This window comes from Strongylocentrotus purpuratus, unplaced genomic scaffold, assembly GCF_000002235.5.
Source record: "Strongylocentrotus purpuratus isolate Spur 01 unplaced genomic scaffold, Spur_5.0 spur5_scaffold_4, whole genome shotgun sequence".
Classification (NCBI taxonomy): Eukaryota; Metazoa; Echinodermata; class Echinoidea; order Camarodonta; family Strongylocentrotidae; genus Strongylocentrotus; species Strongylocentrotus purpuratus.
In genome coordinates, this window is record NW_022145610.1 from 22,746,678 (window position 1) to 22,802,895 (window position 56,218).

The following is a 56,218-nucleotide window of genomic DNA, read 5'->3' on the forward strand; positions in this document are numbered from 1 at the left end:
ACCTTCCGCGCTTCGCGCGGAATGTAGGGGGAACTAAACGGTATAACGAATCGTCTCCTTTCTCTAATGATTTAATGAATCGTAAAAGCTTCGCTCAGGAGGGGAGGGGGGGGGAATTGAATTCAGACAAGGATTAAGAATCGAGAACGGTACAGCGAATCGTCTTCTTTCTCTCTTAATCTTGTGAAACGTCAAAGCTTCCGCGGTAATACGAATCTTAATACGAATCTTAGAACGGTATACGAATCTTTAATGATTTAATGAAACATAAAAGCTTCCGCGCTTCGCGCCGGTTGGAGGGGAAACTAAATTCCGTCGACGATTATTTTCGAGAACGGTACAACCAATCTTCTTCTTTCTCTAATGATTTAATGAAAATTTAAAACTCCCGCGCTTCGCGCGGCAGGTGGGAAACAGCCGAGGATTAAGAGTTGAGAACTGTACAGCCAATCGTCTTCTTTCTCTCATAATCTTATGAAACTTAAAAGCTTCCGCGCTTCGCGCGGGAAGGGGGGGGGGGGGACCTGAATTCGGACGAGGATTAAGAGTCGAGAGCTCTCCAAAGAATCATAATAATTTTATAAATCTTAAAATTATCTTGTGAAACGTCAAAGCTTCCGCGCGAAGCGCGGGAGGGGGGCGGGGGGTAACCTGAATTCAGACGAGGATTCAGAGGCAAGAACGGTAATACGAATCTTTAATGATTTAATGTTACCTTCCGCGCTTCGCGCGGGATGTAGGGGGAACTAAACGGTATAACGAATCGTCTTCTTTCTCTAATGATTTAATGAATCGTAAAAGCTTCCAAGCTTCGCGCGGAAGGGGGAAAACTGATTTCAGACGAGGATTAGTGTCGAAAACGGTACAACGAATCGTCTTCTTTCTCTAATGATTAAAGGAAACTTAAAAAGCTTTCGCGCGAAGCGCGGGAGGGGGGGAACCTGAATTCAGACGAGGATTAAGAGTCGAGAACTCTCTAAAGAATCGTAATAATTGAATAAATCGTAAAATTTTCCGCGCTTCGCGCGGGAGGGGAAAAACTAAATTCAGACGAGAATTATTTTTGAGAACGGTACAACGAATCGTCTTTTTTCTCTAATAATTTAATGAAACATCAAAACTTCCGCGTTCGCGGAGGAGGGAGGGGGAAACTCGCCCATCCCTGCACCGACCCCCCACCCCCCGCATTACGTCACTGTTGGTCACCATTACGTACCAATATTTGGCTCGCATAATTTCAAATTTGGCCCCCCCCCCCCTAAGAAATCCTGGATCCGCGCCTGGGGTAGGGGAGATTTTTTAGAAATATTCCGTAACTTGTTTTCATTTCGATGATTTCAAGACCTCGTAACTATACAAAATTATAACTGTTTTTGTTATATATCAAGCTATTCTCAACAAATTCAACAATAATTCTCTCAAAGATCAAAGACGAGCCTCGGTTAAAACAAAGGGTAAGCGGCCTACTTGAAATACTGCGAAATACATTTAAAAGTTGCTTTGCTAACAATCATATGAAATCGACCGATGGTCGGAAAAGGACATATGTACTTTCGCTTTTGAAAAGTCCATCCACCTTTATTAATACGACTTTGATATCATTGATAAAGTCTACTGTTCGAGCATCTTATATAACGCCGCTTTTACTTTCATTTCTTTGCCGAATCATTTTACCCAAATTTGATCCTATAAAAGTATATACGATGAATGAAAGGGTTGATAAATTGTTTTCATAATGAATGCCTATCTTGAAAAGTTCTCATGCCGGGTGTAAAAATGAGACATAGTGATAATAACTCAAAACGTTACATAATATCGTATTTATCTGGGGAAAATACTTTACAGCGGCCCAGGCGCGGATCCAGGATTTCTTAGGGGGGGGGGGGGCCCAAATTTGAAATTATGCGAGCCAAATATTGGTACGTAACGATGACCAACAGTGACGTAATGCGGAGGGGGGGGGTCGGTGCAGAGAGGGGCGAGTTTTCCCCCACCCTCCGCCACGAAACGCGGAAGCTTTGACGTTTCATTAAATTATTAGAGAAAGAAGACGATTCGTTGTAGAGTTCTCGACTCTTAATCCTTGTCGTAATTCAGCCCCCCCCCCCCCCCGTCCTGCGCGAAGCGCGGAAGCTTTGACGCTTCATTAAACTATTAAAGAAAGAAGACGATTCGTTGTACCGTTCTCGACTCTTAATCCGCGTCTGAATTTAGTTTTTCCCCATCCCGCACAAAGCGCGGAAAATTTTACGTTTTATTAAATTATTAGAGAAAGAAGACGATTCGTTGTAGAGTTCTCGACTCCTAATCCTCGTCTGAATTCAGGTTCCCCCCTCACGAGCGAAGCGCGGAAGCTTTTACGTTTCATTAAATCATTAGAGAAAGAAGACGACTCGTTGTACCGTTCTCGACTCTTAATCCTCGTCTAAATTCAGCCCCCCTCCCCCTCCTGCGCGAAGCGCGGAAGCTTTGAAGTTTCATTAAAACTATTAAAGAAATAATACGATTCGTTGTAGAGTTCTCGACTCTTAATCCTCATCTGAATTCAGGTCCCCCCCCCCCAGCTTTTAAGTTTTATAAGATTATGAGAGAAAGAAGACGATTCGTTGTAGAGTTCTCGACTCTTAATCCCCGTCTGAATTCAAGTTCCCCCCTCACGAGCGAAGCGCGGAAGCTTTTACGTTTCATTAAATCATTAGAGAAAGAAGACGACTCGTTGTACCGTTCTCGACTCTTTATCCACGTCTAAATTCAGTCCCCCCCCCCCTCTCCTCCTGCGCGAAGCGCGGAAGCCTTGAAGTTTCATTAAAACTATTAAAGAAATAATACGATTCGTTGTACCGTTCTCGACTCTTAATCCTCGTCTGAGTTCAGGTCCCCCCCCCCCCTCCCGCGCGAAGCGGGGAAGCTTTTACGTTTCATAAGATTATGAGAGAAAGAAGACGATTGGCTGTACAGTTCTCGAATCTTAATCCTCGTCTGAATTCAGGTTCCCCCCGCGCGGAAGCTTTTAATTTTCATTAAATCAATAGAGAAAAAAGAAGATTCGTTGTACTGTTCTCGAAAATAATCCTCGTCGGAATTTAGTTCCCCCTCCAACCTCGCGCAAAACGCGGAAGCTTTTACGTTTCATTAAAGATTATTATTACCGTTCTCGCCTCTGAATCCTCGTCTGAATTCAGGTTCCCCCCTCCCGCGCAAAAGCTTTGACGTTTCATAAGATTACGAGAGAAAGAAGACGATTCACTGTACCGTTCTCGATTCTTAATCCTTGTCTGAATTCAGTCCCCCCCCCCCCTCCCCTCCTGCGCGAAGCTTTGACGTTTCATTAAATTATTAGAGAAAGAAGACGATACGTTGTACCGTTCTCTATACTCTTTATCCTTGTCTGAATTTCAAAGATTTTCTTTGTCTGCTCCTTTTACTTTCTACGTCCTCTTCCGATTTGGGGGGACCGCCCCCCCCCCCCCCCCCCCTGGCTGGCTACGCGCCTGCGGTCAGATAAACACATTTTGATAACTTGTCCGGCTCCGGAAGCTCAGGGGTTTTAGGCGTTTAATTAAGGTCAGATGATCATTTTTTTTTAATACCTATTATTTTGTGACACTGGCAGGTCACTATTTGGCGTGGGGTCCAGGGGGCGGATCCCCCCAAAAGCGGGGTTTTAGGCATTAAATTACCGTCAGATGAGCATCTAAGGGCCCGCCGTAGCGCCCTAGGTGGAATCCAGGGGGCAGAGCCCCGGAAGCTTAAGGGTTTTAGGCATTTAATCACGGTCAGATGAGCATATTTTGATGACTCATTTTTTAACACTGGCAGTTAACTATTCGTTCTTTCTTGCGCTCATTCTATTTTTTTTCTCTTTAATATACTTTTTCAAATAAAGTGGGGGGGGGGGGGGGAGCTCGAGGCTCCCGATCCCTGCCGTACCTCGGGCCCTGACATGTAGGAATCCGCAAGAATCATATTTCGTGCCTGGCTGTAAATTTAGGAATTTGTCATTTTCCAACAAACACATATACAAACGTATAATTTACTAAAAAGTGAGGACAAAATCTCGGAAATTATGTCATTTCAGCATTATTTGTAATCCACCGTTGTGGAATTATGAATAAACCACGTTTGAATTTGATTTCCCCAAAGCCCCCCCCCCCCATTAGTACGACAGTATCTCCTCTTTTCCTTTTTTCTTTCCCTTTCCTTCCTTCTCTCTTATTTTTTTTATTGGAGGGGGGGGGGGGGGTCAACAGCCTGGGAGGAAAGGCCCTTTCGGTCCCCCCGATCTCCTTCTTCCCCCTTTTCTTTTATTCTTCTTCTTCTTCTTCTTTCTTTCTTTCCCTTTCTCTCCTCTTTCCCTTTCCCTTCTTTTCCTTTCTTCTCTCTCTTTTTTTTTTTTTTTTTTTTTTGCGGGGGGGGGGGGGGGGGGCCAAGGCCCGCTCGGCCCCCCCCCCCTGGATCCGCGCCTGCAGCGGCCTACATTATTCGTTATCAGCTTATTGACATCACAATATAATATTCACTGTCATAATGCTGCAAATTTGCAATTGGAGTATCATTTTCCGACAATTTAAAGTCCAGGAAATTTGGATTTATCAGAAATAAATGTAGAATAGATGTTATGAAACTATAGCTGAGAATATCACACACAGTCAATCAGTAACCAAAATCAGTCGAACCTCGGTCAAACGATAATTTTTTTAAAATCTAAAGTAAACACAAAGTCAGTATATATAGCTAAAGTTCAGAGTCAGCTTAGGTAACATCTACTATACTACTATAGTTGAAGTCCTTTAGTGTTCTGGTTTATTTTTCTGTGCTACATGCTAATTGCATGCATACACAAAAAATAGAACATTAAATATTTTAATCGATCGAATAATATAATATGGACAATTCCAAAATACAATAGCATGCTGAGAGCCGTGCCTGAGAGATAGAGATCCGACAATGGAAGTAATTGAGAAGTGAGTATAATAAAGGAAATAATTAAATCCCTGGCAGATGAGTGTGTAACTGCAAGCAGGAATATATATCCTGAATAACGTACAAGGAGGGCTTGAGGTAATCAGGGTCAAGAACGTGGTGCCGCTGCCACCCTGCCATCCCAGAACTTTTTTAAGGTCTATATTTGCAGACTAATGGAACTTTATACTACAATCAGAGTCACAGATTATCATTCTTTTCAAACAAACGATGTGTTCGGTGTTTGCGGCGTTTCACAGATCAGAGTGCGACGACTGTGCAAATCAGCTGGGCAAATCTCTCTGGCCAGGGAAGTCTTGTTATATATTTCACGATCATCGTTGACTTGATATTAGCTCGAATGTGTTAGTGATATAGTTCAGGGATACGCGGTCGATCGAGCAAGCACACCGTCTGGTCTTGACACAGCCGAAACATTTCTCTACTTCAAATAGTTTCAGGTAGGTCATAAGACATTACGCTAGACAGAAATGACTTCATTGGTATGGGGAATTCTTTGATAAATCTGGCATTTTTCAACCCATGGACCTACTGGTCAACCAGGGAGGTGGGAGGACACAGTGGAGCCAGACCGTCACAGACGTAGTCGAGCCTCGGCGGAACGACCGTCGATATATACTTTTGGTCTAGGTCATGACGTCCCCTCTCTCTCTCTCTCTCTCTCTCTCTCTCTCATCATTCCTCCGCTCAGGTCGGAGATCGCTTTGTACAGTACGTGTGTATGTGGAAGATTGACAAATGTCAGTTTTACATTTATCAAAGAATTCCTCATACTAGACGGTAATTATTTATGTTTAATTGCAGATGAATGCTGCCTCTTTTATAAGATACAGAAATTGATATCATATATGTTATTGTGAATGTATGCAATTGGAGGTACCTTATAATATTATGTACTCTTCTTTTCATTGATATTTTATGTTTTTACAGTTTAAAGAGATGTGATTCATGTGAAATAAACTGAGTTGAGAAAAAGTGAACTGATTCTGAATAGACAAAGAACAAAGATCATGTGAGTTTGAAACCAGAGTATAATAAACAAGACACAGTGCAGATACTGTATATATATATATATAGTACCCAGGCGCGTACGCAGGAGTTTTTCAAGGGGGGGGGGGGGGGTTTAACATTTATAAATCGGGCCGAAAATTTCGCAACGACTCAGCCAGCCGCTGAATAAGGGTAAGAGGTCACTTTTTTCTTTTTTTTTGGGTCCCAAAAAAAAATCGCAACGACTCAGCCAACCGCTGAATAAGGGGGGGGGGGGGGGGGGTAAGAGGACACATTTTTTTTGGGGGGGGGGTCTCGACATTTGAAAATTTGACATTTTGCTCCGTTGGGGGGGGGGTAAGGTCAGCTTTTTTAGGTCAACCATGGGAATATTTTAGAGAAATTTAGGGGGGTTTACACACACAAAATTACCAAAGGGGGGGGGGGTTTAACCCCCCAAACCCCCCCCCCCTGTGTACGCGTCTGATAGTACCAGTATATTATATATATATATAACAAATATAATGTCTCTTTCTCTATCTTTCCCTCTCTTTCTCTCTCTCTCTCTCTCTGTCTCAATATTATATATATGTTAGAATATTTTTGTAATCTCTTTTCTTGAAATGATTGTGATATTATGACAGATAAAGTTAATATTCTCAAAACTTAAGTGATCCAATCTAAAGACTTGAGAGTCACAGAGATTGACCAAAGTTCTGAGAAGGGTTTTTAACTTTATATAACAAGAATAATGCATATAATGAAAAGAGGCAAGAAACATAATTCCAACTTTACAAACTGTATATATAGCTTCCAATGATTTCGCTTATAGGTCTAACGCTTTAGCATGTATAATAATTTTGTTTGCCTATTCCTACACCAACATTTATATATTATATACCTACATATATTTTTTTCTTTTCTTTTGTCAAAATCAGATCTGGGAACAATGCTCAACTCTACTTGGTTTGAGGTCCTCACAGTTCCTTGGGAAATAGAGACGCTCTTTGACCCATTACCATGGCAACAATGGATGCGGCGGGAAGGGATGATTTTATGGATTGCCTGCACCGCCATCTACCTCACCTTTATCTTTCAAGGTGCCAAATTTATGGAGACGCGACCAAAATTTGAGTTGCGCTTGCTCTTGGTCATTTGGAACTCAGTGCTGACAGTTTTCAGCATGCTTTCAGCGTGGCGACTCACGATTGCTGCATATGAGCTTGTGTCCAAAGCGGAGATGTGGAATTCACTGGTCTGTGGTCCCAACTACTATGCACCCGGAGGCGTCTCCGCGTTCTGGCTACTCCTCTTCGCTTTTAGCAAAGTGGCAGAGTACGGTGACACCGTCTTCATAGTCCTCCGGAAATCCAAGCTTATACTTCTCCACTGGTTCCATCACATCTTGACATTTCTGGTGGGATTTCACACCTTCGCCTACAGCAATCCCACCCTCTTCATCTCAGCTCTGATGAATGTCTACATTCACTCGCTCATGTACTTCTACTACGTTGTTCGTATTCTTGGGGTTCGGGTGCCAAAGCGTCTCTCGATGATCTTGACAACCATTCAAATCATCCAGCTCATCATTGGAACCTATGTCCAGTTCTACGCCGCGTGGATTTATTTCTTCGGAGGACACCCTTGTGAGCTGGACCTCTTTGGTGTTGTGGTGGGGTCATTTGGGTATGGCAGTGTTTGCCTTCTTTTCATTGACTTCTTTGTGAAGTCCTATATTATGAAAGGTAATCGACAAGAGCGATCTTCACTAAAAGTCGAAACTCATAAAGATCGGTAGTCCTACGACTAAATGTTTAGAGGACAAGAGATGTGCAAGAACCTGGCATATCGTTGGCCTTATGCCAAAAGGGCCTTAACTGCTTTTGGCCATTCCGAGATAATCGTATTCGTAAAGGGCCGTAATCTACTCAGCATTATGCCAAAAGGGGCGTAACCTACGCGGCGTTATGCCAAGAGGGCCTTAACCTGCCGTTATTGTACGCGTGCATAGTTAGCGCCCTTCTGGCATTATTATGTGGCATAAAGAAATTTTCTTGCTTCGCGACACCTTTGGTTTGTCAGAAAGCCCCTCCTACGGCTACTGGATCACGAAAACTGATAAAACTGATTAATTAAAATGTTAGAAAAAGTATTTTTGATATCTGAATATTTTTATTAATATAATGCAGCTTTCGGTAAAGTTAATTTTTAGAGATCGTACATTAAGGACACCTTTTTTGTTGATTATTTTCATCACAGTCCCATACGTTGACATCTGCGTATTTCAACGAGTCGGTCGCATTTCATGCATTCACACCTAATTTAAATCTCTCTCAGATTTCATGATCTAAATTCATGACATATACTTTCAGTGATTATTTTAATACATTGTGTCTATTGTGGACTAATCATTATTTTAATGGTGTTTCTACTGATATTTATCAAATTAAATGGAAATTACGAAATAATCTGTCATTGATAAAAGATTTGCCGTGTAGGTTAAGGCCCTTTTGGCGTAAGGAAAAAGATGAGATACGCTTTAAGGCCCTTTTGAAATTCATAATTATCTTCTTAAATAAATTGAATTTCAACAAGTGAAGCACATCATTTTAAAGAGAATGTTGAAATCTACAAGGTGATGTTAATAACTCAATAACCCCCAAAATCGGGTGAAGGCCCTTTTGGCATAAGGCCGACGATATCACACCTAGATCCGTCCAAAAAGTGTAAGAAGCAGTAAAGCTATGGTCACAAATCAGAACAGCGACCGACCGATCAGTAGCCTGCTCGGTCGCTGCTGGGATTAGGCATCACCCAGCGATTAGGTCGGTGCCCGGGCGGCGACCGCCCAGGCACCGAGCATATTTTGGGCGGCGAGTGAAAAGTGAGCAGGCGCCACCAAAATTTTAACTCCGCGCTAAAACTTCAGCGGCGACCGAGCGATGCCCTAAAAACGAGCGGTGCCTGGGCGGCCGCCGCTCGGTGCCCGGGCAGCCGCCTGGCAGAATTGGTTAAAAACTCGCCGCTCGGCCGCCGAGCAGTCTACTTTTGGTTAATGTGACCATAGCATAACAGTCATAATTCATCATCAAATGTTTTTTCTGAAGGAAATAAATTCCTCTTGAAATTAAATCGTTCTGTGTTTAGAATGTAGTTTTTATTTGAGTCAACATTGATTGATTCAGTCTCTACAGGACAGATTATAAAATGTCCCCTTCTGCATGATTTAAAATTTGTAATGTTGTATTCCATAAATAATAAAAAACAAGAGGATACATGCAAACGCAAAATGCATTAACAATTTCATGTTGAAAGACACCAGTTTTTATGCCACTCACACCAAAAAACAAATATGCCTTGCTGTATTCTCTACAAAATTTAGTTTTCCTTACTGGTTGTCATGGAATCTAGCCTACTAAAGTGAAGAGCATTGGAGAATCATTCCCTGTGGAGATATCCTATGAGAAAATACACTGTAGTTGCAAGTGCATTTCACAGATTTGTAGGCCTACTTACTAGAGTCAAGCCAAGGGTAGTGACTTCCAAGTTACACACATACCTATTTCTGGGGTAAATCGAGGGCTCACATGTATACATCAGTATTTAACAAGAAATTTTTCCATTCTGGACTATTTCTTCGTTTATGGACTGTAAAAAATACAGAAAATGCTATATAATCCTTTTTTTTATTAAACCCTTTTATTGTTATTGCATGCTCAAGGACACACGTTTGTAGGAATAAAACATCTCAAAGACGATATGGACATTTACTGCATTTACTGTTTAATTAATAAACAATTTAACTATAATATTATTATGTTATCATGGTAATTTAAGGACATTTACTGCATAACCGAGGACCTACTCTTTCTGTGCAAATAGAGAACCTAAATATACGTACCCCTCTACGAAAGGGCGTCAAATTTAACAATGTACAGGATTCTCGAACCGAGGATGTCCTTGTTTTGCAGTTGGTTGTCAAAGTGAAGGTACAGTTCTTATGAGCTAGTGTTCTCGGTACCTGCAGACCCCCCCCCCCCCCCCCCCACACACACGCACATGCACACACACTACTTTTCAAAAGCGATATTGAAGAGGAATAAAGTTGATTTGGCAAACAAATATTCAAACAAAAGGCAGTCTACTATTATTATGATCAGTTGTATTAGTTGATATTTAATAAACAAGATATTGCCAGACATCACAGAACTATTTTCAAGAATATGGCTTTTGAATCGATTGTGAACAATAATACTTTCATTACAAATCCACAAGTAATGAAACAAGTTTGATTTAAAATGAAAATGCAGTGTTTTTCAAAATTATGAATTTTGTATATAAACAAATATATGAATAAAAATAATATTCTTGGATGAAAGCCCAACTACAGGACCAACACCAATTTCATGGAGTACACTGTAGGTGACTGAGAATAAACACACAACCTTTCATCACTTGATGCAATATAATAATAATAATAATAATAAAAATATCAATATAGAGAATTTCTATAATGCCCTTTCATAATATAGACACAATAAAACATACTCATTATAAAATTCAGAAAACTTGGTTCTACCAACATACACATGTTTAGGTCACTATTTGCTTTAGCTTACTAAAAACATAAACACCTATATTTTCTCAATTTGACTTTTTCTGATACGGTATTCTTTTTACCATTTTAGGCACAATTTGCCAGACAATATCCTTTCCCAAAATCGTTCACAGTACGAGTGACCCTTTGATATGATAATTTGCAATATTTTCACCACGGTTAGGTAATTTAAAAAAAAGTCATTGCATATACGATTACATGTAAGTGTAAAAATGGCAAAAAATCATGGCATATACCGGTATAGCAATAACTGAACAAAGAAAATCATGACATATACATAAATACCTGAATATCATGATTTAAAAGGAATTAATTAATTTCATGCATGCAAGTACTATTGTAGAAGGCAAATGATTGCAAGATCTACTTTAATTAATTGAGTAAACGTAAGTAAATGTAGTTTTCCTTCCCTGTTTACTATTTAAGCTCAAGACTGGGAAATGATAAAGAATGCCATGAAAATATCACACTGTACACAAATGATTGCATTTTTATTTTTGACACAGACATGAAAAATAGGCAAGTTAATTTTCTTATCTGCATAAAATGTAAGAAAAACATCCAACTCTTAGAATTGTATACAACATCCATATTCATTTTCAATGAAATTACATTTGAATGATAAAAATTACTACTCATACTGTATTGAAATTGATCAGCACATTATAGATAAATATACAATAACTTGAGGTCTATACCTCAAAGGAGATCAGTACCATTGTCAGTCATCATCCCTATAGGATGGTTTTCTTGAAAAGCGGACTAACTTTAGTCCATGGTTTAATCCACCGACTAAGTTTGGAATGCAAAGTGTCCATATGAATATATTTTTGAATAAATTGATATGTCCCTAAATTACCATGATAACATAATTATATTTAGAAATATATTCATATGGACACTTGGCATTGCACACTTAGTCTGTGGATTAAACCATGGACTAAAGTTAATCCGCTTTTGAGAATACCACCCATAACCGGTATCTCTTTACATCTTTATGGAATTATTTAACATCATGTACTGTTTAAGCCAATGTATTTTGTGTAGAGATATTTTCCCAGATGTTAGGGACACCATATTTTTGCAACCTCTTGATTTCAGAATAATTAACACAGGCTACTTACTATACATGTTTGCACATGCATTGCTAGTCCAGAATCTGGCCATTTTAATTTTGATCTCCATCATACCACGATGCATTGCCAGCTAACTTTATAGTGTTGTTAAATTTGTGACACTTCAACATTTTGCAAAATGAAATCCTCATGAATAAGGGCTTCTACAGTATTTTAAACATTAATTAGAGCATTGACAGCAAATGGAGATCATTTGAGATGGTAGATGAAAATAAAACAATATTTCGTATTACCACTTCCAAAATGAACAAAACTCACCATGAAATAGAAAAATATATACTTGTACATTCTTTTTGTTACATTTGTACACAGATTTAAGCACAAAGTGAAACAATTACCAGTAGTGTTTTCTGGTTTCATCTCGAATCCCCTTCAAAATCTACTCTTGAAGGGGAACCTTTACTTGATAAAAACGAACAGCATTTTCCCCAAAGATAGCTCCCCTCTCCTCATCAGTGGTACAGTCCAGCAAGCATTCCATCAATGCATTGTAAACCTGCTTGTATGTGGCACCTACCACTTTGAAGACGGGGTAGTCACTTCCAAAGATACAGCGGTGAGCACCAAAGGACTTCACACAGTGCTGAAATACAAGAGGCAAAATGTACACAATACAAACTGAGGTATTTCGTTGTACCAGGCCCCTCTTTCATAAAACTTGTGAACAAAAACAAGTTACAATAACTGTTATAAGCTACTGAAATCGTGGCATTTGATTGGTTGAGAGCAAGTTTGTCATACAAATTTCAAATTTGTTATTGATAACAAGTTCTATGAAACAGGGCCCAGATTTATATTATGAATATCTTGTCATTTCTGGAATTTCTGGAACCAACTTAAAAGTCCTGTCAAAATGTCACCTACTTTGAACAGTTTTAAACACGCTCTAAAAGCCCTGTTATCTGTAGATAACGTGTAAGTGAACTTTTAGTGGTTTCGTGCAGAGGTAACCATTTTTTTTCCTATTTGCAAAATTATGAAATTTGGTTAACATGGTTATCGTTATATCATGTATTCATACATGTAATGTATCCATTTTCAGCTATCTTGTAAACAACCTAAGTGTATTAGTTAAAGAGCAATTGAATGTAAATATGTATATAACAATTTTGGTATCCCGTGCGTTAAGCTTTATCAGACTATTAAATGAACGTTTTTAAAAATTATATTTAATTTGAAAATTCCATTCACATATTTCTTGTAAATGATCAAGGATGATTCTTGAATGATCAGTTATTTCAAGGGGATACCAATTATTTTGTATTTTACCTGTTTATATGCATGTGTATATTTATCTATTTTGTTTTTGATGCTGTTATTTGTTTTTATTATTACCAAACAGGGCCTCATGGAAGACCACCAAATTGGTGATATGTGCCACCCTGTATGAATATCAGAAATAAATTAATTAATAAATAAATAAAGGAGATATAGTAAAAGAAAGTTTCTGTAGAGACATTTTGTATGCCCTCTTAACCTGCTAGATCTATTTCAATAACCATAATCTGAATATGCACTACGAGATGGAAATTATGCTAATTCTGACACCTATATAAAAAGTACAATGATCCCATCTCCTTAAATCTTAATTTTGTTAATGAATTTGATTAGAATATAATTTCAGAAAGTGTCTGAAAACTGGATCTGACACTTGGGTTGTAAGAGGGGTGTATTTCACAAACGTTACACCCGACCCTTTGGAATTAAGGCTTGAATATACACAAAAGAGTGTGTAACCTAAAGACGCAACGATCTAATGGAACAAAGTAAGCCAACTTAAACATTTTTTTTCAAACTGCCTTTAAAGGCACTATGTCCCATTAGTAGGCCAACAAAATGAAAAGGTTAAATTCCAACTGCATTTAAAAGATAATACTAATTTAGAACTTCTCGAAAAAAAAGAGGGCTTGAAAATGTTGGAAATATGTGGGAAATAACGACTACCGGGTATTAGTTTTCGAATCAACTTAAGTGCTACCAAGTCAGTAAGTTATAGTCTGATTTTCAGACCATTGTACCGAATGGTCGTACGTTTTGAGCTGCGCCAAGATTTAATCATTTTAATTTTGGCCGCTACAAGAAGTGGATTATTGATGTAGACAAATGATCATGTACCCTTTACAGCTCATTTTATGTACCGTATGTTATTACCAAAGAAGAAAAAAAGCCAGTCAGTCACTCAATAGTGTCTGACAGTGAAGTTTAGAAGGTAGACAGGTTTCCTTGCATAATTTGAATACTAGGACACTGCTAATGTTTAAATTTCACAGTTAGGACATACATGACATATTCATAATTCCTGAAAAGTTCTAGAGAATTTGATGTTGGCTGCAAAAGGGACATAGTTTCTTTAAATGAACATAATTTTCTTTTTAATTTGTTGGTTAAAAACTTGAAAACTAACCTGAACATAAGGCTTAAGATCACTCGGTTTCCAGCTCGTTGGATCTGCTTCAGTCACAATCCCAGACCTATACAAAGCAGATAATAAGATTTTTTTTGTTTAAGTATTTTTTTTCAAAAATAATAAGACCTATACCGTCCGAAGATACAGCAAATATACTTTGTGCAATATTAGAATCTTGTATTGAACTTTTTCCAACACAGATTATCCTCGTACTGTTCTAATTTGTTAAAAAATACTTTTATGTATATTTTATGTTTTCATGTACTGTATTATGTTATGCAATATGACTTTGATTGAATAGTTACATTGTCCTTTAAAGCTTATCTATACTAGTTTATAGGAGGGATTAGACCATCATGCAAGGTCACTGGACATGTGGTTTTCTCATCAACTCAGCTCTCAATTAACATAAGAAAAAGAGGATCATGGGGGACAAGTGGTCACCGATTAGGCATTGTTTTCTATATAGAGGGAGCAAGTAGCTACAAGTAGGACAGTGTGGCTTTAAAACATGTAACCTGGGCTACTGTTACATTTCCTTTTGGTTTTGCAAAACAAATGTGATTGATAATTGTCTAATAATGGATATGTCAATGCATTACTCAGGGATGCCAGTTAGAATTGATCAGAGGGCCTGAAAACCACCTAGAATTAGCTATTTAGTATACAAAAAAGCCTAAACTTATGGCCTGAAAATAAATCGCCAGGGCGTGAATTCAGGCTTTTGCCTGAAAATTGGCATCCCTGATTACCATCAACAACAAAAAATGCTTTGAATCCTCCCAAATCATCAATGGAATGCCCTAGGATCGTCTCTCACTCAATTTGGACCATGGGTCAACAAAATCCACCTACATGTAAGAAGCCTGCCTGTAACATCACTGATCTATGTCTATACTAGCTGTCCAAAGCTATACAATGTCAAATTAAACCAGTCAATACAGAGAAACAGGTAAATTAGACAATAAAGCCTGGGGGAGATACTCAGATTTGGTTTGGACGGGGGTATGCCGCTTAAGCCTCGGAACCCCTACCCATTGTTAGGGGTCATTTGGGGGCATTTTTCTCCTCCAAAAAATAGGAAATAAAGGCTTGTTCAGATATGGCGCGAAAAAACGCTGCAAAAAACCCACACACTTTTTTTGAACGTGTAAATGAAGGCAACTGAATGCCACAAAGGACTTGCTCATATTCACTCAGCACTGTGATACGGAAATGGGAAGTGTATTACACTTTATGTCGTCATTTAAAAAAAAAACTGTGCTTTTGCCAACTCACAATTTGACGTAGACATTAGGGCAGCTGGCCGCTCTGCTCATGTCCTTCGCCCAGCTGTCAAACTCTCCTTCTTTGATCTTCGGCTTGGCTATGTGATCTATGATGAGTCTTAGATCAGGGAACTCTTGGGCGATTTCGGTAGCATAGTGAAGACTGTGAGGCCTGAAGGTATGGAGTAAAACACCAAATTCTAGATGAGTGGATTTTTTAGAGGGGAGCTTTGGTGAGGCTCAAGCGCCCCCCCCCCCATTTTTCTGGATTATAATGTACACAGTGCACATTTAGAAGATGAGTGCAAGAATCCAATGCTCTCTTGGAATTAACATATAGCTCCACATAGTTTCTCAGAAGAAAAAAACAACATTTCTCTGTACCTGAGGAGTAGGTCATAGGTCAGATTTAGCTTCTCAAGTCTTCCCAGAGTTCTCTTGACTTCCTTCTTCTCAATCCAGCCAGGTTCTTCCAAGTCCAAGATGTGACGAAGTCCAAGAAAAAGAGGATTTTTTGACAGCCTCTCTAACTCCTGGTCAACCTGTAAAATCAAAATTACAAGCCAAGTAATGGAGGTACCATGGTAATGGTTCATTAAACTGACATTAAATGATAAGATTAAGGGTTTGAAATTTGAACCCCAGGGTTTGACACCTGCACAACGTCTTAACACCTACCTCAAACACAAACAAAATCACATAAGATGTATCCTTAATTACCTCATCATCTGACCCGCACATGTCTATCCAGCCAACAACTCCCACAATGCATTTGTGACGGGTAGCCATGTCTAAGGCCCAATCTGAGAATTAAAAAATATAAAAATCTAACAATAAACTAGACTTTAATTCGTCACTTAGACGAATTAGGTGATACGTATGATATTGGTTTACATAACGAAGAATGCATTAAACGATATCATATTATTTTATCAAGTGCTTCTCCCATGATGATATATCCATATGTCAAGTTTAAATTGTGTCGATCCCTTAATCATTATGGATCTAGGGAAGATATAGATTGAGACAATATATGACCATTGACTCTATGCAGTGACCAGTTAAACCTTTGACTCTAATTTACATCATGGAGAGCATATTTTGACGATTTTATCTTATTCAAAGAAATGAAAATGTAATTGATAAATGATTATCATCATTATGATAATGATGATCATGATGATAATGATGATGATCATGATCATGAGCTTGATCCTGATATCTTATTGAACAAATGAGGAATGATTTAGATAGCATATAGTCTCAGCTACAACATACTCAAAAAACAACAAAATCCAAGCAGGAATAACGGCGATATTGCTCACAATAGACAGGAATGTAGAATCCAGATTTGAGAAAAAAATCTCCCATAGGGATTACACGCAAAAAGTAATGGATCAAGTGAAAATAGGGTAATAATAAAGTAAATATGGTTTTTTATACATTATTTGCGAATCTACATGTATTAATAATCAAAGGAGATGGTACAGTGAAAGGTCAAAAAGAAAAAAAAAATGTGAAGAAAAAAAATTGTTGGAGACACTCGGACTCGAACCAGGGGTCTCGAGGTTGGAAGTCAAGTGCGTAATACCGATATACCAAAACATTTCTCATAGCGATTACACGTTAACGTGAAATAGAATGCTCAAATCCAACTTTGCAAGTGAAATATGAGCATAATCCTGGCATATGATCGAAAATAAAAAACTAGTTAGTGATAGCTTCTGGTCTCAGCTACAACTCAAAGCTCAGCGAAAACAAAGCTAAAACAACGGAGATTTTGCTCGCGAAAGACAGGAATGTAGAATCAAGTTTTGAGAAAAAGTCATGTCCCATAGAGAATACATGCAAAATGTGAAAAATTGACATGCCTCCTTTAATCGCAAAAATACGCCATGATATATTTGTCAAAATGAAAAATGATGAATAGTGCATTTAAAGAAAATTGTCTCAGCTAAAACATATTAAAATTTACAAGAAAAACGATCAATATCTACAGAGATACAATCAATTTTCGAAAAAAATGCTGACGTCATAATATGCAAATTTAAATTTTGAGTTTGGAGGCCATTATAATGACATTATAAGTTAATTGAGGGTCAAATGAGACATGAAATCATATTTCTATTTCATAATCTATCCACATATGAAAAAATATTGGGAGTTCCTATCTATTCTGAAGAGTTACAATGAATTTTGTATAGGCATGTTTTTGCCCATGTATTGTGGATAAAGATAAGGCAGATCCGCGCGTGCTGTCAACTTTGACGGACGATCATTGCGTTATTAAAAGGTGAACAAGTTATCAAAATGCTTGGAAAAGTGTGTCAAATATGATGACTGAGAAAATTCGGCCAATGTATGTTGCAAAATGCTAGTACGCGCAAAAAACGCGCGCGCATGCGCGTGTGCATGATTTTTTGCCAAATGCTCCATATGGCCTGAAACGTATGCAAAAAAAATTTGGGACGATTTGGAGCATTTTTAATTTTTGCGCGCGCGTAAACGCGCGGATGAACGCGCAGGTTTATTGACCTAAAATTAACCGGACGGATATTGATCTTAAACATGATAATTATAAATGAGAAATAACTTCCCGTAATGAAGATATGATCATAAGTTGATTTTCACAAAATGGCGCCTGGATGACGTCACGATGACGTTGAGTCTATGAAAAGTCACGCAGTTCTACGTTAGACTAAGATCTATCATCATGACAAGTTTTATGAAAATGGCTTTAGCCATTCTTGAGATATCCTGCGAACAAAATTGAGGAAGAATAATAATAATTTCTTCTATACAGACACAAAATAAATACTAGACTTTAATTCGTCACTTAGACGAATTAGGTGATACGTATGATAATGGTCTACATAACGAAAAATGCATTACATGATATATTATTTTGTAAAATGCTTCTCCCATTCATATGCTTCTCCCATATGATCTATTCATATGTCAAGATTAAATTGTGTCTCCTTGATCATCATGGATCTAGGGAAGATAGATTGAAACAATATATGACCTTTGACCCTGTGCAGTAACCAGTTACACATTTGACTCTAATTTACATCATGAAGAACACCTTTTGACGATTTTTATCTTATTCAAAGAAATGAAAATGTAATTGATAAATGATTATCATCATTATGATAATGATGATCATGATGATCATGATCATGATCATGAGCGCGATCATGACATCTTATTGAAAAAATGAGGGTTGATTTAGATAGCATTTAGTCTCAGCTACAACATACTCAAAAATCAACAAAATCCAAGCCGAAATAACGGCGATATTGCTCGCAAAAGACAGGAATGTAGACTCCAGATTTTAGAAAAAGTCATCTCCCATAGGGATTACACGCAAAAAGTAATGGATTAAGTGAAAATAGGGTAATAATAAAGTAAAAAGGGTTATTTATGACATTATTTGCGAATCTACGTGTTTAAATAATCAAAGGAGATGGTACAGTGAAGGTCAAAAGGAAAAAAAAGTGAAAAAAAAGTGTTGGAGACACCCGGACTCGAACCAGGGATCTCGAGGTTGGAAGTCAAGTGCGTTACCGATATACCAAAACATCTCCCATAGCGATTACACGTAAACGGGAAATGGAATTCAGAAATCCTACTTTGCAAGTGAAAAATGAGCATGATCCCGGCATCTAATCGAAAAATAAAAGGCACACTTTTGATAGCTCATTGTCTCAGCTACAACATATCCAAAGCTCAGCGAAAACAAAGCTAAAACAACGGAGATTTTGCTCGCGAAAGACAGGAGTGTAGAATCCAGTTTTGAGAAAAAGTCATGTCCCATAGAGAATACACGCAAAATGCGAAAAATTGACATGACTCCTTTAATCGCAAAAATACACCATGATACTTTTGTCAAAAATAAAAATTGTGAGTACTACATTTGTAGAAAATTGTCTCAGCTAGAACATATCAAAATTAAAAAGAAAATTGATCCATATTTACAGAGATACAATCAATTTTCCAAAAATATGCTGACGTCATAATATGCAAATTGAAATTTTGAGTTTGGAGGCCATTATGATGACGTCATGAGTTAATTGAGGATAAAATGAGACATGAAATCATATCTCCGACTCATAATCTATCCAAATATGAAAAAATATTGGGAGTTTCTATCTATTCTAAAGAGTTACAATGAATTTTATATAGGCATGTTTTTGCCCATGTATTGTGGATAAAGATAACGCAAATCCGCGCGTGCTGTCAACTTTGCGGACGCTCATTGCGTTAATGAAAGGTGAACAAATTATCAAAATGCTTGGAAAAATGTACCGAATATGATGACAGAAAAAAATCGGCGATTCTATGTTGCAAAATGCCAGTACGCGCGAAAACGCGCGCGCATGCGCGTGTGCGTAATTTTTTTATCAAATGCTCCATATGGCCTAAAACGTATGCAAAAAAAATTTGGGATGATTTGGAGCCTTTTAAATTTTTGCGCGCGCGTAAACGCGCGGACGAACGCGCATGCGCGCATTTGCGCACTTTTATTGACCTCAACTTGACTGGACGGATATTTATCTTAATCGTGATAATTATGAATGAGAAATACTTTTCCGTTATGAAGATATGATCATTAGTTGATTTTCACAAAATGGCGCCTGGATGACGTCACGATAATTTTGACTCTCTAAAAACTCACGCAGTTCTAAGTTAGACTAAGATCTATCATCATGGCAAGTTTCATGATAATGGCTTTATTCAGTCTTGAGATATCCTGCGAACAAATTCGAGGAAGAATAATAATTAAAAAAAAAAAAAATAATAATAAAGAAAAATCTTGACGAAATCAAAAGGTGATACGTCTACGTACGTATCACCTAAAAAATTAAAAATCAGACATTGTTATTGTCAATACAAATGCATCATTACGATACATGCACATTCAACAGTGCATCATCTGTCTGGACCGTGTAGGCCGGGAAGTTAAGGTGTTTATAATTCCTATCTGACTGGCTCCAAACAGAAAATATCAGTTATGAATCCCACATTTTATCATTTAGCAGAAATGGTTTTGCAAGTATTTGAATGAGAATGAACTATTCATTAATATAGAATATTTACGAGCGTTTAAAACATTAAGTACCATATAGCGCTTACAAATACAAATATATGACTAGAAAATTTAATTCGTCATGGGGACGAATTAGGTGGTCTGTCTTCACTGATTATGATAGATTTGGGAATGGGAGAAGTTATATAGACATGTAAACAATGATGATCATGATGAACATGATGATGATCATGATAGTAATGGTGATCATGATGTTTCACTTTGTACGAGTCAGGGGGGTATGAAATCATATCTCCAACTCATGCTTTTTCCAACCATGATATAAAAAATGGGGGTCAACGGACTATCTGAAGAGCTATTTCGATTTTTAAAATGGCATGTTTTTGATCAAATTTGCATTATATTGCACAAATCTTTTTAGCCCATTACAGATGTCATTTGAAATGCAAACTAAACAACAAAATAATGCAATGAACAACATATCACTTAATCTAAAAATAAAATTGTTTCCCATCAAGAGCAACAACATATAATTTCAATCAAATTTAATATTGAACACTTGGTGCCTAGTGGGGAATTAAACGCCATTCTGAAAAAGAAACCTGATTCATTTTTTATTCCCTAGCTGCTATGAATTTAGAATAAAAACCCCTGAAATTATTAATATTGAACACTTGGTGCTTAGTGGTGTATAAAACGCCAGTCTCAAAAAAGAAACCAAATTCATTTTTTTCATTCCCTGTGACAATGAATTTATAATAAAAAAAACCTGAAATTACCAGTTTCTGCAACTGTGTTGTTAACAACTTGTACAAAGATGCCATTTCTGACAGGGCAGCCACTCTCTACCAGAGCCTTCTCGTAGCCGCAGGGATAAAAATTGTCAAAAAGCGGCCCATCTTCCTCCGTTGGCCACTCATACTTGAACTTTTGAAGGTCCCAGAAGTCTAAGATTTCATAAGAAAAATGAAAAGTTAATTCATAAATACAGTAATAATAGCCAATAGTAATATCAACCAGTAATATATATAAATGATATAGAATTTTTTGTAGTTTCTACATCACAAGGTTGACAAAGTGACATAACATAAACATAATGATATTTAGCACCAGCCGATGACTTAGGTGATCCTCAGGCATTGGCATTGAAATAAAATAAATAAATATTAATTTGTTAAAACTTATGTGCTCTCATTTCATTTTATTTGTCATGGTTAATATTGCTCAAGGTTTACTTTTCATTTATATTTGTATTCATTTTATGTCCATACTAATAGAAGCTAGGTCTACATCACACTCAGGCCTATAGATTTTTTATAAATATTTCAGCACTCATAAATATATCATTATCATTCTGGACATTGTTGCTTTAATATACCGAGGGTGGCTCTAAATTAACTTCCTCTCCTGATCCTGTGCAGTGCAGTGTTGAACTGCCTCAGATTTGCATGCTTCCCAAGCTCAGGGGTTTATTTGCATTAATTTCTATATTAATTACATGATGTAGGCTAGTGAAGGTCTATCTAGGCCTACATTTGTATCACAACTGCAAACAATGAGTATTCAAATAACAGAGCTTGTAAATGAAAGGAGGTAGGCCTACGTGAATAAGCATAGATCTCGATCTTTATAGATTATAGACCCTATGATTATGAGCTGCTATATTGATATGAATATTGAATGAGGCCGAAGGGCTTAACTGAACATGACAGGAGGAACAACAGAAACTGGACGGGGGCGGAGCCCGAGGCCGAACGCGTACGTTATATGCACATGCATCTTATTCTAATTAACAAGATCAAGACAGTTGTTAATTCTGAATTATTTAGACTTGAAATTTGCACTTAAACGTGTCAAGATGCATGCATATCACATTAGTATATGATAATTGTATTGTTAACTTACGAACGTGGGCATCAATGCTAACCGGCCTTGGCCTAGCCATTGTTTCTCCACCGGATCGTGTGTACAGTTTAGGCCAACATACAGCCAGGGAATCCACCCCGCCCGCGCCCGGGTCCGTCCGAGTAAGCCCGGATCGTGTTACACGTTAAGACCATGTTACAGTTTAAGACCTCAACATCCGTACACTGCATGCGTGCTATGCTCGCATGCATGCTGCAGGCAGAAGTGAAGTGCAGTGCGTACACTGTGTACGCATGACTAGACTCTGTTTAGGATAGTTTAGTCGTGGGACCGGACAATCAGGAGAGAGGTAGATATTGCTTAAAATGTAAGTTTTACTGGGCAAGATAACATATGATAACAAAGTTAGCGTGGATGTGTCTGAAAAGGATATTTTGCTGACCAAACCATACAGCTACAGAAATGAAGTAGCCTTCGAGTTCGACCTTCTCGAGAAATCATGAGGGATAATGATCATGAGCCACTGCACTGGCGCTGGCCCCGGCCATAGCTCTGGGGGCGGAGTTCCTTGGAGTTAGCGCTGCCCCAATCGAGCGCGAGCTCAGCGAGTTACGTGTAAAGTCTATGGCTATGGTAGACCGAAAGCTTCAGTCTCTATATCGTCGGTTGTTCCACTGAGACTACGTCTGGCTCCACTAGACCTCCGGATATAGTCTAGTGGAGCCAGACGTAGTCTCAGTGGAACACCGACGATATAGAGACTGAAGCTTTCGGTCTATGGCTATATGGGTGAAATCCCATTACCGGTAGGCCTATCAGTATCACACGCAAAGAGTCGCTAGCCATGTAAATTTCACATTTTTGATTTTTTGAAATGTAGGCCTAGACTATATCTTTATAATGCAAAAATCTCACAAGTATAGGCCAATATAGGCCTAGTCTACTCGGAATTCTGTAGGCACCCATAGACAGTCTGACTGTAGACTAGTTGTAAATGCTGTTATTTTCGCGTGATTTATTTTTCGTGCCCATCGAACACAAAACATAATCGCTGGTTGAACCCTCTCCAGCAAAGCATAGATAGAGAGTCAATGCTAATGCGTATTGACCTCTAGCACTGCACTACGTGTTAATAGGCAGCATTTGAATACATGAATAGTACAACAAACAAATGTACATAATCATGCCGATGCGGCTGATCTGCAAGTTTGACAGTAGTCTAGACTTACAATTTGAATTTTTGATTTATTCTTTCTAACATCGGTAAGTTAAAAAAAATGTGTTTTAATGTTTTTTCTCAGCACTATACATCCTGACTTATGGATCCTGCTGAGTATCGTCTTAGAAATATAAGTAGAAGTATAGGTATCATCAATTGTCACTAAAGTACCGACTTTGAGTGAAATCAGTTTAGTTTTGTACACTTGTTTTTGAAATGTTGAGAATCAATAGCACAGCTTTTAATACACAGCCAGGATAGTAATGCAGCTATGTGTGGTTGAACCTGGTTCTTATCTTTGCGTTGCACGCATTTCAGCCTGTTCAAACACACAGAAATAAGAAGTCATGCTTCCATATTTTCGCGAGTTGTAAAATTCGCGCTTGCCGATCTTAGCGCAAAATCCGTGAAAATTAATGTACTGCAAATATTTCTACTTTTACAGTAACCAACTCACCAAGCTCTAAGTCTAGTTAGACCAGGTTCTGTTAATGTTATTTGTTAATAATGTTATGATAGAAAACTAGAACGAACTACATGTAGAAGAGGCTCCTTTTAAAAAAATTGAATAGACCCTAGCCTATTTAAATTCTACAAAAAATACAAATGATTTCCTGCAGAGTCCGAAACATTCTTAGCCAGAATCCACACATAGTTGCCAAATTCTATTTACTAAACAAACTAAATTAGTAAATATGGATTGCTGCAGATTTTGAGCCCTAGGAAATCAACTACATCAACATGTACTTACTTACTGCCCATTATGCCTCCTGGCACATAGGGCAGCAACAAAAGTCTTCCACTCTTTCCGATCCTGGGCCAGTCTTTGGATTGTATCCCATGTGTGGTTCAGGTCTTTAATCTCTCCTTCCACAGTTCTTCGCCAAGTGGTTTTAGGACGTCCCCTCTTTCTTTTGCCTTCTGGTGTCCAGTGGAGGGCTGTTCGTGTGATGTCATCTCTGTCCTTTCTCATTACATGCCCGATCCATCTCCACCTTCTTCTCGTGATGATGCTCTCCATGCTGTCTTGATGGCATTGGGCATACAGTGCTTCATTTGAGATGGTGTTTGGCCAGAAAGTGCGGCATATTCTTCTAAGACTCTTTGTGTGGAAGACTGATAGCTTGCTGAGGTCGTTTTTAGTCATTCTCCAACATTCAGAGCCGTACAGGAGAGTGGAAAGGACACAGCTCTGGTACAATGGTACATCAACATGTAGATCTACCATTAAATTTCAGGACCAATCATTTGCAGGTGTTGTTGGAGCTAGTTTATTTGAACATGATGGATTCCCCCCGCCCCCTTGAGATTTTTGTGTACCAAACACTTTACTAACTAATAAAGCATTGCAACCTCTAATAAACAAAATGTATTCACTAAGTTTTATTAAAAATACAATGGTTTTTTTTATTACCAGAACTCTTCCTGACCTGTAAACAATTAAATTCAAGATGTCACTAGGTCAAGCTGGTCAGCAACAGAGGGCGCTCACTCAAAGCAAAGACACTCAACTCAAGTCATACAAGCGAAGACTCAAAGAGGACGTATCATCCATACTCGACAACTTCACAGAGGTCCTGAAGCTGGCAAAGGTAAAGTACTGGTAGATTTAGGGACTATTTTTGTTTGTTTTGATTCTTGATTGTTGAAACTCTTATATTACATACCGGTAGATAAAACTGTGGAAAAGGTAACGGTCCATATATTCTGTGGTTTCCAACGGGACACTGGGCTGCGTCTCACGAAACCGTCATAAGTACAAGTTGAGCGACATCCTATTGAAACCTGTGTTAAACTTAATACATGCATTTCAATGGGATGTTGCTCAACTTGTACTTATGATGGTTTTGTGAGACACAGCTCTGGTTCTTCTGAAATGGCTCCATTCCGGTTACTCCATTTAATTGTTTTTGTTTTTAAAAGTTATGAACTCTAAGTGAATACAATTTGTGGAAAATCTGTTCCTAAAGGGAAATCTAACCTTTAATAATAGAAGTTTGCTCTGAAGGAAAGCAGGAAATTGAAATAAGGAGAAAGGTGAAGTTTTAGCAATTACATCGGACAAACTATAAGTAAGTTATAATGTTTTTTTTTTAATGTTGTAATCACTATATGGTATACATGTACATGTACATAATTATAATATATCTGTAATCTTTCCTGACCATTCACTCCTTTCTTTCTATCATTTAATATCATTTTATCCATCCAAAACTACTTTTCTTCCTCTATCCTTCTTCTCCTCGATCTAACCTGTTAGTGCCAGATTCTCCAAACCTTCTTAATGAAACAATGTCCCAAGAATCTCATCTGCCTGACCTTTTGGTCACAAAGTAGTTTATGTTACCTCACTAAACAGTCTTCACTTCAGCTCTTTTCAAGTAAACATCTCCCTTATTACAAAAGTAATATTTGAAGGTGGATGTTTTATGAACATACAATACCCAAGACACAAAGAGCGAAGGAAGTTATCCTGTGTTCAAACTACCAACATTTATTGTATAGCTATACGATAAGTAAATTACATTTTTTACTAGTCCGAATGTCACTCAAAGAAACTGGAAAAAAAAATCACATATCGAAATGCCCATTTCATCGTTCAAATGAAAACTCGATAAAAAATCAGGGTTACCCTGCAGTCTGAACATTGTATTGTACGAAAATTAGATAACTGGGCGGGGTATTGAGACTTGAGAGCGCACACTATTGATAAGCCAACTTTCATGTATTCATCAAAATTGGTCTGTTTACATCATATCGTTTCTTCATAAGATGTTTTTTTCTAGTCTGTGCGCTCCTTTCTTTATAAAATGGTTGTTTATAATGATAGGCCAGCTTTCATGTCAACTGAATTGTCAAAATTGGTCTGTTTACATCTTGACGTTTCTTCATAAGATGTTTTTTTCTAGTCTGTGCACTCCTTTGGTTATATACAATGGTTGTTTATAAAACGTTTCTTTAAACAAGTTTTGTATAAATCTCCTGTAGTCTGACTCTGAATAGGCAGTTTGTGATTGGTTCTTTTAAAGTGACTCGGTAACATTGCGTCGGATTCTGAAACAAAATCCTGGATTAAGCTCATGCTGCAATGATAAATATAAACCTTTAGGTCAGTCAGGAACCCCATGATTTTTACAAGCCGATTGCCTGTTTGATTGTCAAGATATATTTGATTGGAAATTGAAACCACATTTTTTGTGTTCATAACAGTAACACTACAGTCTATTGAATAAAAATGGGTATGGAGAAACCGGTCACGCAAAAAATGTTACTTTTTTTTAGGCACTTCATGATCATTTTGAAGCCCAATTTTGTTAGGGCTTCAATATTACACCATACACAGACTCTGATAACACGTAGGACCATGCATATCAGATTTAACATTGTTAAACGATGCCTTTAAGATTTTCTCTTGATAAGTTGATATTGCTTCGATCATAACATGTAATTCAACGATTATCATTGTTCTGTAGGTGGAGGATGAAACTCAAGTGGCTAGACAAGCTCAAGGAGAACAGGACCAAACAGAAATGCAAGTCAGAGCAGGAAATATTGTGAGTCTAATTACAATTTCATTTCTTAGCAGATAAGAAATTATTGCCAATATTGTTCAGATATGTCTTAACCTTGAAAAACATGTTCATTTACCTTCATAAACGTTTTAATGACCAGTATATCGAGAGCAGCGGTATGAGGTGCAATCTTCAAAATGAATTGATATTTTAGTGTAATCTTGAGTCCAGGGGGGTGTTTCACAAAGTTCCTAAATTGAACTTATCTCTAAGTTGAACTTGACAATTATGGAAAGCCGTTAGCATCTTTGACAATATTTTTTAAAAGTTGTTTTCAAGGCATGAAATGTTGATTCAAATCATTCATATTTTCTATTATCAAGAAGATTTTGTCTTCTTGATCTGGAAATTATGAAAAGTCTAAAATTCTTTATTTTTTATTTTTTATTTTGAACATATTTTATTTTAAGGCTACAAATGGCTCTCCATAGTTGTGAACCCCCAGGTGATGAAAATGCAATTTGAAGTGTGGAAATGTCATTTGTGTTTTTCAGTAAATACAATTTCATGCAAAGTTTCCTACATCTGTGTCCATTTGCCATTTAAAAGAAGATGTATAGCCAGTCAGGATTACTTGATGTCTGTCGGCTTTTCTTGAATTTGCATATCCAGGGGGGTGTTTCACAAAACTTTTCATCAGTGACAAATGACAGTTTTTGTTATAAGCTACTGAAATCTTTGCTTCTGATTGGTTATCAGCAGTTTTGTCACTGATTTTTGTAATTTGTCATTGAAAAAAGGCTTTGTGAAACAGGTCGCAGAACTCCTTGTCAGCTTTACTAGAGGAAATAGTACCTTAATTTTGTTTGTATTAGAAGTGTTAATAGTTTTTGTGTAACAAAAAATGTTCACTATTATCATGTTTAAAAAAAAGTCATATTGTGTTTACATTAAAAGTTTGCTTCTGAAATGTTGAATTATGAATTGTTGATGGCCAAGTCAGGCTAACTTGGCACTAAGACAAATTCAGCATCGCTTGTAGAATATTACCTCTTTGAAGTTTTCAACATTACCTTTTTTGTTAACTATGTTACATCATACTGTCCAATAATGCAATAAATGTGAAATTCTGCCAAGCACTTGCAGTGCATCCAGCTCTCCTGGACGAATTGGCCATGATTATTCTGCCGAGTACAAGTTAACCCTAGTGCCATGTTAGTCCTGGTTGGTGTTTCACAAAACTTGTTATTAGTGACAAATGACAGTCTTTGTTATAAGCTACCAAAATCCTTGCTTCTGATTGGTTATCAGCAGATTTGTCACTGATAATTGTCATTTGTCATTGAAAAAAGGCTTTGTGAAACGGGCCCTGATCCGTCTCTGGATACCTACTTGATATTTGTAATCAAAAGTTTGTTGTGTTATGATTTTTTGTTTTTACTAGGTTCGAGCAGGAGAGTCTCTCATATCCTTGGTAGCAGACATCAAACAGTTCCTGATCTTGAACGACTTTCCTTTGGCCAATGAGAACATTGAAAAGAGGGCTCGTTTCTTGGGCAACGTCCAGAACAATGTGGACTCGAAGATAGTGCAGCTGCGTGACGAACTCTCCAATGATCTTTACGAGATAGAGGAAGAGTACTACTCATCGAGATATAAATGATATTGAGTGACGATGATGATGGGACTCCAAAGACAATGTTAACTTTATATAATGGACTGATGTTTATCAGCCATCCTTAGTAATATTATGGCTGAGACCCAAGGTCCAAGGACCCCAATACCGAAAGAGGAAAACTTCAAATTAAAATCCATTCTTGAAGTTTTGTGGGTTGAGAAAGAGACAGAGGCATTGAAATAAAACAGTCTTGACTACCGGTAAATATCACTGTCTGCCCTGCACACACATTCGTCGTAGTCATGGTCGTATGCGTCATGTCTGACCCTTTGAGATGATGGTTACTGCAGAGTGACAGACCTGTTAAAGGTAAAGACCAGTTTTGGAAACGCCCCCCTCTCTAAATTTGAAATGGAAGCTCTTATTACCAATCATATGAAAGAATATGTTTTGACTGATACGGGATGACACAAATTTTGCTGGGGAACCATCATATCTATCCGGTCTGTGAAGATATCGCGTTGTCCCATATACATCTTTATGTGTACAGTGCTTGTAACTCTACCAAGACTGGGCCAAATTTTTTATCATTTTGATGATTCTTGATACACACCAATACTTATATGCTAGAAGATCAACCTTTTCTGATCGATTCCACACCGTTTCTTTCACAATGCAATCGCATGACTAGAACTGGTCTTTACCATCAAGTTCTTCAATTTGTTACATTCAATCATTACCTTGCTGTACTGATCATTGTAAGGCCTCTTCGTATTTTTTTTCGTAACGTCAAGTGTAAAACACTTAACATTTCTGACTCTTACAACAGTGCCTAGTGAATGCTAGTCGAGCGAATTGCCTGCAATTATAATATGTCTTGTGTACCCAGGCTAGCATCATCAGTATTACCGGTAATACTGTTCCCCCAAGGGCCCTGCAATCTTATCTTACCTGAAGAAAAAAATGTTGAATTTTCAAATCAAAGTCGGTCATACAATGTAAGGGCCTTATTTTATAAGCAAAATAAATAATGATCATCAGATGTTTCACCCTTCCCTTCTTTATATTGTATTGACATTTCACAACTTGTAGAAAAGAAGGATTCAGACACAGAAGTTAGTTGATTTTGTGATTTATTAATCGCTTTCCATACAAGACACGACATGTTCTCTGCATCTGTGATGTGGTTAAATAAATCTGTGGACAAATGTAGAACATGTTTTTAGCGTTTGCTTTATTTCTTTTGGTTGTACGTGTATTTAACAACATTCTCAAATATATTATCTGTAGATGCTCAAATAAAATTCATATTATGCAGTTGAAATTTTTTTCTCTCATGGTTTTAGCCGTATTCATAAACAATCATATAAGAATGGTAAATAGTATGCTTAAAGGTTATAGTTTCAGTAACATCAGCACTCGACTAATATACTGTAGCAGTATAATCTTATTTAACATTGACATTTACCTAGAATTTTGTTCTCAATAAACGATAGGATATAAAATCATACTTCATTAGTTTTGGATGTGTTTTGAAGAGAAAATTAACGAGGCTATCATGTTCACTCTTTGAAATTAAGTTCAGCTAACTTTTTTATTTCATAACTAGTCCAGAATTTGGCAGGTTTTATCTCAATAATATTCCCTACACTCACTTCAAGCGGCCATAGATGGCGATATCTACGCTCAGTAGAAATGTTAGGGATCACGTCATATTCGGCTAGCAGCAAGTAGGGGGAGATTGCGGTGGGGGAGATCATTAAAAATTAAATCGGCCAGATTCAGGACTACTTCAAAACATGCAATGTAAGGAATCTTGAAATATAACCCAATGATGCATGTACCCTTTCAACACTCGTCTTAGAAGAATTTAATTCAAAATGTGAGTCCATGTACGTGTGTGTTTTTTTCTTAGTTTGAACCCATTGCAGATCAAAATGTTGGGACAGCAGAATCTAACGCAATACACCCTCAATAAGAAAAGAAAAAAATCTTTACAGAAAATAAAGGTATATATCGTATTTCGTAAACGATACAAAAAATAAAATAAATGTGATGAATGGACTTTCACATTTAACAGCATTCCTGTAATAATTGCACAAAATGACATGTACCGTAGTAAACAAATAGCACCACTCCCATAACTCGTACAAAAACTGGCTGCTCTTTTGAACCTGGTATCAAACGAGGTACCATACCGTATAATTGTGAGAAATATATAGATTGAATGAAGTGCACATAATGATGATAATGATTAGTTTTCCCTGCTGAAGTGTAATGATCCAAAAATGAAATATGACAGTGAAATCTCGCACTGGAATATACACCTGGCCCTTTTAACACAAAGTTTAGCAATTTATCGTATCGCAAGGAGAACTGGGCCAAGAAAAGGAAATCCTTATTTCTTGCTCCCAATTCTTCCTTTCAAAATGTATAAGTACACAACAAATCTGTAAATTCTCAATTTATAATGATGCCACATAGTAATATACACCAATACAGTGCTATTTTGCACATGTATTACAAACTGACCAAACCACAAGCACTTATCTTCATCATCATCATCAATTATCAAAGTCAGCATTTTTCTCGTTATGAGGGGTTACTGACTTTCGCACCATGGTGACACTCCCTCCCTCCACTTTTTCTTGTCTCGGGCATCCTCTTCATTTAGACCAACCTTACTGCTTTCTAAATAAAGGGGAAACTTGAGCCATGAAGAGTGGAGAGAGGAAGTGTCATCGTTTTACTAAAGTCATGTAACCCCTCATAAGAGATAGACTTGGGGAGGGGGGAGGGGGGAGTTTCCTTTAATTTCAAACATCCATTACTCCCAACGACGCCCCTAGGAAACATCTTTATTTGGCCTCAACAAGGCAGTTACCTGCATACATGTTATCTTCATCTTCAAAATGATTTTTGTACAACCATAGACTTTTACCACATGAAATTTAAATTTGTTAAGGACTAATTATTTTCACAGGATTTTCTTTCCTGGATTGCAAATATTCAATGTTTATGTCACTTGTGATCCAGTGTCACCGCATGGAATTTTCCTGGATCCATCTGCAGCACTTGCAAAGTTTGCAGACATTGCATGCACAATTCTTCTTTACAGTAATTTTGTTAAAATGTCATATTCACACATGTAGTCATGCATAAATGATGTTAGTTTATTATCAAATACACATTGATAATAAAACTATCCATGAATATATTTGAAAATGTCTATACATGGATGTTCCCGTTCCAAACTAGACTTTGGATTCATTCATGCATGGCGTACAGTTATGCACTGCTGTGGTCAATGTTTTTTTAAACAGATAATTCCACTAGATTATGAAAAAGAAGCCTGACAGTGCATGATTGACTTTTATCAATGAATGCATTTCTGTTAAAATTTGGGCAATGTTTAATCATTAACAGCTGTATCCAGAAAATGAAAAAAATTGAGCAAAACTACTGGTATGTTTATTCCCTTGTAACTTTCACTAATACCGTTAATCACAATACACTCTTTTTAATTGGGCAGTACACAAACATTCTCACATATCATGCGTGCCTCTACAGCTACAGTGTACTAATGGCAAAAGGAAAAGCTTGCCTGATATAGCAACTTGTGTATGAAATGTACATTCAGTGATCTAAAAAACATTCTTGATAGACCACAAGGTGGAAAAAACTGTAATTTCAATATGCAAAGAAATAAAAGTGCTGTGTTCTTTGACAAAAATAACAAATGTGCAAGATGTCCATTATTTGCTATGAATATAAACAAAATGAATTCCGAAGGTATCTAGTTAACTTCTATTGCTCTCCTTGCAACGAGGATAACGATGTTAAAATCACATTTTACTTAAAATATCATCTGGTAAATTCCATCTAATTTTTTAACATGGTCAAATTTCCTACAATTTTTTTTTCTGACATCATTTCATTGATTAAATTTGCATGACAAAGGAGACATCATAGCCTGCTACGGTAGATGCAGGGCATAAAATGAATCGGAATTTATTTGAACCGAAAAATGTACATGAACCTACTTTCAGACCCCCCCCCCCCCTTTCCCCTTCATTTCCAATTTTTAAATCTGCATGCAAAGTTGCAAACTAATTAACTCCATTATTCTCATTTATTTTTTCTACAATTCTACACCACAGAATACAAATACCATATAGTTTTAGCACACAATGGAGATACATTTGGCTCAGTTGCAGATTTAAAAACTTGCTAAAACTTTGATTGAATTGCCTTCAGAAAGAGCTTGCCAACAAACATGAGGGCCCTATTTCATTAAAAAAAACGTTATTAGCAACAATGCAATGATTTATTTATCCTGCAAAAATCATGAAATTCGATTGGTTGTGAGAACATTTGTGGGGGAAAAAAACAAAAACATGGCAGCTGTCGAAAGGCTCGTTCACATTTCCTGTGGTTTCACCGCCACAGGTATTTTTTTGTACTAAATGAATGGGGAGTGGGGATGGAAAAAGTAGCTGCTTGCATTAGAAGTCCTAAGCATGTGAAGCACTGTACTTGAGAACCCTGGCACCATATGTGAACAGGGCTTAGTGAAGGCTGATTTGATATCAAACTCAGCTTGAGTTTGACATGATCTATCCTAACTCTATGTAGTGAATGGGTGATTGTTAACTTGAGATTGATTAAAGGCATCATTTAACTGTTGAATCTGAGATGCATGGCCCTACCTGTTATCAGTGTTTGTGATATGGTGCTTTATTGAAGCCCTAAAGAAATTGTGCTTCAAAATGATCATGAAGTGCCTCAAAAAGTAAAAATCTTTGGGTGACCGGTTTCACCATACTCATTTCTCCAACAGACTGTAGTGTTATAAAAACCGTTAGGAAAACAGATTTTGACATTTCAATTTCTAATCATAAATATCTTGATAATCAGACAGGCGATCGGCATGTAAAAGTCATGGGATTCCTGACTTGGTTATAATTACGATTGCAGCATGAGCTAAATCCAGGATTTTGTTTCAGAATCTGAGGCAAAGATGCCCGATCCCTTTAAAGGACTGGCTGGTCTCCTTGTGGCCCTATGCCCAACGTATCCCGACTTCGATAGGGTGTGAAAAGCAAATCTCGCTGCAAATATGGAAAACAATACGCATCATGCACATGCAAATGTGGTCATCACATCAATGCTACATGTAATTTAGATACAGGTGCCTTTTGCGTGATTAAGTCAATGAAATATCTTCAGGTTTATTCTGTCACCAGTGAGATAATCCATGCTCTTCCCCACTTGCATCTAATTCCAAGTGCGATGCTATACCCTGGCTACCAATTCCACATCCTATATCATCAACAATGGCAGTTCTCTCTGGAATCGCTTTCCTTTCTTCTGAACTCGAGGGGCTCTCCCTGTCTTCTTCAATGCCCTTTGAAGGCTGTACAAGGGGACCACCAGCCAGACTTCCTGCAGAATTCTGTGATAATTTGTCAAATTCTGGACATGAATGACAACTGTTAGAGGCTGCAGCTGATGCACCATCTTTGACGTGGCTTTCATCTGGTAAGTTCCCTTTAGATGCATTGGAAGCTAAGTTTGAGGGGGCACTGGACCCCGAGTGCACTCGCTGGAAAGGAGAAGCTTCGCTGAATCTTAGCGCGGAACTCTGCACCTTGTTCGTTTTAACATTTAAAGATCCTTCTCTGGACCGAGACTTTGCAGCAACGGCTGCGGCAGATCCTTGAGCTAAGAACTCTCCTGCACGTGGACTAGGTGCCTTTGACCTCTCCTGTCTTGTCTGTAGAGCACGTTTAGAAGTAGGAGTGGTATTCTGCACCCCAGGTGACGTTCTTAAATTTGTGGGTGCCGTAGCTTCCCCCTCAACTCCTAATGGAGTCCGTCTCTCGGCCGGATCGGGCCTGCTCTTCTGCGAGCCTGTACTGCCACTGCGATTAAATGTCTTCTGCGGACTGTTGGATCTGCTGCGAGAAATCCCGGAGCTGGAAGTAGAATCGTCCAGCTGAGCTCCGTCTGGATTTGAGCGTTGCCGGGCGTGGCCACGGTGACGGGAGGTGCTCTGTTTGGTGAGTTTGAGAATATCGCCCTCTAGACGTTGGTTGACCTTCTTCAATGAGTTGTACTTTGATTCCATTGCCTGGAACACAATGAGAGATCAAGAAACGCATAAACAACAAAGAAATGTCGAACGTTTCATCCACTTTTTTTTTTCTTCATAAAACTACAAATATTTAGTCTTTCATTTTGAAGTTCTATATATTGTTGGATGTAACGCTATTTTTGTTATTATGTTTTATAATTTTTATAATTGTGTACATTGTTTGTTATACCAGTGAGCAATTAGTTTCCATTTTTTAGTGGACAATAAATAAATTTGATTCAATTCACTCTCCTCTCCTGCTTTTGCATTTTTTTTTTTACCAAGCTGTACTTTACATACCATCTTCATGTTGTTGAAATTTCTAAAATGTCTCCCTCATTCTGTAATATAAGAGCTACATTGGTTACCATCATGCAGTTGACGTTCAAACTCCTGCTCAAAATGTAACAGAAAATTTAATTTGCAGATCTTCAGAATATGTCCTTGTTCCTAACAATATGTAAAGATCTCTGTATCATATTCAAAATCCAAAGCTTAACTTTGAAATAACCTTTATCAACTCATACTGCGGGTAACCCAGAAGTGATCCATTTAATTTCCAATCCTGCTTGACCTGTTCAGTTCATGAACACGTAATGACTTGGAACATCAATATTGCGAGTCAGAAAAGATGACACTTTTATAATTGTCATTTGTTTCAAGAATGAATGGTTAATATGGACATATGTGTTATGTTTTTTGTAGAGTATCGTGCCCCGCTTCTTTTGATATTTCATGGTTGACTGCACAAAGGTCAATGTAGGTAACCTGGTCAAAACCCATTTGCACTATTAACTGGGGTGAGTAGGAAGTTAAACAAAAGGCAAAAAAGAGTGTGTTTGTCATTTGTCTATCAAATGAATATCATATAAAAAAGGAGGATTAATAAATAATTTTCTATCCATATTTACAAATGCCTCTAAAAACAAAACAAAGGATCAAGCCTTTTTCTGACACACACTGTAGTTGAGACCAGACAGAAACTTACCTCAACCTTTCCATTTGAAAGACTTTTCACACTCTCCAGGTATCTCTTCTGCTCTGCTATCGATCGATCCTACAAAAGTAAATTCCGATAAAAGCAACATCTCAGATGAATAAGAAAAGCTCATGTTGAAAGATATTACAAATACAAGTGAAATTTACACTAACTATAAGAACTTGTAAATATATAAGATCCAAAATGTTTGAACAGAAGCATAAAAGTATGAGAACGAAGGTAATATATTATACCAGTGTTATTACCAATTATACTGTATGTTCTCCCACATGTGCATATTTATGTTAGTGTTTTATTTGATGTTAAGGCTCGTCCAGACATGACGCAGAAAAACCGCAGCATTTTTTTTAAAGATGACCTAGTGTAATATTTAAAGCATCAAATTTTTGTATGTAATAACACAGAGTTCAGTGAATAGGCTTGAGTCCTTTGTTGCGCACATTTAACATTTATTTACACGTGAATAAAAAAAACTGCTGCTTTTTGGGGGGCAGTTTACCATGACATATCTGAACAAGCCTTTATTCAGGTAACGATATACTGCAAAGTGCTTTGATGAGATACTCGTAACTGGAAAAAATTGCTATAAAAATGGACAGTTCAATAAATAAATATGAATTCAGAAAAGGCTGAAATACATTTTAGACAACTTCTCCTAAAATCAGGGGTGATTTTTTTTTTCCCCTTCTTTCCCCCCCCCCCCCCTTGACTAATAAAAAAAAAAAAAAAGCTTTTGAATAAGAAAACTGGAGAAAAAATAGAGAAAATAGGGGTAAAATCAGGAAGATTTTCTTTTTTTTTTTTTTTTTTTTTAATCGGGAAACTAATTTAAATCAGGTATTTGTCAGGCCTGTAAATTGCAGTTTCATTACAAGACTTGAAGATGAACTCCTCATCAGCGCTATGATGATTATTAATCACATACCCTTTGAGTTAGGAGAGCATCGATGTCGATTATCCTTGCTTTGGCAGCATCAAGCTGTATGCTCTTTTGCTTCACAGCATCATGACAATCTAGGCAGAAAGTTATTAAAAAAGGAAAAAATAAGAAAAGAGCATTGCCTACTTTGAAAACAAGAGTCAACAGAGCAAGAGTGTTTCTGATTGCACTGTCCATCATTGTATGTATGTCACTGATACTGATAACAAGTATTACCCAATACTTTAAAAAATCTGTATACTCTTTTGCTTCACAGCATCATGACAATCTAGGCAAAAAGTTATTAGTTAAAAGGAAAAAATAAGAAAAGAGCATTGCCTACTTTGAAAATAAGAGTGACCAACTGCATTGTACTTTAATATAAGTGTAACCCAACACTTCAACAACAACAAAGGGTTGCAGAGTTGGCATGAAATAATAATCTTTAAACATAAAATACTGAAAATGTTGTTCTTTAAAGAAATATTCACTCTGTGACCATATTGTGGAATACCAAATCCGTAGCTTTTTAAATTTTTGTTTACTTATCATATATGTTTTCACCTGGTATTGCTAAACTAAAGATGTTAAGGTGATGGCCATGATCAGCACAAGAATTATCAATTGAAAATCCCACTTTCGCCTATCTACAAACATTCCCTCACCTTAAAGCACCAATGATTCAAACAAAATCAACATATTTTCACTGAAGTAAAAGAAAATGGTTATAAACAAAGTTGGAAATATTACAATCTTGTACCCCATGCCCACTGGGGAAAAAAATAGGAAAAAAATGGTAATAATAATAATAATAATCATTGTGGTACATTTATTTTTTTGCATATTTCAGTTCATAGAGTGAAAAAATTCTCACCAGCTAATTCTTTCTTGAGGCTTTGTCTCCTCTTGTCTTCTTCCTCTACCAAGGCCTTGCTTAGCTTACTTTCCTCTAGCTTCTCCTTGTACTTGATATTTGTCTCCCCCAGTAGCAAGATTTCCTTATTAAGACGTTTGATCTGCAAGAGACAATGCACATGCACAATAGTCTAGTTTACTAATGTATTCAAATTTATGGATGATTCTTTCCTGGGGTCCTAGTGGTGAGTTATTCCATTAAAGGCCCACTGCACTACTAATAGCTACTTGCACCCTCTATATAACAAACAATGCCTAATCGGTGACCATTGGTCCCCCAGGATCCTCTTTTCCTTATGTTAATTGAGAGCTGAGTTGATGAGATAACCGCCTGTCCAGTGACCTTGCAGGGTGGTCTAATTACTCCTGTACACTAGTACAGATGGACTTTAACCTATTATTAATGAATGAACTACAACACTTGGAATCCGGTATGCAAACACAACTTGATGTGATGTCGGGCAAACCTCAGGCAAGCTTTCTGGTTTTCAAGAACAACCTTTGTTTAAAAGGTATGCATAAAATTTGAATATGTTAGTAAACGATCATTAACTCACAGCAGTTTGGTGTTACCCATAGTGACGTTTTGACAATATCTTTTGATCCAGAATGCTATGACTTAAAATAATAAATGAGCAGAAATATTGGAAACACTTCTGATGCAGTACCTTCTGAAATTCATTTAAAAAAAGATTTTATTTGAAATGATAATCATTTAAGTCTCTAAATTGGCAATTCAAAGTGGAAATCAAATCAATATTCTCATGTAATGTTTTTATTTTTTGTCCACTGTTTTGTCTTAAAAAATGACCTAAAGTGAAGACAAAATGGGATGAAAATCGTAGAATATGATCTCACCTTGTACCAATCTACATGCCAAATATCTTTATATTTTCTGGCCGTCATTTTAAACACAACATAGTGTAAATGTCTCACAAAGAAACTTGATCTGAAAGAATGCACCAGCACAGTTTCAAATGAAAGCCTTTTCGCATATTGCAACATTTGCCATTTCACAAAGCTCTGGCTGGGGAAGAAAACTCTGGGATAAACTTGTTGGGTATGGTCTCATATCATTCCATGTTTACAAAGCTGTCTAAGTGCTGAATATCCTCAATCGTTTCACTCAAGAAGTTCATCTAATTGGTGATGTAACAACTAAATCTTCATACTTCCCAGACCTGCCAACCTCTGGAGTTCAACAGTGGTTTAGGTGTCACTGAGCACTTGGGCCTAAAGGAGTTAAGTCTATGTTTCACTATCCAAATCTGTGTTTCCTGGAAAGCCCACATTTTTTGGAACATTTTGATATCAAATACTCATTTAGGCAAAATATGGAGTTATGTCTTTGTGTCACTGAACCCTCGATTTGGTCTTCAAAACCACCTGAGCTGCTACCAGGCCACGTTTTCACTCAATGTGGACCAACGGCCGACAAACTCATGAATGATGAATCTGACGACTCTTACAGCACTTACCTCATCTTTGAGATGTTTATTGGTCGCTATATCGGCTCTAGTACTGGCTAAATCTTGCTCAATGTCGAAAAGGGATGAATTTGAAATCTTGAGATCCTGTAACACACAAACGAAAATAGGAAATTACACAAGCTCTTTGTTTCTCCTGGTCGATTTTTTGATGCAAAAATAGAAATATAAGGCTGAGCATCTGTTTCTTTGTCATTGTTTGTATTTGTTTTTGTTTGTTGAAAAATCAAAACATACTTTTTGGAAAGCAAATCATGCTACACCTGTGCTTGCCACCTCTAAATAAATCATAATTTTGCATTACCAAAATGATGAATCAATTATAGTACATGCACTTCTATTTTCTACAATTAAACTGTGAATGTCTATGAATGATTCTATTATCTTCTCAAAAGTAATTCTTTTGGTGTTTTCAAAACAAATAAGTGAGGTCTGGTTATGTTGTGTGGTACGAATTTGAACGGCTGATGCGTTAAAAATACTTAATCGATAAACATACTATACTTAATTGCAAAGTCACATAATTTGAGTTGATATATTATACGATGTTAAATTCATAAGCATACTTTACTTAATTGATAAGCATAGTATATTTAATGAGCATACTAAACTAAAATCCATAAGCATACTATATTTAAATTGATAAGCTTAGCATACTGAACTCAATTGATAAGCATACTATACTCAAATTAATAAGCATAGTATACTGAACTAGATTAATAATGCACTTAAAAAAGTTGAATAATATTGAAGCTTTCTGTTTTTGTTTTCTCGATAAATACAATGTGGCACAGGGAGATGATTTATGTGGCATATAAAGAGTTAACCGATAAAGCATACTATACTTTGAGAGAAGATTGAGTTCTGGGAAGAGGTGAAAAAAAAATTGTGAGCGTTATCATTGTATTATGCAAGTGTGGAAGAAAATCAGATAAAAAATGTGCCTTGAAAAGCATGGGTCTTCAAATGCCTGAATAACAGCATAAAAGTCGGGACAGAATTGTATGTCACATGTTCGTGTAGATCCAAATACATATTTCTGTGTACAGTGCTTGTAACTTTACCAAGACTGGGCCAAATTTCTTATCATTTTGATGATTCCAGGACCTTGCAGCACACACCAATACTTATTACGCTAGATGATCAACCTTTTGAGTTTTCTGATCGATTCCACAACGTTTCTTTCTCAATGCAATGACCAGAACTCAACTTTATCTTTAAATTGATAAAAGTGGAATACGCACCTTTTTAACTTTCTCCACCTCCAGTCTGTGAGTGACTAACAGTTTGTTCAGTTCTTCTTTGCATTCCATCAAGTGTACCTTTTCAGATTCCAATTTTCTTTTGTGAAAAATGTACAAGAAAACAAAGACATGTAAATCTGCATGCATTATACTTACAGTCAACCTCGCAGAAGCCGACATCACATGTTGAATAATCTCTTAAGGTGATGAAAATTTAAAGTCACAGTTTTTTCTCCATAGACTTACGTGTGTCAATCCTCTATTAAGTAAATATTCTTACGTCAAATAGTCGCCCAAGTCAATCAAATTTCAAGAACAGTTCCAAAGAAAAGGCACTGACTTCACATCACAAAAGTCAAACGAGACTGTAATGTATAATTAATCATTGTCAAAGCACATCAAGCAGACTTGCCAACCTCTGGAGTTCAAAAACTGTATTCTTCAATCCCAAAAGTTGTATTCTTAAAAAATAAACACGGAATGTTACGCGGATCAATGCCTCTTACCGTTCCTACATACAGGAAGAAAATTTTCAATGGACCATTGGTTGAATATGCATGATTTTGTCATGACTGGTGTGTCCGATGAACCAATGAAGATCCCCAAATTGCCGATGTGAGATGCTTGTAGGATACTTTACAGGACAGAATGGGCATTTTGCCATTGAAAATGGCGCATACACACACAAAATTTATTCTTAAAAAAAAAAAAAAATTGAAAATCGTATTTTATTGAGGAAAATTGTACTGTCGTATTGCTTCTAAAAATCGTACGAAATATGACTAAATCGTACTGGTTTGCAGGTCTGCATGTGCCACATACCAATTTTTTTTTACACAATACACCCCTGTACTTCACATTTGCTAACGCGTGCTCCTCTTTCTTCCTCTCCCTCTAGTACCTGCCTCTCTAACCACTCATCCCCTGTTCCTAAGATGCGAATATAACACAAATAAACTTGATTCATATACAAACAGCACCTAACACATTTTTCAGAAATTACACCAATATACTCACTGTACATCCTGCTGGTAAGTTTTGTCCTTATGATGGCATTCTATACTGAGTTGTCTATTCTCTTGCCTGACCTGGTTGATCTCTGCAGACAACCTCACAATCTCATTCTCCTGGAGCCGAAGTTGATCCTTCATGGCGCTGTTCAGCTCCTCGTATGCTTTAGCCTGTCGCAAAAGAAAGAGAATGGTACTGAGATTCTTCCAATACCCAAGGCACAGACTGAACCGTGAAGGAGCTACACTGTACTTGAGTACCAATTTGATTACCTCTGGCAGGTCATAACCAACAATCATACTTGATTACACTTTTTATGTAATGCACTGGCAATAAACCTTGCAAGCATGACCACTTGAAATTAATAAACAACGCAGCACTAATGTCCTTTGGCAAGACATTGATCTACATTTGCCACACTCAACCCAGGTGAGGTAAATGGGTACCTGGTAGGATTATTCCTTGAAATACTCTCCGCTCTGATAACGGCTGCCGGAGTTTAAGCTAGGGTAATAATCAGCTCTTTGGAAGCGCATAGAGATGTTATTTCATAAAGTATTATGCGCTATACAAGAACTGAATATTATCATTATTCCTATAGAAATGTATCATACCTTGTGTGTTTTGCCAAGAAGTCTCCTATTCCTGCCTGCATGGACCTCTCTTTTATGCCTCTCATAGAGCAGCTGGTTGTGAAGGAGTTGGAGCTGTCCCTTCAGGAGGTTGATCTCATCGGCAGGAGGGGAACCCCCATAGTGGGTCCAGTTGACGGACTTCTGACTTGTAAGAGGTAGCCTGCAGATTGAAAGGGGATTTCCCAAATTACCAACTTCACAACTTCATAAAATGACTAAAAGAAGCTTTAGAGAATCGGGGAGTTGTTTCACAAAGATCCTAAGTTGAACTTATCTCTAAGTTGGACTTAACAATTATGGAAATTTGTTAGCATCTATGAAAATATTTTGTAAAAATTATTTTAAAAGGCATAAAATGTTGATTCAAATCATTCATATTTTCTATTATCAAAGATATATTTTATTTTAAGGCTACAAACGGCTCTCCATAATTTTTAAGTCCAACTTAGAGTTAAGTTTGACTGATAGGATCTTTGTGAAACACCCCCTGGAGTTGACAAGAAAGATCAATGGAAAGAGAGGAAGAGCAATGTGCTAAAACACATTGGCTGGTCCTCTAGAATTCAATTTCTATTATTAAAACTCCAACCAAAGAAAAAACTCTTTTGAAAATATAATTCTTCAGAAGCTTACCTACTGAGTTCTTTATCATGAACCTCATCACTCATACTGATGTGTCTGTCCAACATCTCTGCGGGTGAAAACACAGCATGAAGGGGTCCACTTCGGCTCAAATCCAAGGACGCAAGGGATATTTCATCCCCCCTTTCCTGTGACGGGGGTGCAGGAGTCCCAATGTTCGGAGGGTACATGTAATAAGGCAAGGCCTGTCGGAGCATGTGATCGATTGAAATGTACGCCTGCTGGGACGCAGTGCTCATTTCAGAAGGGTATGGTGACTCCATGCTGTCTACGGAGTAATCACGTATTGGCGTGAAACCCTGATTCCCTCTATGCTGCCTTGGGAGGGCACTATCCATGTTTTTATCCAATACCTCACAGTTTTCTTTCATCTCTCCCTCTTTGGTAGCACCCTCTCTCCTCGCAATATCTTCTTCTCGATGAGCAATTCCATTAGTTGTTCCTTCTCCGAAGAGATTATGGCTGACCTTCTGGAAGTCTTTCTGGGACGGACTGGTCTCTTCTTCAAGGTTCAGGTCACGAAACGACGCGCCAGCCTCACCGGAATTTGACGCGCTATCCACACCAGCCACGCCCGTTTCTTCCGCTCCTCTCACATCATTCTCCATCTCACCTCCCTTCATCTCAGCGCAGGGTCCTTCCATAGACATGGTGATATCGTCGGCACCTTCTGCAGTGCCACGGACCACCTGACCGCTCTGTTTCTCCACATCGTACTTTGGAGTGCTGTTCATGACATGGTGGCCAGAGTCACCAATGCCCTCCTTGTGATGATGCAGCCCCGCTATGACCTTTGACATGAATTCGCCTACATTTCGCTGAGGACTGTTCACGATGGAAGACACCTCTGCGTTAGTTGCATCATCTATAGAAAAAAATGCACCAGCAAAAATATTCAACAATTTTCTTTCAAAGCAACTATTCATCTTCTTGAAAGACCAGGTTGGCATTTCACAAAACAAAAGACAGGTTTTGTTATAAGCTACTGAAATACTTCCTTCTGATTGGTTATCAGCAGGTTTGTCACTGATTTTTGTCATTTGTCATTGAAAAAAGGCTTTGTAAAATGGGTCACTGAAGGAAAATTCCAAATAAATTATAATCTTCACTTTTTAATAACATCACATTTACAACTGCGAAGCCCGTATAGCACTAATTAACTATAGTAAAACCAGATGCTGAGAATGTCTCCATTTCCAGGGGTGATAGTGAGCACTAAAAAAAAAATAGGTTTTTTGTTTTCCCCTCAACCACGCCCCCCTTGAGTAAAAAAAAAAAAAGGCGATTCGCGGGGAAAAAACGGCATCTAACAACATTCCTCCCTTTCGAGTAAGAAAATTGGGAGAAAAAAATAGGGCAAAATAGGGAAGAATAGAGAAAATAAGGGGGGAATCAGGAAAATCAGGATAAAAAAGGGAAGAAAAAAAAAATCTGGTAAAAAAAAAAAAAAAAAAAAAAAAAAAAAATTTTTTTGTTTTTTTGTTTTTTTTAAATCGGGAAGAAAAAAAAAATCGGGAAAAAATCGGGAAAAATCAAAAAAATCGGGAAACCGATTTAAATCGGGTTTTTATCAGGCCTGCATTTCAGTCATGTTAATTAAAAGGATAAAATGGAATAAACAATCAAATTTATACTCTAGAAACTTAAACTTAGACTTAGAACTTCCTTCATTCAGCTTGACTTTAAGAAACTTTAATTCCAGTAGAATACGGCCAGAAAAATTTAATATGGTTACTGCTAAAAAAAAACATTTTTCTAGCTTTGTAGCCTGCAAAATTTTTTTTCTTTGGCATTGATGCTCATTAATATTTTAATCCCCAATGCTCTTCAAAAATTGTGTTTAAGATGATGCTATTAAGATTGCACATCTTCATTTTTCAGCTCATTACATTTTGCTTAATTCTGAAATATTTACATACATGTAATGCACAAAATGCAATACATTTTATCATTTGGAAATCTTGTATTTAAAAAATGAATTCATATAGAATCAGTGCTACTTTTTACAGATGCATTCAGATGCATTTACATATCGAGGGGTCAGTGACACAAAGACGTAACTCTATTTTGAGAAAAAGTGTTTTATGTGTCACTGAGCACTTGGGCCTTAAGGAGTTAAGTCTATGTTTCACTAGCCATTGACTTCAATGGGGTGTTGGGTGGAGTTAAGTCTTTGTGTTTCCTGGAAAGCCCACATTTTTCTGAACATTTTGATATCAAATACTCATTTTGGCAAAATATGGAGATACGTCTTTGTGTCACTGACCCCCTGATATGTGCAATTTTTACAAATCATCCATAAGGAAGTTCTTACCTGATCGCAGATGGCCATCAGAGAGATGTCTGATCAAGCTTGGAAGATCTTTGAGAGACACCGAGGAGGACTCTTGATCTTCAGAGTTGTCCTCCTGTCTCGGTTTAGGACATTTGATCTGGCCATCCTTCTCTTCCTCCTCGATGGAATCCTCCAGGACCGATTCCTCTATCCCTGACCCTTTCCCAGAAGACCGTCTTGATCTTGGTGCTGACGTCTTGCCTGCATTGTCCGAGGGTTTTGATGTTTGGTGCTGCGCCGATGCCCTGCTGCCAAAATTGAAGATAGTCCGATCTGCGCTGTATTTGCGGATGGGGGATGCCGGAAGCCACTGTGAGCTGGCATCGTACCCTGGAGTAGATGGTGCAGAGGTCGTACGCTGGAGGATGTTTGGAGGGTATCTTGGCAAGGCACCGGGGCCTTTCCCCCTGGATTTGCGGCCCGACTTGTTGGGCGTGCTGCCATCGCTGATGTTCAGGATGCGATGGGGCTGTTCCTCCCCGAGGGTGGAGTGGGGCGAGTCTCGGGGAGTGGTGAGGGAACTCGAGGGGTCACCGTACCCCATCTGGAGGGAGGAGGTGAGGCTAAGGTCCATCATGCTACCTCCCGGTGAGGGGGGGTGGGATGTGGGCGGGGTCGTGAGGCCGCAGTCTACCGCTGGACTCCACATGGCAGAGAGGATGGCTTGTGATGAGATCAGATTGGATGTGGGGTCAGGTTTCTTGGTGAGGTTTGAAGGAGTAGTTTGCTTACTGGTTGGAAGGATCTGGGCATCATTGGAAGGTGGTATTGCTAAGACATAAAAAGGAATGAGAAATTTTGAAAGAAATGCTATGAAATTGATTTTGAACATAGAATTATCAGCCAGTGCAATACATTATACCCCAAAAAAGGGCCTAGTAGATACAGTGGTGTTAGCAAAAGACACTGTTCATAGTTTCAGTCCTGCAGTTGAGCATAAACCATAAAAGTTTGAAAATAGCAAGAGAGTGCTGCAAGCAGTATGTCAGGCACTCAGCAGGTCTACAGCTGAGCTCTACTAACCTACTAGATCTATTCTTCATACTTGTACTACAAATTTTCAAGCTTTGAAAACATCCAGACTGAAACGAAGAAATTCCATGGATTCTCACTTGCAGGGGATGACATCTTGCACGATGAGGAAACGTTGCTCCTCGTTGCCATGTTGTATGCCACAAAACACAAAAGCTCTACTAACCTACTAAATTCTATTCTTCATACTTGTACTCCAAAAAAATTATCTTTGTACTACATATTTTCATGCTTTGAAAACATCCAGACTGGAACAAAGAAATTCCATGGATACTCACTTGCAGGGGATGACATCTTGCACGATGAGGATACGTTGCTCCTCGTCGCCATGTTGTATGCTGCGCTGAACCCAGACTCGGACAGTGAGAGACCACAGGTTGACCGGTCATCTCGAGTGGACTCGGTGGTGTCCAGACACACCCTGGCACATTCTGTGAGGATGTCATGAACCTCCATCTTTCTCCATCTGTGTCAAAACAGTAGTTAATGATCAAAGATAATGCTTACTATTCATAAAGCTGCACTTAGTTTAGAATGCTTGTAAAAAGTCCACTGATTTGAAGATCGCCACATGTCAATCTCTTCATGTCATCTAAATTAAGGGTAATTCTCTTATAAAATGTAAACATTGAAAAAATTCAAGTTTTCATAAAATGAAAATGAGAAATCCATTGCAGTATTAAGCCTCAATCAGGTATGCCGCAGCACCGTGACTGAGGCATAATTTTAAGAGATAAAGAGTAATGCGTTTCACATTTCCTGTCTCATTACACAGAGCTTAGTGAATACGCATAAGGCCTTTGTTGTCATTCATTTACAAGTAAAAAAAAGTGGGGGGGGGGGGAGGGGTTGGGGGTTAGCACGGTTTGGAGTGGTTGATCCTCGGTGCTCCAAAAATAAGTGGAATATTACCCATTTTCACCTGGACTTAATGAACACTGTGATGATTACCAGCCGAGGTGTTTTAGAAAATTGCTTCATTGATTGTACTATTGTGTCTAACGGACATAAAATGCAATATCTATGTTTTTTGGTTGTATTAACAGAGCTTTCACTCACCTTGATAATTCTGTTTCCTTGGATTTCTGGCCTACAATCAACTGTGGGTGCATTCTCACTCTCTCCAACATAGGCTGAGGGATCAAACAAGACAGGTTGATTTCATAATCGCTTCTATGTTTACTTACAAAGTTAATAGAGCCCTTACGCAAACATGATGGAAGCAAAGACGGCGGGAGAATTACGGCAATACCGCTCTTCTGTCGTGTTTAGGGAACGAACGCTATCATATGTAGTAAGTCAGTGGTTTATAGTTTTTTTTACAGATCAAAACAGAGAATAGCGATAAATACAGACATACATACATCGTCTTGCACTCATCAAGAGTAATCGAAAGAATGAACAGAAAGCGCAAATCAAGCAATATAAGTAGAAGGTGAAGGAACAAAGCACATGAAATCTAAACAGTGGACTTCACGGTCTCAGTTGTCACTCAATCATACATGATGAGACTCAACCCAGCATTAGGTATAACATATTTAACAGATTACGAATCAACTGCCTATAAATGGTTATATCAGCCTGCTTTGACTAGTCGCTTTCGAAAAGAAGTTTTTCACCATCAGTAACCAAATAAAAAATAGATAAATCCACAAAAAAGATTCTCTACTACACTCCCATTTATATTCTTCTGGGGAATACAAAAAATAGTTTAAATTTCCAATATATATGATTTGCTTCAGTGATCATTACAAATGAAGACCATTAATCCATGAATACATACAACCTTTAGACACTCCTTAGAGAATTATTCCTCCTAGACAGTAGCACCTAAGTTAATTCGATTTCCAATAAACTATTGTTAAAAAACGGGCATTTCTAAACCAACATTAGGTGATAGGCATCACACAAAAAAATGATTCATTGCCATTCAGGTTACTGTAACTTTTGTTTCAGTCTGTTGTCTTGGTCTAGTATCAGTCTCGTTGTTGTAGCTGAGGTATTAACATCAAACCATTGTCAAAACTCCTACACCCTGGGGGTGTTTCACAAAACTTGTCATCAGTGACAGATGACAGTTTTTGTTATAAGCTACTGAAATCCTTGCTTCTGATTGGTTATCAGCAGATTTGTCACTGATTTTTGTCATCTGTCATTGAAAAAAGGGTTTGTGAAACACCACCCATGTCTTCCTACTCACCAAGATTGCCACTTCAAACTCCTTCTCCTTGTTGGCAAAGTGACTCTGGAGGAACTCCAGGAAGTTCCAAGGGTACATGCCATACAGTCTGTGGAAGAGGGCATACACCGCCGCTTGCAGGTGGAGCTGGTGCACATCATGCACTTCCCCTGCACACAAGTAAGGGGAAATAAAAGCATTGGTGATTTAGAGCTGAGCTCTAGTTGCTGTTTTATATGCAGCAATGCATCATTAGTTTTTTTTACAATTAATTATTTTCATGTATCGGGCATAAATGTTCATTTCTATTCTGCCATATCTTTATTTCCTTCTTTTCTAAGTGCATAGGGACTTTCTTTGTGTTAGTTATTATTATTATTAGCAATATTAATTAACATATGTATAATTTAAATGTTCAAGTCCTTCAAAAAAATATGAAACAAATATCAGAATTAGGGCCTTTGTTGAATGCCTTTAGAGGTTTGCTTTAATATGTCACATTCTCAAGAAACATACGTCAGGACAAGTCAATTTTTTCACACATATAAAAAATGACAAAACTTGGTAAGGATATGAATAATTAAGTTGTTAATTGTAAGCATATAGTCCATCGTTATCGTTGTCAGTGGGGTCTGACCTGGCCATTATCAAAGTAGTGAAATTTTGCAAGAGAACATGCCCATAGCTGTACCTGGTTTGTTAACACTCCAAGAGGCAAGGCGCGCAAAGATTTCACAGATGTCGTGGAGGAACGGCCCGACCTTGCTTGGAATCATGGGAAGGAGCGTGGTAATCGTCAGGATGCCACACATCAGTACTGGGATATCAGTATCGGCCTGAAGAGAATAATATTGAATGGTGGTTATTTTACCTTACTGCTAAGAAAGCAGTCATGGAATCATGGGAAGGAGCGTGGTAATCGTCAGGATGCCACACATCAGTACTGGGATATCAGTATCGGCCTGAAGAGAATAATATTGAATGGTGGTTATTTTACCTTACTGCTAAGAAAGCATAAATGCTTGTAAATAAGCAGCCAGACGGCCAACTGCTTTAGGTCCTCTCCAAGGGACCTGGTAATGAGGATTAATGCCTTACCAAATGGCACTAGCGCATCGCCTTGGTTTCGAACCTGGGTCACCGGATTACGAGACCACTGCTCTACCGACTGAGCTATCACGCCTCCTCTAAAATAACAGAATACAATCTTTCAAAGATCCACATGTATCTGTTTGAATTTAATGTCGCAATTTTCTTACTCTGCAGAGATATTTAATATAATAATAATTTTGTTACCCAGGGAAGCCTCGTCAGCCCCTGCAATTATTATCATCCTAAAATGTGTAAAGTGAAAAAATATCACTTTACATTAAAACATAGACGAACAGGACCTGAGTTCAGACAAAAACCTGAAAAACGATACCCCTAACCTATGTCAGTGTGAATTCACCCTTGGTATTTCTCTATTGTAGTAATCTTTAAGAGGAGGTCGAGTTCTGGGAGGAGGTGAAAAATAATTTGTGAGCGTTACCATTGTATTATGCAAGTGTGGAAGAACATCAGATTAAAAATGTTCCCTGAAAGGCATGGCTCTTCAAATGCTTAAACATTCTAAATATGGCATGTAACATCATAAAAAAAACGGGTCTGATTTCTATACCACATATTTGTGTAGTCCAATATAAATTTTTCTGTGTACAGGGCTCGTAACTTTCCCAAGACTGGGGCATATTTCTTATTATTTTGATGATTCCAGAAACTTGCATTATAAACCATTTTCCTGATCGATTTTCTGATCGATTCCACAACGTTTCTTTCACAATGTAATCGCATGCCAAGAACTCAACTTTATCTTTTTGCTTTGTATGTTCACCAAATAACTTTACACGCTGGGATGAAACCCTCTCTTTTGTAGAGTATTTGGAGGATTACCTTCAGACAGTGAATCATGGAGGTGAAGAGTGGAACCTGAACAATCTTGTGTAGCCAGGAGGGCTGGTGTCTCACGATGTGACTGACGAGGATCAGGGCTGGAAGACGGCTATGACGGTACTTCATGCACTCATTAAGCTTGTCCATCAAAGGCTATAGAGATAAAAACACGGTAAGATAAGACTGTAATTGGAACCGCATCATTGAAGGAACTTTGCAATTTGCATATATATAGTCAAACCTGTCTATTAAGGCCACCCAAGGGAAGCACAAAAAGGGGCCACTGTAGTAAGTGACCATTATAGACAGGTTCTTCTACACATGTTTTCTTCTAGAGGAGGCAACAGAGGTGACCACTACAGACAGGAGGCCTTTATATATCTAGAGGTGGTTGCAAAGACAGTTTTGATTGTATCTTCTGTTTGGAGCAAGAATGGCATTACCTCTGTTTTAAAGTATATGAGTTAACGCCCTCTTGGCTCTAAACACACAATAGGGACTTTTAGATTTGCGTCGACTGATACGTGTGACGTCCATTCAAGGCAGTGCATTAAAAGGACGTCGATCGTAGCAATCCACGTTGTCGTTGTGCAAATCTAAAAGTCCCTATTATCATCTGTTGAGAACCAGAAGGCTTGTTTAACACTGTATTGCATGATAGTCAACACCTACTTGGCTCACGGTTAATGGTATTAACCTCGTCTAGTAGCAGCTGCCAATAAACTATGGCGTGATCATGAGTGGGTCATATGATGAAACCAGTAGCTTTGAAATCATCTCTACCAGAGTAACAATGATACAGGCAAACTGATTTAGCGACCATCTGTGTAGAAGGACCACCTGTCTATAAGGACCACACTCTTTGTTTTCCCTTGAATACAGATTCGCATTGAAACCTGTACTAAAGGAACCTGTACATAAAGACGGACCACCTGTCTATAAAGACCACACTCTTTTTTTTCCCTTGAATACAGATTCGCATTGAAACCTGTACTAAAGGAACCTGTACATAAAGACCACCTGCCTGTAAAGACCACTTTCCATGTCTCCCTTTAGCAGTCTTTATATACAAGTTTCTTCTGTAGCACTGGTATCCGCCAGATAAGACGCACAAGGCTCTTGCTCCAAAATAAATACACAACCAGTTAAATTTTGTAGGTGCACTGCCCATGGTATAGAGTACCGAAGCTGTGACGTCATAAAAATCTATTTTTGAAATTTCTTAATTTTTTCTTCATATTCCGAAAGAACATCAAAAATAATTTCCAAATGTCGACAACCAATTGAATATGTTAAGTATTGGCTGAGATATGACCATCTGAATGAATATACTCCCCATAGGAACTCAGTGTTATATGCTCTGGCTCCTAATGGTTAGTTCCCATAGGACATATATTCATTCAGATGGTCATATCTCAACCAATACTTAACATATTCGATTGGTTGTCGACATTTGGAAATTATTTTTGATGACGTCACACTTCACCACTCTATATACATTATAATATCAAATAGTTTAAGAAGAAACTTCCATTACGTGTACATCAGAATGGCGAGGATTTAAAATTAAAGAGATGTGTCTTTGGCGCTTTTTTTGTAAGAATTGCATGGTAAGAGCTGCTTGGATAAAGCATGAAAGGCCATTCCAAACCTTGTAGCAGCCACTGGGAATGAATGCTCTCCCCATGAGTTATGTGCTCAATATTGTACAAAAAGAATTTTGTCAGCAGAGCAAAGGTTTTCTCTCGTCAGGATATTATAAAGATAAATCATGATAAAGTTAAAAGTTCTTCTCACAATCTTATAGACAAACAGTTCCCTTGAGAATATAGTTTTTCCAATAGTTTGAAATTGAACTTTGTACATTTTGAACATACTTTAAAATTCCTAGGTAATTTTAAAGCCATGTTGGAAATTAAAAGCTTCCCTCAATTTCCCCTCAACTAATGGACTAAATAAATGTATGTCTGTGTGTTTGTGTTTGTATAATAAAAGTGTCACCATGTTACTCAAAACATTGTAAGCTTTAAAGCCCCACTAAACTACTTAAAGCTACTTGCTCCCTCTATATAGAAAACAATGCCTAATCGGTGCCTGTTGGTCCCCCATGGTCCTCTTTTTCTTATGTTAATTGAGAGCTGAGTTGATGAGATAGCCACCTGTCAGTGATCACGCTGTGTGGTCTAATCCCTCCTGGCCAAACTAGTACAGACAGTCTTTAATTACTTCATTGAAAGAATACCTTGTCTAGAGGTTCTCTGAGTCCAGATAGGATATCCAGGGCTTGGGGGGAGTTGGTCGAGATGTAGAAGTCTACCAGTGCATTCAAGAAGGAAGGCTCACGAGCTGCAAAGTACAACAGAACCACAGTTTCTTTTGCATTATATGATGTTAGATTAATAGCATTACGTTAGGCATTATTAGAACTGGGACGATGGTTCACACACACACACACACATAAAAACAAAATTGTATGTAATGGAAAAATCAGGTTTCTTTCAGATTAACAGCAAATTCATAAGACCTCAAGGAATTATCAGTATTGGGGTAATAGTTCCCTTATGGTGTAAAGATAATGATACAACAAAATAGTTACAGTTAGAGGAATAGGGCTTAGGGATCAAAGTATAAACTGGGTTTTCACACCTGGGTACCATTACATTTCTGTGGGGATAAAGTGGTAGGAGCAGAATATTTCCTTTGAATATTGATGACATGATGAAAAATTATGAATATTGATAACATGATGAAAAATTATGAATATTGATGACATGATGAAAATTCATGAATATTGATGACATGATGAAAATTCATGAATATTGATGACATGATGAAAGTTCATGAATATTGATGACATGATGAAAAATTATGAATATTGATGACATGATGATAAATTATGAATATTGATAACATTATGAAAATCATGAATATTGATGACATTATGAATATTGATGACATAATGAATATTGATGACATGATATTGATGACATGATACATATTGACGACATATTGATAAGATAAATATGGATGCCATGATAAATATTCATGAACTCTGACCTGATGTGAGGTTATCCTGGATCAAAGCCTTGAACTCTTTCACAGTGTGAAGGTCATTAGACTCGAGATGGGGAAAGAGAGCTGTGGGCTCTGTCATGTGTTGAAGGTGCGCCATCTTTGTTCACTATCTAGAGCACGAGATTTATGAGTGGCGATCTTCCAGCAAACACAAAGGGTATTGGATCCAAGCTCTTGTGGAAATTATTTTACACATTAATGCATCAAAATCCTGGCTTCCATTCCTGTACAAAAGAAAAGGATAAAAATAGTATGATTATCAGAACTGTCACTCAAATCTCAACCACTGTAGTTCTGGGGTTATGTTCGAAAATAATTTTCCCAATTATTACCGGTATGATAATATAAGAGGAGACTTTACCCCCCCCCCCCCCCCCCCCCCACTGGGTTGGTAAGACTAAGAGGAATTTATATTTTTGTTGTTGGGTGACATATCAAAGCTCAAAAGTGTAGAGATTTAGGTCAGTGTAGTAGTTTATGCCCCCACCCGTCTCATGTCCCCCACCCACCGCGGATGACCATCCAATCAAAAGCTGTCATCACCGATGACTGGTGCATTTGACAGTATGATATTGGAATGAAAACTTCACTTACCGTATACAATTCCCCAGGGAAAGGTTCAGAATTTTAGGCAAATTAAACATGTTAAGTGCCACTGTCATGACAAGGTCGAAGTGCTTGGCAGGAATGTAATCGACTCATCAATCTCAAAGACAGACAAAGCCAACGTTTAGGCTTAATTTAATCTTAAAGTTAAAACTTGAAAGGGCAATCCAACCCTTATAATAAGTTTATTTGAAAGAAAGCAGAAAAATCACAAAAACAGAGTGAAAGTTTTGTTTAAATCAGACAAATAATAACAAAGTTTTGAATGTCTGAAATATGAGATCACTAAATTGGATAAAATATCAGCGTGAAATTTAATTTTGAAATACCCGAACTTGAATATTTAAACCTGGCTTTTCGGCGTGACGGTCAGGGACCGAGCGGGGAACCATTTTGACTCGGGCCTAATTTGGTGAGTGGATTATGATTGTGACGTCGTCGCGGACAACTCTCCCTTTTGTTAATTGTGTACAAAAACATTTTCTCCCAAATGCCTTCACCCTTTGGGCATTATTCAAAATATATTATGGAGTGTTATCAAAGGTCCTCTTAAAAGAGAAACCATCCATGATCCAAAGTCATACATTTTGAACAAAACTTACATTTTTTAGTCATTTTGTGTGTACGTATGTTGGAACAAATTATGGGAGAGTAGTCTGGCACTAAATCACAGTGACATTACCGATTAGGCCTGAGTCAGGTCGGGATTTTCATAAACCGGGTCCCGACGGCCTTGCACCGGTCGGGACCCGGTGTCCCGAAATCAGCTCGCAGGATTTGTCACTTGCCTCTATAAAAAGCGCATATCATCAGTATGTCCCTTAAAAGTGACATTTTTATCAGTCAAATAAATCAACACATGCATACCTGCATTATAGCTAACAAGGAGCACTGCGCATTTTTCCGAGACTAGTCTGAACTTGCATTGCAACAGCTATCCATATCGAAACTTCTTGTGATTACCAAGTCATTTTCAGCTTTTAAAAGAAGCATGCGGTGTTCAAAATCAAAGAAAAAATATATATTTTGTCTTTTAACAATTATTCGATCGGTATGTTGTAAAGAAGTACTTTTTAGAAAGTCGTTTTATTATTCAAACATTAATGTTTCTTTCAACCTGAATTATTAATTCTGCCGAGAGACCCGGCCAGTACAGTAGCTAGCTAGCAGCTGGCAACAACAACCCCATGGGGCGAACTGCTTTGCAACCCATATTTATATCAGCAGTTCGGATTGATTCTGGATGAGCTAGAATACGATTGGTAACAATTAAATACTTAAGTTTTAGGGTGGATTGATTTTAGTGGTGTGCAAATCTGCAATTTCTTACATATTTCATTATTTTTTTCGGAGCGCCGGTTCTCAAAAAACGAAACCGGGACCCGACGGCAACGGTCGGGTCCCGGTGTGATCGACCGTACCGACTCAAGCCTATTACCGATTCAGCCAATTTGAAGCTCCCGTAATAGTGATTACAACTGTTCAAAATGTTTTACTTTCTAATTTTTAGTTAGATTTCATTCAAAACTTTTAACGGTCTGCTTCTCCGCTTTCTTCCACTGTTGCATGTTGTTTGCAATTAAATTTTCAACTTTTATTTTAGATCTAGATGATAGATCTAGACCTCTAGATTTCCTTTTAATTTAAAGCTCATATAAATTTGAATGGATAGAGAAGATCATGATTATTTTCAACTTTCAATACAGAAGTGTGACTGGACCGAATTAAGTGACTTCAATAAAGTTTAAGCCAAACCGAGGCCGAGTCACTAGAAGGTATCGCTTGCTCAAGAGTTAGCGCCTCGCCGTGCCAAGGGCCGTCTTACTGCCCGAAGTGTTGGGCAGCAGACAGAACAGAATACCCCCAGAGCTAAGGCGACAGACACACGTACACATCACTTGCATCACTGTCACTGTATACCGATCAAGTTTCACGTACTAATTAAAGTTCAATTTTAATATCTAGGCATATATTAATATCAATGAAATTATAACAGCGAATAAATCCCACCTACACAATTACAAATATTTCAATATCATTGAGAAAAACATACCACAATTCGGTAACAACGGGTCGGTTTACCTTCGTTAGCCTGTCTGAGAATGCACCCATGCAAGTCGCCATTGTAAATCATGTGACATCGTCAGCCTAGCGATCGATATTTTGGTGCAGCACATGCATCGGTATCGTCGAAGGTGTTTTTTCAGGGGGGGGGGGGGGGGGTGCACATATTTACGCCACCCCTCCCCAACCCTAATGTCACTTAAAAAAGTATTTTCCCACAAGCATAATCAAAATCATATTCATAATATTTGGTAACTCTTTTATTTGGCCTCGATCTCTTATTCATTTCTGTCTCATTATATTTTGAGAAAGAATTATATTGATTGTATATGCCTGAAC

The 56,218-nt window shown here is 37.8% G+C and overlaps 4 protein-coding genes across 6 annotated transcripts; 2 read left to right on the plus strand and 2 right to left on the minus strand.

Moving 5' to 3' along the window:
* Positions 1-5,212: 5,212 nt before the first annotated feature.
* Positions 5,213-8,381, plus strand: LOC589463 (elongation of very long chain fatty acids protein 6). Its single transcript, XM_030997081.1, has 2 exons — positions 5,213-5,423; positions 6,912-8,381. The coding sequence occupies exon 2, from the start codon at positions 6,923-6,925 to the stop codon at positions 7,769-7,771; it is 849 nt and encodes a 282-aa protein (XP_030852941.1). The 5' UTR covers positions 5,213-5,423; positions 6,912-6,922; the 3' UTR covers positions 7,772-8,381.
* Positions 8,382-11,493: 3,112 nt separating this feature from the next.
* On the minus strand, positions 11,494-22,497 carry LOC763778 (uncharacterized protein y4mH-like). Its single transcript, XM_030998103.1, has 7 exons — positions 22,358-22,497; positions 21,232-21,399; positions 16,123-16,205; positions 15,787-15,944; positions 15,413-15,574; positions 14,132-14,198; positions 11,494-12,310 (listed from the first exon to the last, which is right to left on the minus strand). Exons 1-7 carry the CDS (start codon positions 22,395-22,397, stop codon positions 12,107-12,109), a joined length of 882 nt encoding a protein of 293 aa, XP_030853963.1. The 5' UTR covers positions 22,398-22,497; the 3' UTR covers positions 11,494-12,106.
* Positions 22,498-22,567: 70 nt separating this feature from the next.
* Positions 22,568-29,147, plus strand: LOC583077 (mediator of RNA polymerase II transcription subunit 22). 3 transcript variants are annotated; one of them, XM_783004.4, is made up of 4 exons: positions 22,568-22,685; positions 24,955-25,129; positions 27,011-27,091; positions 28,494-29,147. In XM_783004.4, exons 2-4 carry the CDS (start codon positions 24,989-24,991, stop codon positions 28,710-28,712), a joined length of 441 nt encoding a protein of 146 aa, XP_788097.1. In that variant the 5' UTR covers positions 22,568-22,685; positions 24,955-24,988; the 3' UTR covers positions 28,713-29,147. The 3 variants fall into 3 exon arrangements, with proteins under 3 accessions (XP_788097.1, XP_011663190.1, XP_030853965.1); XM_011664888.2 differs by having other exon boundaries at positions 22,573-22,667; XM_030998105.1 differs by lacking the exon at positions 22,568-22,685 and adding an exon at positions 23,562-23,581.
* A 4,462-nt stretch (positions 29,148-33,609) lies between these two features.
* Positions 33,610-55,990, minus strand: LOC583100 (hamartin). The gene is made up of 19 exons (XM_011664886.2): positions 55,869-55,990; positions 53,192-53,433; positions 52,377-52,480; positions 50,135-50,287; positions 49,099-49,164; positions 48,894-49,038; positions 48,224-48,372; positions 47,083-47,156; positions 46,302-46,489; positions 44,971-45,762; positions 42,648-43,521; positions 41,994-42,174; positions 41,386-41,549; positions 40,369-40,465; positions 39,116-39,211; positions 37,597-37,738; positions 36,729-36,817; positions 35,792-35,860; positions 33,610-34,800 (listed from the first exon to the last, which is right to left on the minus strand). The coding sequence occupies exons 2-19, from the start codon at positions 53,304-53,306 to the stop codon at positions 33,907-33,909; spliced, it is 4,392 nt and encodes a 1,463-aa protein (XP_011663188.2). The 5' UTR covers positions 53,307-53,433; positions 55,869-55,990; the 3' UTR covers positions 33,610-33,906.
* Positions 55,991-56,218: the final 228 nt, after the last annotated feature.

What these genes read in the sequence shown, in the direction of transcription:
- LOC583077 (XM_783004.4), top strand. Translation starts at nt 24,989, where the DNA reads ATGTCACTAGGTCAAGCTGGTCAGCAACAGAGGGCGCTCACTCAAAGC. An exon ending in AGGTCCTGAAGCTGGCAAAG is followed by an intron (nt 25,130 to 27,010) that starts GTAAAGTACTGG and finishes ATTGTTCTGTAG; the next exon opens with GTGGAGGATGAAACTCAAGT. An exon ending in AAGTCAGAGCAGGAAATATT is followed by an intron (nt 27,092 to 28,493) that starts GTGAGTCTAATT and finishes TGTTTTTACTAG; the next exon opens with GTTCGAGCAGGAGAGTCTCT.
- LOC589463 (XM_030997081.1), top strand. Translation starts at nt 6,923, where the DNA reads ATGCTCAACTCTACTTGGTTTGAGGTCCTCACAGTTCCTTGGGAAATA.
- LOC763778 (XM_030998103.1), bottom strand. Translation starts at nt 22,397, where the DNA reads ATGGCTAGGCCAAGGCCGGTTAGCATTGATGCCCACGTTC. An exon ending in ACCTATGACCTACTCCTCAG is followed by an intron (nt 15,575 to 15,786) that starts GTACAGAGAAAT and finishes CCATACCTTCAG; the next exon opens with GCCTCACAGTCTTCACTATG. An exon ending in CCTAATGTCTACGTCAAATT is followed by an intron (nt 14,199 to 15,412) that starts GTGAGTTGGCAA and finishes TGCTTTGTATAG; the next exon opens with GTCTGGGATTGTGACTGAAG.
- LOC583100 (XM_011664886.2), bottom strand. Translation starts at nt 53,306, where the DNA reads ATGGCGCACCTTCAACACATGACAGAGCCCACAGCTCTCTTTCCCCAT. An exon ending in CCAGGATAACCTCACATCAG is followed by an intron (nt 52,481 to 53,191) that starts GTCAGAGTTCAT and finishes TGTACTTTGCAG; the next exon opens with CTCGTGAGCCTTCCTTCTTG. An exon ending in CCACGCTCCTTCCCATGATT is followed by an intron (nt 49,039 to 49,098) that starts CCATGACTGCTT and finishes TATTCTCTTCAG; the next exon opens with GCCGATACTGATATCCCAGT.